Genomic DNA, 59,417 nt, shown 5'->3' on the forward strand with positions numbered 1-59,417 from the left:
GCTGGGGCTGGGGCTTGGGGGAGCTGCATAGGATCAGACTCCCACCCCCGTCCCTCCCCCCCGCCTCTCCTTGAGCCAGCGCTGGCTCAGGGCAGCGTTATCTGGGGCCAAGCCCTGGCCGCTCTCCCGGCCCGCGCCCAGTGCCCGGGCAAAGGGCGACTTTCATCAGCTCCGGGTGGCCCGAACATGCACGGATCAGCTGAAGATGGAGCCTCCTCTCCCCCCAGCCCTCCCCACTGGGAAAGACCAAGCTGCCCAGAAGTGTTGTCCGAGGCGCCCCCGTCAGTGCCCCTCACTCCTGACCTGCAGTCCCTGCTAGCCAGCCCTGGACTCCCCCCCGCCCTGGTGCCCCTCACTCCTGACCCGCAGCCCCCTGCTAGCCTAGCCCTGGGCTCCCCCCTACCCTGGTGCCCCTCACTCCTGACCCGCAGCCCCTTGCTAGCCCAGCCCTGGGCTCCCCACTGCCCTGGTGCCCCTCACTCCCGACCCACAGCCCCTGCTAGCCCAGCCCTGGGCTCCCCCTGCCCTGGTGCCCTTCACTCCCGACCTGCAGCCCCTGCTAGCCCAGCCCTGGGCTCCCCACCTCCAGCTCTGCCGGCGCCCCAGTGTTTAGTGGCACAGGCCTGGAGGGTGGCCCCCAGCTGTGTGTGTGGCACAGTGACACGCTGACACGCTAACCACACCCAGAACCTCCTCGGCTCATGGGCCCGACCCTCCAGCGGCAGGGAGACACCCTCAGCCGGGGGCCCGTGTGCACCCAGGGGCCGTAGGGCTTGGGCCACCCTGGCCAGGCACAGCACCAGGGCCTTAGATCAGGTCTCCCACCCACCCTGCTCCTTTCCCAGTCACTGAGACCTGGCGCCCCCTAGGGGCTTCAACCCTCCTTTGTTCCTGCATCTCAGGTGTGCGCGGAGCTGCAGGTGGAAAGGGCGAGAGCTGGGGACAGCATCTGGAGAGGATTAGTCCTGGCCCGGCCCTGCTGCCGCACAGACACAGAGCGAGAGACAGGCCCTGCCCCTGAGAGCTCACAAGAGCTGGGAGGGGAAACTGAGGCACAGAGTTGCGAGGTTCTGGGGGCGAATGGAAGACCAGGGGAATTACAGACCAGCAGCCTAACTTGGACACCTGGAAAGATACCAGAAGCCGTTATAAGAAGCAGTTTGCAAGTATCCAGAGACAACAGCGTTATAAGGAGTCGCCAAATCAACCTCACTTCCTTCTTGGGTAGGGTTCCTGGCCTCAGGGATGGGGGAAGCTGCAGATTTTGAGGAGGTTTCGGACAGAGTCCCACATGACAGAGGCACAAGCAGACTGGCGAGATGTGGGCTAGAGACATCACTATCGGATGGGTGCACAACTGGCTGAAAGAGCATCAGATAAGTCCACTGTCAAAGGGGGAGGAGGCCGGAGAACAGCCCTCGTGTTAGGGGCTGAAATAAAGGGGCTGAGGACGGATTGTTCTCCGTGGCCACTGGAGGCAGGACAAGATGTAGGAAAAACTGCTGCCCTCCAAGGGGCTGGAGCTCTGGAATGAGCCCCAGGGAGGCCGGGAACCCCCGTTAGGGCTGATCTGGGCTCACCTGGTCCTGCTTCGCCGCAGGACGCTGACGGGGCTCAGGGTCCCTCGGGCAGGCCCGGGAGCAGGAGCCAGTCGCCAGGAGTAGGAGCCCAGGGCAGAGCCAGGTGGCCCAGAGAGGGGCAAGGCTGGGAACCCACAGGAACTGGGGTTAGTGCAGCCAGTGCCCGGCCCAGTTGGGGTGCTGGGCACCGGAGCCGAGTAGCCGACTCGCCCCACCCGCCCCACAGCGGAGTCTCACGGGGGCAGGGAGGTGTCACTGCTGGAAGTGGCAGAGCTCCAGGGGGAAGGGAGGCTGGGCTCTCACCCCCTCCTCATGGGCCCAGGGACCCCGCTGCTGCCCTAGGGTGTGGGGAGGGGAAGGGCCTGAGCCAGGGGGCAAGGGGAACCCTTCATGCTGCCTCTGCCCCTTCCTGATTGCAGGTGGCTGGTGAGACAGCAGCAACCCCCCGCCCCCACCCAGAGCACTCAGCCCCGATGCCTGCGGGCAGGGGGGCTCTGACAGCTCCCAGGCGGCCCCCGGGGGCAGGAGCGGGCCCACGAGTGCCACGGCTCACAGCAACGTGTGCCTGTGTTTGCACCACGCCCGCTCCGGGTTCCCACTTGCCCCCACCCCGCACCAGGGCGGCCGGGCAGGGCTGGAGCCAAACACACTCAGCCCTCGCCACGGTGCACGTTCCGCTGGTGGCCACAAGGGGGCGTCTGCACAGCACTCCCCGGTCAGCAGGGGCAGAGGCGGGGGGAGCCCAGGGCTGGGCTGGCAGGGGCTGCGGGTCGGGAGTGGGGGGCACCGGCAGGGCTAGGGGGAGCCCAGGGCTGGGCTGGCAGGGGCTGCGGGTCGGGAGTGAGGGGCACCAGCAGGGCTGGGGGTGGGGAGCCCAGGGCTGGGCTGGCAGGGGCTGCGGGTCGGGAGCAATCTATCAAGGAAACTGCTGCCTATCCCACCCCAACTATCATCTCTCATACACAATAGAGATACGACTGGTGCTCCTGATTCCGCTCTGCTGGGAAATGCCAGCCTTCATTGCCCGTCTTGCTACATTTTCAAACAAAGCACATACTGTATTCTCCATGCTCCCCTCTTGCATGGGAGGAGTTCGGTAGCATTTCACCAAGCCCACTGTTGTCCTGCCTTCAGATCCGCATCCATAAAACCTGCTTGGGCGTTATCCACAAAATATTGACAGTGGTTAGGCAGACAGTGCACTGAGACTGCTGTCTATCATACTGACGCAAGTAGCATCTATTCTGTGCTGTCCCTCTCCAGCTGTTCCTTTCTTTATACTTTGATGATAAGCACTTGGGACAAGATTGTCTTTGGTTTTGTTTACAACGTCTAGCATGATGGGGTCCCTGCCCATGACTGGGGTTGCTAGGTTTCTGAATGCCACAATAGTCAAATAATCAATGTATATTTCTGGATCTCTTTACAAGGAATTAACAATATTTGGTGATTAAAAACCAGCAGATGAAATTTGCAAAAGAATCTTGTAGAAAATTTTAACTCAAGTGTGGTTCAAGGTTTCTTTGTGTTTAAATGTCCTGCCTGTTTGTTCAATGGAAAGCATTACAACTAGTTCACATTTCTTACTGATTCAGTCTATGGTATGTGCTTTGTGTGATCCAGGCGAAACACTGTGGCTTTGTCCCATCTAGTGGCTGGAACCAGGTTGGTGAGTCTGGTGGCAACCTCTGAGCTAAACTGAACGCTGGTCCATAACTAAAGTCTCATGCTTTGAGCTAGAAGGGCCTGGGGTCAGTCCATGCAGAACAGTAGGATCCAGGGCACATCTTTACACTCGACTCATTGTTTATTGCTAACTTACGGGAACAGCCCTCCTGTAAAATTTAGGGCAACCTACCCCTGATCTACTGGAATAAAGCTGTGTTCACTTTCCATGTTAGTCTACAGACAATACGCTAATTAATGGCAAATATCTAAAATACCACTTAACATCTAGATTGTCCCAGACATCCAAAAACCCTTTACTTTCCATGTGGTCTAGTTTCCCAGATATTTGATCCTTAGAAATAAATTAAGACTAAAACAGAGGTGCTCATTTCCTGCTTTCACTCAAGAGCCTATTTTACTTTATTGCTTAATTACTCAATTGCCTCAGAGTGAAATTTTAGGTAATATTAAAGACATTTTTGTAGCATCATGAAAAGTTCCTCTCCTTGTCATATAATTAGGGTATAAAAGAGATCAGTGGTCAGAGGAAGAATTAGCTGTCTGTTAGCAATAAAGAACTTTGTTTGACATCTCTATCAAGAGTGGAATGGTGAGGAATGTATGCTGTAGGTTAATTAATTTGATTCTGTATCAGTTTAAATGACTGATCCTTTGTTCTGTCTTTAAACATGACCATTTCAATAACAGTCCAGTCATTTGGACTCTGATCTTGTCCCATTGAAAGTCAATATAAAACACCCGCAAGGATGCCCTTTGCGAGGTATGTCGTAGTGTGGTTAGTTGTTTAAGGGCTGGGGAGCAAGGGTCATGGGGAGAGGGGGCTAGGGGCGTCCCTTGGGGTGAGAGCCTGTTCATTAGGACTTCAGCTCCTCATCCCCGAAAAGATCGCTCTCCCGCCCGGTTACTTATGAGCTGGCAACAGAGGGGAGTGGACTAGTTTATTCTGCGGGTGCGCTTAAGGCCCACTGGCCGCTTCCAGAGCCTGAGCTTGACAAGGACTCGCCCCGCGCTCCGCAACTATCACCGGAGGCAAACAGGCGGCCCACCGCAACTTTCATTTATCCAGCTCTCCGGGTTGGACCTGCAATCATGCACGAGATCAAATTCTGAAAGTATTGGAAGACCTCCTCGCCACCCAGCTCCCCTCACCACACATGAGGAAAGTACCAAGCTGCACCAACAGAAGTGTTGAGATACACCACGATGAGTCGCAACCAACAGTAGTGAGCCAGACACATAACTACTGCGCGCGACTGAATAACCTTCGCTGCAGTCCCATGACTAGCACATGCTCCACCGGACTCCCAAAATCCGTCATGCCCTGGGCCCACCCTACATCACAAAGATACTGGTGGGACCGGGGCGCAAGAGACAGGACACGTCATTCTGCTTGCTGCGCGCGACGCACTTAGGGCTCCACACCCTACCCCTGGTGCCCCTCAACTCCTGACCCCGCGCCAGTCCCCTTGCTAGCCCCAGCCCTGGGCTCCCCACTGCACTGGTGCCCCTTCACTCCCCAGACCCACAGCCCCTGCTAGCTCCAGCCCTGGGCTTCCCACCTGCCTGGTGCCCTCAACTCCCCAGACCTGCGAGCCCCTGCTAGCCCAGCCCTGGGGCTCAAGCCCCACCTCCAGCTCTGCCAGGCGCCCGGGCCGCGAGTATAGAGGAGTGGAGATGGCGGTCAACAAGATGTCACTTGAGCGAGTAGGGATATAGGCCTTCCCAAGCTGCGTGGTGTGTGTTGCTGTAGCATTGGACATCTGCTGCGTCACTTATCGTACTAACAGGTGATTCTCTATCTACCGTCAGAATCCGTTCCTCGTCGGCATGTCAAATGGCGCCTGAACCCCTTCCAGCGGTTCAGGAGAGAGCCATATCCATCTCACTAAGTAACCGGGGGCCCACGTGTTCTGCACACCGCAGGTGGCGTGAGAGGGCTTAATATGGGAGCGCAACCCTGGCGTCAGGTCTATCATGACTACACCAGTATGGGCCTTAGAATCAGGCTCCCCACCATCTTACGATATGCATTATCCTAGAGGAGACTTTAATGTTCGCACCCGCACATACCTCTTCCAACTAGTCACTGAGTTAGATCACAAGCCATAGCGCGCCCCTAAGATCCCAACCCTCCCTTTGTGCACTGCACTCAGGTGTGCCGACGGAAGCTGCAGGTGGAACAGGGCAGAGGCGTACTACTGGTCGGATCCACGCGCATTCTTGGAGGAGATTAGATCTATCCGGGACCCGGTGAAGAAGAGCCCCTGTGCCTTGACCACGCGAGTCCAGCAGACAACATCAGGCAGGTATAGGCAAGCCCTCTCGGTAGGTGGCCCACTATCAACAGAGGTAAGTTAGAGCAGCCTCAGGGCATTTTAACTTGCACATGAGAGCGACACGACAGCACAGACCCTGCCAGCCAGGAGAAAGCTCACAACGAAGGGGAGGGGGCAATACTGAGGAAAGTTCGAGCACGTAGGTGTGCTCTGAGCGAGTATATCCTGTGGGCGGAGAGTGCGACAAAGTACCTTTAAGAGAGTAAGTTACGAAGCACCAAGACAGCCATCCACTAACTTGGACACCTGGAAAGATACCAGATAGCTCCTGTTATACCAGAGATTGTGTCCTGGAATGCCCGCCAGCAGTTATAGCTGCAATTGTAAATGGAAGAAAAACTATTCATTTTGAGGAGCTCCTACTAACAACACCACAATACAGGTATGATATGTGCGAAGGTAATCCTAGAAAAGTACTCACAGAGACACAACACGAGTTATTATACTAGGAGTACAGCCCGAAAAAATCAAGCGCTCGATCGACCACTAGTATCCCTTCTGAAAGAGAGCGAGATTTTGCCTAGCCTCAAGAGAGACTAGCAGGAGGAGAGAGGCTGCACAGAGAGTTTGCGCAGTAGATGGTGTCTCGTATGCGAGAGCGAGAAGTTAGGCGCGAGTGCTGAGTCACTGCGAAACACAGCACAAGCACCACAGACTGGCGACATGTCTCTCTGATCTAGAGACATCAACATCTCGGATGGGAGGTTAACCAAGCTGGAGCTGAAGAGAGCGCCAGTTCAATAATGTTCCGCATGTCTGCAAGAGGGTGCAGTGGAGGCTGAGAGAGAACAGCCATCTCAGTGTTAGGGCAGAAGATACAAAAGGAGGACATAGAATTGAAGGATTGCGAGTTTTGCCGCGTCGAGCGCACACTTGAGAGTGAGGAGCACAAGAGGAAACCATATCATTGTAAATTGATGAGGAAAAACTGAGCTGAGCCGCTCCAAGGGGCTGGAGCTCTGGAATGAGCCCCAGGGAGGAGCGCACGAGAGAAAGTTGAGACGGCCCTGTGCAGGAGCAAGAGATATACGCGAGAGACTTCCACTAGCCTCGGCCCTGCCTTATACGTAGACCGCAGTGTACGCTGACCAAGGCAGCCTTGAGGGTCAGCTCGTTTTATCTGCAGGAGGCCTCACGAAGCAGTCAGGAACGCCAGAGTTCACGCCGAGAATTAACGAGTAGACCAGCGGCAGAGCCCAGGTGGCCCACGAAGAGGATGAGGCAAGTGGCGTCTGGAAACCTACCACGAGAGAACGATTGGGGTGGATGAGTTCTGCAAGCCAGTGCCCTGGCCTGTGAGGTTGCAGCCGACAATCAAGGTATGGGGCGCTGACTGGGCACCGGAGCCAGAGAGTATGCCCGACTCGCGATGGTCCACCCCCGCCTGCCCACCTTAGAGCACAGACCGTCTCCTTGCGAAACTGCGGGGGCACGGCGCGTAGGAGTCACCAAGCGCTGGAAGTGGGCAGAGTCCGGGGGAAGGGAAGCTGGGCTCTGAACCCCTCCTCATGGGGCCCACCGGACGACCCCGCTTGCTGCCCACTCAGGGTGTGGGAGGGGAAGGCCTGAGCCAGGGTGGGAATGGGAGAACCCTTCATGCTCGCCTCCTGCGCCTCATGATGCAGGATGGGCATGGTGTGAGACAGCAGCAACACCCCCAGCCCCCACCCAGAAGCACTTCAGTCGGCCCAGATGCCTGTCGGGCAGGGGGGCTGTCTGACAGCTCTCCCAGGCGTGCCCCCGGGGGCAGGAGCTGGGCCCACGGTAGTGACCACGGCCACAGCAAACGTGTGCCTGTTTTGCACACGCCCGCTCCGGTTCCCTACTTTGCCCTCCACCCCGCACCAGCGGCCAGCCCGCGCAAGGCTGAGAGACGCAAACACACTCAGGACCCTCGCCACGAGGCACCGTTCCGCTTGGTGGCCACAAGGGGCGGTTCTGCACAGCACTAACCCGGTCAGGCGGGCAGAGGCGGGGGGGCCCAGGCTGGCTGGCAGGGGCTGCGGTCGGGAGTGAGCACCAGCAGGGCTGGGGGTGGGGAGCCCAGGGCTGGGCTGGCAGGGGCTGCGGGTCGGGAGTGAGGGGCACCAGCAGGGCTCGGGGTGGGGAGCCCAGGGCTGGGCTAGCAGGGGCTGCGGGTCAGGAGTGAGGGGCACCGGCAGAGCTGGAGGTGGGGAGCCCAGGGCTGGGCTAGCAGGGGCTGTGGGTCGGGAGTGAGGGGCACCGGCAGAGCTGGGGGTGGGTAGCAGGGATTTGCAGACAAATCAAGCTACAGACACCTAGGGTCAGACCCCCAAATGCAGCATGTGACCCCGTCCCGGGGGGGGTCATGCCCCCCAAACACCTCTGGGGTCAGCCTCTCTCGCCCTCTGGTCCCTGAATGAGGGGTGGGGGGTTACTCTGGAGGGGTGAATGCGGCAGGGTCAGTCCAAGCTCTGGGGTCTGGCCCCCAAGCAGACCCCCCACCCGGCACAGCATCGGGCTGGCACAGAGGTGCTGGAAGTGCCCCGCCGGGAATCCTGCCTCACATGGGTTCTGGACCGTGATGTCACCCACCGGGCGAAGGCCGCGCTCCCTGAACCTGATGCTTGTGCCCCCCGCCCTGCGGGATGGCCCTTTGCCCTGCATTCGATCGCCATAGCAACAGTCTGGTGGGGGCGGGGCCACCTTGGGCTAAAAATAAACCCCGCCAGGGTGGGTCATTATCCTGGTGCCAGGACTCCTGGGTTCTCTTCCCAGTTCTGGAGGGGTGGGGGGCTGATCATAGGACTGGGAGCCAGGACTCCTGGGTTCCAGGCCCAGCTCAGATGCAGGCTCCTTGGATGGCCTCACCCTGTCTCAGTTTCCCCACCTGTCCCTGTGGCTGTTTCCCTCCTGCCTCAGAGCATCCCACTCACCTGGCAGCTGGGGGGAGGGGGATTGGTCCAGCCCCAGGACTAAGTGAGCAGTGCCCCAGCTCGCATGGGGCAGCGGGGGGAGGCGGGCTGGCTGAGGCATGTCCTCGTTGCTGGGAACAGTTTGGCCTTGGCCGAATTGGCAGGTCTGGAGGTGATGGGAATTGCAATCCCCAGCCGGAGTTACCCAAGCGGCAGCTGCCCCCAAACCCCCCCAGCACCGTGGGAGCCTGACCCCGGCACCTGCTGTTTGCTCACCCAACAACCCGCAACGTGGCGCTCGACTTTGGCTGCGGCTGGCACGGGGAGCGTTTGCTAGCGCCCTCCTGGGGCCCCAACTGGCCTGCAAACCGAGGCGGGCCCCACGGCGCCCGAAGAGCCCTGACTCCCAGACCGAGCCCTGAGCAGGCCCCCAGTGGGCTGGGGAAGGGGGCCTTGTGTCCAGGAACCAGGACCAGCTCAGGGAGGGATGGGTGACCGGAGCCCGGTGCCAGCTCGGGGGGGAACGGGTGACCGGAGCCCGGTGCCAGCTCGGGGGGGACGGGTGACCAGAGCCCGGTGCCAGTTTGGGAGGGACGGGTCATTGGAGCCCAATGACAGCTCAGGAGGAACGGGCGACTGGAGCCCGGTGCCAGCTCGGGGGGGACGGGTGACCGGAGCCCGGTGCCAGCTGGGGAGGGATGGGTCACCGGAGCCTGGTGCCACCTCGGGGAGGGACGGGTGACCGGAGCCCAGTGCCAGCTCGGGAGGGACGGGTGACTGGAGCCCAGTGCCAGCTCAGGGAGGTATAGGCAGAGTGTTACCTGTCCCAGAGACCCATGCTCACTCGCAGCCCCTGCTCCCCCCAGCCTCAGCACTCTTTATAGGCTATGTGCTTCCCTCCAGTCCAGGGCACCCCTGTGGGGAAACGCCCCGCTCAGATGGCCAAAGACCGGCAGCGCGGCCAACATGGGCGCGCCCCCCTGACGCCCTGAGGTCTGGTAGCTAATGGGGTGGGGCTGGCACAGCGGGGTTATGGCTGGTCCCAGGTTCCCTGCAGGGCTGTTTGCGCCAGGGGTTCCGGTCCAAGCCCAGCCCTGGATGGAGCAGCTGGGATCTGGATGGGCGAGGGGTGAGGGTAGGCAGGGCCGGCTTCAAGCCGATTCACCTGATTCCCTGGAATCGGGTCCCGTGCTGAAGCAGGCCCCGCTTCGGGGGTCTTCGGCAGCATTTTGGCAGCGTGGCATCAGGACTTCTGGGTTCTATCCCTGGCTGGGGGAGGAGTATAGTGGTTGGAGCGGGGGCAGGGCTGGGGGGCAGGACCCCTGGGTTCTATCCCTGGCTGGGGGAGGGGTCTAGTGATTGGAGCGGGGGCAGGGCTGGGAGTCAGGACCCCAGGGTTCCATCCCTGGCTGGGGGAGGGGTCTAGTGGTTGGAGCGGGGGCAGGGCTGGGGGGGCAGGACTCCTGGGTTCTATCCCTGGCTGGTGGAGGAGTCTAGTGGTTGGAGCGGGGGCAGGGCACCTGGGTTCTATCCCCAGCTTGACTGGCCCCACCACAGTCCCGGCTCCAGGCCCTTCCACGTGTACCAGGGTTCAGGCTCCTGATCCCATCACAGGCCCTAACAGAGCCATGTTAGCCCAGCCAACCCGTCTCCCCCAGGCCAGGAACCTCCCCCACATCCCAGGGGGAATCCAGCGAGCCCCCCTGTGGTGAGTGGAGTTATCCCAGGGAGGGTGGCTGGCACCTGAGGGTGGGGAGCAGGGGAACTGTATGAGGGGGGTTGTGGGGAACTGGGAGATGGGGGTGAACCATGAGAAGGGATGGGGGTGTGGAAACCATGGGGGGGGGAGTCTTGGGAGAGCTGGGGGGGTAAGTCTTGGGGGTGGAGAGCTGGGAGGGAAATCTTGGGGGTGCAGAGCTGTGGGAGGGTGAGCTGAGTGAGGGCAGAGAGCTGTGGGGGGGATGAGCTGTGGGGGGTGAGCTGTGCCCCAGCTCTCACGGGGGCCGGCCAGGCCCAGAGCAGCAGGTCGGGGTCACTGGCTTTGCATGTCCGGCCCCTGGGCTGACCCCAGGCTGGCGCTGACACCCCCAGCACGCAGGGAGATTGCGTCATCACCACATGACATCACACTACGAGGTGACAACGGCGTGACATCACCATGTGACATAACCGCGTGACGTGCCTGGCAACAGGACACCGCCGCGTGACCCCAGGCCGGGAGGTGACCTCGCTCACTGTAGCGTGACCTTGAGGGTATGATGTCATCACATGGGCTCTTGGCACTCCCCCACCACAGAGCATGACATCATTTCTCCGTGGCCTGACATCATCGTGGGCCCTGTGAGGTCATCACGCCATAGGGTGACATCGCCTCACCCGTCCAGCCTGGGCTGGATTCGTGGCTCCCTAGTTGCTGTGCAAGGATCCAGAGCTGGCTCGCACCACGGGCATGTCATAAATGACACGCACCTCTGCCAGATCGACAGCCAACAAAACAGGGGGTCCCCCCCATCCGCAGTCCCCTCCCCTTTCCGAGGCCCCCCAAAAAACAGGGAGTTTAAAGATCAAATGCGACATCACTTCCTGGGGACCCTTTGCTGGCAGCCCCCACAGAGAGGCCAATGAGGGAAGGTGCCTCCCCCCCAGATGGGGGCCAGCACATTGGCAGGACTGGGACGTTGGGGGTGGGCAGAGGTTTCCCTGTTGCTGCCCCCTCTCATTCCCCCACCCCCGGAAAATCTTCCATCTCAGCCAGGGGCCCCAAACCTGAGGCTTTGGAAAACCTCGGCCCCTGGAGATGTTTCATTCCAGACCCCGACCTTGCAAACCACTCACTGGTGACGTCCTTCGCTGTGATGCTTGCAGGGGGGGCACCCCAGTCCTTGGAGAACTGGCTGCAACCCACTGCTCCTCTCCATCTGCCGACTCCCCCCGCGGCAGGGAGAAGAGCCTCTGGTTTGCCCCCAAGCCAGAGGTGTTGCAGTCTGCTGCGCGGGGTCCCAGCCACCCTCCCAAACCCGAGTGTCGCTGTGATCCTGTGTGCCAGGGGCATTGCCCGGAACTGGGAGCCAGGCCCAGCCCTCCGCCCCGGCCTCTTGCTCCCCAGGGTATATTTTTGGAAGGGTGGGAGGCCTCAGGTTCAGATTTTGCCTTGGGCCTCCCCAAAACATCTGTGTTGTCCTGATGCCCCCTCCCGCTTTCCTCTTCCCATGAACTCCTCCGCTCCTGTACAGCCCCACAGAGCCGGAGGGGTCCGGAGCGCCGCACCTAGAACCGCGAGCGGCCTTCTTGGGCCAGGCGGGCAGGCAGAGGGTGTGAACGCCTCCCCGCCCCCCGAAATGGCGCTTGGGTGGGGAAAGTTGTGAGTTTGCAGCAGGGTTTGGCTGCCTGCTGCCTTGTGTGTGCGTGAGCGTGCCCACAGCTGTGTGTGTGCGTGTGCATGTGTGCGTGTGTGTGTGTGTGTGTGTGTGTGTGCACAGATCCATCCCAGGTTTTCAAAGTGTCTCTGAAATTGTAGACAGCATGCTGTGTGAATTCAGTTCCAGGGTCTTCCCTCACACAGCCTCACACAGAGCTCAGCCCTCCTCCTCCACATTCAGCCTTAAAAGTTTTTCTTAAAAAAAAAAGAGCTTCGCAAAACTGCTCCGCAACTTGAAAGGGGCAAAGAAAGAGATTTTTTTTTTGTCTGTCCTGACACTTTCCCCAAAGCCCCAGCGCTGCATCAAAGCCCAGCAGCGTAACACTGAGTCGCTCTCCCATGTGGGAAGACTCAAGAAATCATCAGGAAAGTTTCTTAAAGAAAAACAAGACTTCCTTCTCCAAGGTGGTCCTGGGCTGCAGTCTGAGAACGGAATATTTATAACCCGGCCTGCATCGGGCAGACAAAAATCACATTTTTGTTAACCATTTCTTTTTCTTTTGGTGGATTTCAAGGGAAAAGACAGAAGGGAATGATGGGGAAAATTTTGTGAAGAAGAACGTTAACGAGCTTCGGCGCCGCTGGTTCGGGTTTTCATTTTTAATCGTTTCTCTGGATGTTACGTTTTTCTCCTGGAAAGAAGCAAAGTGCCCCGAAAAGTGGAATTTCAGCCTCGAGGCACCAAAGGGTGCGATTTTGGGGGAGAAAACCTCAAAAAGGAAAAGAAAAGGCTCCTTCCCTTGGAGCACGAGTCACCATCCCAGTCCAGTTCCCAAAGGTACGATGCATTTTTTTAAAATAACTTAAAAAAAAATGAACTACAGTTTTGAGGGGGAGCAGGAATTTTGCCCCGTTTAACAGTTTCTTCTTCAAGGGGATGGTTTTGCTTATGGGACGCTTTGTCTCAGGATCTGCTGGATGACTTTAATTTTGTGGGTTTTTTTAAACCACACAAACCTTTAGAAAGACTTGATCCTTTCTCGGCTCCACAAGATGCGGGAGCAACTATTCCGGGACACCAAACTTCTGTGCCTACGGGGGAAACACAACTGTAGCTAGAATTCCTAAGTGCCCCATGGCCAACAAAACCCAGCTGACTTGACAGTAAATTTCCCTTCATCCAAGTTTAATTTTTTAAAGTTACCAAATTCCTTTTTTCCCCCCCCTCTCCTTTTGGCAAAACAATCCAGGAGGCTCCCAACTTCTGGAATCGGATCAGATCCAATTAAATCAGATGGGAGTGGGGGGAAACCCACGGCCAATTAATTTGCCAAATTGCAATTTGTCAGGCAGGGATTACGCAGCCCGAATAGGCGCTTTCCCCCGGCTTTTACTGCCTTTGCTTTTCGCACCGCGGCAATTTGCTTTGCTTTGTGAACTTGGCAAAATAATTCCTGGGCTGCGGGGCGGCTTCCCCTCCTTCTTCGCCACAGGTCGGGCCAGGTCTCCGGTGGGTGCCAGTCCATGGAGTTTGGCTGAGGATTTGTTTGGGATTATGCTCTGGAGCACTCCCACCCCCAGCAGGCCCAGCAGTGGGTGGCATTGACTGGCTGACACATCCGTCTGTCCCGTTCCCGGGTCACCCAGCGGTGCTGACGTATTGAGCGGCCCAGAGAGCCCAGCTTCTACAGCTGGCTGGGGCCTCAGAGTAGGTTCAGACAACCCCAGATGGGGGGAAGGGGCCGGTGGAGGGCTCCAAGCGAGGGAAGTGACACTGCGCGGTTCTGTATTGTGATGTGGAGAGACACACACACGCCTGGTGGCTGAGCTGAGATCACCCAAGGAGATCCTGGCGCACTTGCGCTAGCAGAGGCTGGAGCTGGCTGGGTGGGTGGGTGCCGCGGGGACAGACCTGATGGGGGGACAGGTGCCGACAGAAAATGAATGCAAAGGCTGAGCTGGGCTGGGCTGCATGCTGGGGACATGTGGGGAGGCCCAGTTCTCCGGCCCGTAGTCCAGGAGAAGGGAGTGGGGTGGCTGCCGAGGCCCCTGGGGAGCAGCCGATCTGGTGCTGCATCCAGAGTGGGGCACCCATCCGGGGCGGATCGGGCAATGGGGCAGGGTGAGAAACAGGTACCCTTGGGGCAGCCTGTCCATTGCCAGTGGGAATCCCCGGTGTGCCGGGAGGCCGCCATCCCGCTCGTTCGTGGTACCATGTCCTGCCTGGCCCCACCAGAGCCCCAGGCCCTGCCAGGAGCCCCACACAGCTGCCATCTAGCCCCCATCGGTTCCACTGGGCAAGGCCTAGCCCCTTCCCACCCCATCCATAGCCGGATGGCACCTGGAGAGACGCTGGCCCCCTCCCGCCGCTGTCCACGGCCCATGCCCTGCCCGAGGGTCCCTGCTGGCCCATCTCCAGCCTGACCTCCCTGCTCAGTGGGAGGTGGAGCCCGGGCGCGACCCAGCAGCACCCCGGGGCATGGCTCCGCTAGCAGCGCCCACTCAGGGTGAGGCCAAGGATTTTGCTCTCCTGGAACGAGCTTCCCAGAAGCCACCAGGAAACATTCCCGGGGGGCGGGAGGTGCCCAGCGATTGCCCCACCCAGGGAATCCTGCTGCCCAGCCCAGAGGCCCTGAGCCCCACTTTGCTGCATCACCAATTCGTGGGCTTGCCACAGAGATGTGACGTGACTGGGCGGGGAGGGGAGAATCCCTCTATTGTGGCTCGCCAGAAGGTATGTTATGGTAACGCCTGGAGGTGCCACCTGTGATCGAGGTCCCCACGTGCCCAGACCCTGCCCGAGATCAGGGTCCCGCCAGACCGGGCACGACGCAGACCCTGCCCGAGATCAGGGCCCCACCAGGCTGGGCACGACGCAGACCCGGCCCGAGATCAGGGCCCCACCGGACTGGGCACTGCCCAGACCCTGCCTGAGATCAGGGCCCCGCCGGACCGGGCGCTACCCAGACCCAGCCCGAGATCAGGGCCCTGCCGGACCGGGCGCTACCCAGACCCAGCCCGAGATCAGGGCCCCGCCGGACCGGGCGCTACCCAGACCCTGCCCGAGATCAGGGCCCCGCCGGACCGGGCGCTACCCAGACCCTGCCCGAGATCAGGGCCCCGCCGGACCAGGCGCTACCCAGACCTAGCCCGAGATCCAGGCACAACACAGACCCGGTCCGAGATCAGGGCCCCGCCGTGCACAACACAGACCCTGCCCGAGATCCGGGCACGACACAGACCTGGCCCAAGGTCACTACCTGCAACCACCCGAGCATCTCCACCCTGACGGGCGCTCACACACCATGGCCCGTTCAGCCCTTGGCCTCTCTGCTGAGCCTTCACACAGGGCCAGGGGCACGAGTGGCCTTGCCAGTGCTAGGACCTGGGCAGGCCCCACTGATGCGGGGCAGGGATCCAGCAAATGTTCAGCGGAGGGGAGCCAGCTCCGACGCGGGACCCAGGGAGAAGGGTCCAGGGGAGGCAACACCAGGCAGGGGTGTGGTGTGCACGCTCTGATTTCAGCCTGTACCCGCTGATGCTGGCTGACCCCGCTATTTGCCCCCGTTTCAGCAAACCTCGGGAGGCCCCGTCTCCACGGGGAAGCCGGGCTGGGACCCCCTAAGAGGCAAATGCAGATGGAGCCGGTTACTCTGGCGCGGCCCCGGTGTGCACGCTGCTTCCTGGACAGGAGCAGCCTTCTCCAGCTTTGCTCCCGGCGACTGGGGACCGGTGGGATCCGAGCTGCCACTGCTGAAACCCAAAGCAGGGCGGCGACTCTGAAACGGCTTGAAATTCAACCATGTAGACAAAACCCTTGTTAACCAGTTCAGACCCTCTGAACCAAAGTCGCTGCGGAATGGGTTCGCTCCCATTTAACTAACCCAGGGCGAGTTCCTCTCTGGGCAGGGACACACCCAGCCCCCCACTCGGCTCCCGGCTCCCTGGGCAAAATGCCACCGGGCTCAGCTCCCTGGGCCCCATTTTCAGGGGCCAGATGTGGGCCCCCTGCTCGGCCACTCCCTGAGTGACACGTCTGCACTGCGCCCTTTGGAGACTCTGGGCCGAAGAGTGTCCCCTGGCGGCCAAGGGCCGGTGGGGCCTGGCCCAGCTACCTGCAGGGATGGGGCGGTTATTGCTGCGTGTGGGGGTCGCGGCTGTCCCGGGGCCGGGGTTCTTGGCAGTCTGGGCAGGACGGCTGGGCGGGCTTGGATGGGGGTCCTGGGTTTTTTAAGGTAAAATGTCAATTTAAAATAATCTCATCGTTTGGCCTGAGAAACCTGTAGCTATTCTGAGTCGCAGGAACAGCTGGGAGCAGAAAGGTCGTCTGGGGGGAGGGTTAGCTGGGAGCCAGGACACCTGGGTCCTATCGCCAGGTCTGGGAGGCCAGTGGGGTCTAGTGGGTTAGAGATGGGGGGAGTCCCAGGACGCCTGAGTTCCGCTCACGCCTTCACCACTGACTCTGGGTGCGAATTTAGACAAGTCCCTTCGCCCCTCTGGGGTAATAACACTGAGCTGTGACTGAGCCTTTAATCCCCCGTTGGTCCGTGCAGGTCTTTGGCTGCCAAAGAGGTAGGAGCCGGGGTGGGAGCTGGGGGGGGTCCCAGGCTGGGCACAGGGCAGGGGGCCTGGCCCTGTCTGATACAGGTGATCTGGGTGCTGCGCCCTGGGTGCCCGGCGCACCCACAGGGGCACGAGGACCTCGCCCAATGAGGGCTTCAGGCTGGGGCCCCGCAGCTCCGCTCCCGCCCCCACCCACCATCCGTCTGCGTTTGCTGCTTGTTTATTTGTGTGTCTGGCTCCATGCGGCTCAGCCCCAGCCCAGCGCTGGCTCCCGTCAGCTCCGCGCCAGCCCTCGGCGAGCAAGGGACCGCTGAGCCCCGGGACCCCAGGCCGTGTGGAGTCTGCAGCCCAGGAGCTGCGGGGGAGGCTGCCTCTGATCGCGGCCCTTCCCTGTGTCTCAGACACGCACGCAGGGCGGCTGCTGGGTCACAGCCTGTGAACGGCCCATGGCTGCTTGTGGCTCAGCCGGGCGGGGTATTTCCATCACATGCTTGGCACAGTTAGGTTCAGGTTGGGAGTGAGGGGCACCGGCAGAGCTGGGGGAGCCCAGGGCTGGGCTGGCAGGGGCTGTATGTCGGGAGTGAGGGGCACTGGCAGAGGCGGGCGCCTGGCCCACTGGCAATGTGGCACACCGAGCCGGGCGAGGCTGCCTGCTGCAGAGAAGCCTCCGTCCCGTGCAGTGATTCATCGCAGACACCTTGTAACATGTCGGGGCCACGGGGCTCAAAGGGAGAGGCTGGGAGCTGGAGCTGAGCCCGGAGCTGGAGAATCGTAACTCGATGCCCGCTGGGAGGATGGGCGGGGTCAGGGAACACCTCACACCTGGTGGCAGCTGGGTGACCTTTTACATTCAAAGGGGCCCAGCCCCATTGTGCCACAGGTTGCTGCATGGGAGCAACTGTCCATAATTCACAGGGCCCCCTGCCAGCCCCTCCAGGGCCTCTCTCCAGCCCTGTTCTTTCTCTGGGGCCTCCCCCCGCATCAGCCAGGATGGAGGGGGAATGTCCCCTCCGAGTTGGCTTTAGGGGAGTCTCTGCCCAGCCCTCTCCTGTTGGGGCAGCCGGGACTCCTGGGTTCTCTTGCTGAGTCGGACATGTGGCGTGTCTGTGGGTCTGAAGTCACTTGCCTGCGCTCTGCCTCAGTTTCCCCAAGGCCAGGAGGCTGCAGCACTGGCTCCCTGGCAGAGGTGAGGGGCTGCGGAGCCCCCTGCAGGGCACCCAGCAAGGGGGTGTTGCCCCAACCCCTACCCCTATCGCTGTAGTGCCTCAAAACCCTGCCCCCACTCCCCCGAAGCTGCAGAGTAACATGAGGAGCAGCAGAGAGGAGAGGGAAGAAGCAGTGAAAACAGAGCTGGGTTTCGGCCATGCCACATCCAGGAATGAGGAGGCGTCAGGGGGAGTTTGGGGCTCCCTCCTCCCCTGATCTCAACACTCAGGCCATGTCTGCACCGAGAAAACCACGATTATCCCCGGCGCTGGGCGTTCCGGAGCCGGGCAGGTGTGCTGGTGACGGTGGTCTGCGTGGTTCTGCGGGCTCCTTGGTACTGATCTAGTGGCACCCGGGCTCACGGCATGGCCGGGAGGCTGGTGTCTAGGAACATAGGAACAGGCAGGCAGAGTGTTTCCTGGCTCAGACCCAGGGGCCTGAAGCCCAGTTTCTTTTCTCCTCCAGTGGCTTCCTGCAGGGGGCACTTGTGGGGTGAACTGCCGATAGGGGGGCTTCCTGCCCCAGAGCAGGAGGGGTTTGATCCCTCCCCCAAGCTCCCACCCTTCCCAGCGTCACACTGTCCTTCCCCATCCTCGGTTGCATCCAACTCTTGTGGCAATGAGTTCCACAAGCTAACCGGGGACTTGGTTGTGTATTAGATGCGGACAATAAGAGGGGTGATTTGCACAGACCACAAACACCAAGAGTCTCTCCTCATTCTCTGGCTCCGATGAGGATGTGGTCTGGAGCTCCCGAAATCGGTGCTCCTTAGTGGAGAGAGGCGAAGGACCTGCTGACCATAGAGAAACTGGGATATTTATGGTGATCCGTCATGGGGTTTGATCCCCCCTCCCTTGTCTTCCCCGTGGTGGGAGACACCCGTCCCTTCACCATCATCCCGAGATACCTGAGGTGTTGTCACTGCCCTGGCAAAGCCGATTGGCTGCTGTGTGACCCTACCTGGATGTCCTGCCTTCAGCAAGGCGGGACTTCCTGGCTCGCCGGCCCCTCGCAAGTCAGGCCCCTCGCCTGTGAGGGTCTGGGGCAAGAGGAGGGGCAATGCTGAGCTAGGTCCCGCCCCAGTGGCCCTGTCAAAGGGACCTGGGGCTCCCGGCGGGCGACTTCCAGCCAGGCGGATGCTTAGCCCCACAGCGTAGCTGTCTCCACCCCGTGCACCGGGAGGTGGAAAAGTTCCCCCCCAGCTCCCGCTCCCCAATCCCGGCCCAGGGCTGTGCAAGCGGCTTCCAGGGAGCACTTTGTCGGGGCTGCTGTGAATCCCATGCAGGGGGCCAAAGAAAATGAGCAGCAGCCCCTGGACCACCTAGCAAGAGCAGGGACCCTGCCGGCTTGGACACTCGGCCTGCGGCTCAGGGCGAGCGCTCCCGGCCTGCCTGGGCTGACCAGGGCAGTGGGTGGGCAGGAGTGGAGACCAGACAGGGCAGGTGATTGTCCCAGGGCCCCTGCATACAGCTCGGCTGGTGCCCCTCACTCCCGACCCGCAGCGCCTGCCAGCCCTGCCCTGGGCTCCCCCACCCCCAGCTCTGCTGGTGCCCCTCACTCCCAACCCGCAGTCCCTGCTAGCCCAGTCCTGGGCTCCCTCCCTCAGCTCGGCCAGTGCCCTGGGTGTGTGTGTGTAGGTCTGGGTGTGTGTAGATCTCCATGGGTGCAGGTCTGGGTTTACCGCGTGCCCATGTGTCACTGCATGTGGGTGCAAAGCCAGATGTTCCAGCTGTTGGGTAGCCCAGGGGAGTGAGGGGTGCTGCCCCCAGTTCGGTACCAGCCCACACAGCCTCCTCACTGGGCACTGTCGGGGGCTCAGCTGGCCGTTCCCACGTGGGTTTACCGACTTGCCCAGGAGGATGATGGAGGGCTGGGGGCCGGGGGAAAAGCCCTCCAGTCCACAGAGCAGGGCGTTGCTAGGACAGTGGGGTGCATGGCAGGCACCCAGGGGCTGAACCAGGGCCTCTGGAGCAAGGGCCTGAGTCTCCCCATTAAAACAGCCTCTCTGCAGCTGGGGCTAGGAAAGACTCGTGGGCGGGCCTGTCCTGGCCGGCTTGTGGGGTACTGGCCACCCCACAGCTCTGCGGGTCAGCATGGAGGGGGTTAACGCAGGGGGGAACCCCAGGGGCTTTGCTGGAGAGGAGTCCAGGGGAAGGTGCTTTCAGACACTGGGGCCCAGCCCCAGCCCCGTCCTCGGCTCTCCCAGACCCCGGGCCAGTGGACCACCTTGGAACTGGTGCCCCGGCCCTCCCCCGGCGTGGGGCTTTAGCTCCTTTCAGAGCCCCTGAACCTGAAGCAATGGGCTTTGAGGCAGCTGTCTGGCCCGGGCAGATTAGCAGCGTGGATTGAATGAGGCGGGCAGCCCAACGGAGGGGTCAGGCGTGGTGGGGGGCTGGGACAGAGACACAAGGCCCCGTTCGGGACAGGGAGAGCAGGGGCCGGCCTGGCCCTTCCTGGGGAACGGGAGTCCCAGAACCTCGGGGGCTTTCGACCATAGTGTCCCCCGGCCCCGGCTCACTCGTGATTTTGCTTTTTTCCATGACCCAGACCCCGGGTGGGGCAGCCTGTGTCTGCATGCGGGGGTCAGCCACCGATCCGGCCCCAGGGCAGGGGCACGGGCTGGCACAGGAGGGTGGGGAATGGGGCCTTTCCCCTCTAGAGTGCTTTGGCTCCCATCCGGCCCCTGGCAGGGACCCTGGCCGGTTGTTCAGTGACTTCTTGGTACACGAAGCCCATGGGGGGGCCGGGGGAGCTTGTTTTCCAGGGGCTGCCCCCATCCTCTCATCCCTTATGCAAGCAGCGTGGCCGGGGAGTGGTGCTGGACAGATGCCGCTGGCAGGCCGGGCAGTGCCAGGCATGCCCTGTGGACGGGGGGCTGGCAGCAGGTTGGGGAGGGCACGAAGGCCAATCCACGTATGAGCCGGAGCAGCGGTTTTCCTAAGGCCACATAGGGTTAAACCAGTTGGGCACTTGGCTGACCCTGGGGTTACTGATGGGGGTGGGGGAGGTGGCTGCCGGCCAGCAGCCTTCTGGGCCCTAGGGTGGCCAGCGGCTCGGCTGGCAGAATTCCCCGAGGAGCTGGGCCCGAACCCCCCCATGTTTGGGCAACGGGGAGAGGGGACGCCATGGGGTCAGGCTACCCTTCAACCTGGCTCGACCAACACCCAGCGCCCCAACCCCTCACCCCAACACCCAGCCCCCCAACCTTTTCATGCCAACACCCAGACCCCCAAACTCTTCACACCCTGGCTCAGCATGAGACTTACCCCTTGTCTGTCTGTCTGTCCATCCCCATCCAGCCCCCACCCCAAGCTCCAGGTCACTGTCCTTCTGCATGGGCACTGGGGAGCAGCTCAGCCTGGGGGGGGCTCTGGGGAGTGGCTCTGCTCCACCCTAGAGTTCACAGCGCAGCGGCCTGGGCCCTGGGCTGGGTGATGGATTTTGCCACACAAGCTGAACTGCCTCTTTATCGGGCCTGGGATCTCGGCCTAATCCAGCCCTGACGTCAGGTCTCCCCGCAGTGGGGCTGGGGGGCCATTAACCCGGTGGGGGCTGGGCTGTACCACCTGGAAAAACGCTTCCAGGAGAAGCCCTCAAGCTTCACCCTGGGAGACAGAGGGACAACAGTGGGGCCGGGGGAAGAGGTGAGGGGGGCAGGACTGGGCTAGTGGGGGCTGTGGGTCAGGCGTGAGGGGCACCGACAGAGATAGGGGGAGCACAGGGCTGGGCTAGCAGGGGCTGCGGGTCGGGAGTGAGGGGCACCGGCAGGTTGGCTGGAGATCCCATGGCTGGGCTAGCAGGGGATGTGGGTCGGGATCGGGGCCGGGTGTGTGCGTGTTAGGTGCACGTTTTGTAACCTGCACTTTCCCCAGACTATGTAGCTGCCCTGTTTACCCAGTGGGGGCGGCCCCGGGAGTTCCCCTGCAGGCTCTCTGGTTCCCTACCTACCAGAGAGCTGGGAGGGGCCCTGTCTCCCACTCCCACCCCAGCCAGGCCCGGGGGCTGGAGCCAAGCCGGCGCCCCCAAGAGGGGTAGGCCCCAGTCCCATTCCCTGCCCGCTCCTGCCCCACTGACAGCAGTCCCAGGCCGGGCAGGCGGGAGGCTGATATGTCGGCTCAGTGCATCTTTCCAGTTCGAACAGGGGGCATAGGGGGCGGGGGGGGTCCCAGGCCCTGAGACTTCTTGGGGGTTCCAAGCGTCTGGCCCAGAAGCTGCTGTCTGTGGAGTGGGGAGAAGCGTCCCCTTCCGTTCAGTGTTCGTTCTTGGGGAGCTGGGGAATGTCCCCCCAGATATGGAAGGGGCAGCGGGATGGAAACAGAGACCATGGCCAGCCTCGGGCTTCTTTCTTTCTATCTATATCTATCTATCTATCTATCCCCATCCACCTCTCCCTCTCTCTCTCTCTCTCTCTCCCCACACCCCCATCTCTCTCTCTCCTCCCCATCTACCCTCTCTATCTATCTATCTATCCCCACACCCCCATCTCTCTCTCTCCCTCCCATCCACCTCCTCTATCTATCTATCTATCTATCTCCATCCACCTCCTCTATCTATCTATCTATCCATCCCCATCCACTCCCTCTATCTATCTATCCCCACACCCCCATCTCTCTCTCTCCCTCCCATCCACCTCCTCTATCTATCTATCTATCTATCTATCCATCCCCATCCACTCCCTCTATCTATCTATCTATCTATCCCCACACCCCCATCTCTCTCTCTCTCTCCCCCCCATCCACCCCCTCCATCTATCTGTCTGTCTATCCCCACACCCCTATCTCTTTCTCTCCCTCCCATCCACCTCCTCCATCTATCTATCTATCTGTCTATCCCCATACACCCCCCATCTCTCTCCATACATCTCTCTTTCTCTCTCTCTGTCTCTTTCTCTCTCTCTCTCCAGGCTCCTCGCGAAACACGGGCCAGGATGCCGCTTTGCGGGGATTTTCAGGAGGCTCCCCGTGCCCAGCGAGCGGCGTTTGGGTGGCGAAGGCCAAGGCTTTGCGCTGGGCGCTGCAGCCTCTGGCCGCAGCCCATGTTCTTGGCAGGCGCGGGAGGAATGTGTGTCAGTTTGAGTTTCTTGGCAGGGAAGGTTCCTTCAATCCAGCCTGCGCTTGGCTCTCAAATTTATGCCCATAGGCTGCTACTTGGGTGGGCCGGGGCCGGCTGGGCCGGGAAGGGGGGGCTGCGCGTGAGGGAGCTGGCTCACTGTTCCCATTGGCTGCCGGGACGGGAGCTCGTCTCTTCTGCTCCCCCTCCCGCCCCAAACTCTTCCTGCTGGGGGTGGAGGGAACCCCCTGGGGCTGGTTCAACCCCCCAAGCCGCATGCTGGGCCCCTTGCTGACAGGTCTGGGGCAGCCACTGGGGGTGAGCAGCCTTGGGAAGCCAGGGGGTGCTCCCCAGCATGTCCTGCAGCTGGGGTCCCCCCACCTGTGCTGGGAGAAGCGCAGGGTTAGGCCCAGGTGGGGAGATCTGGCCCCCAGCCCCTGCTCCACATGGGGACGCCTGGAAACTGGCTGCGGGAGGAGTGGGCAGAGTGGCCCAATTTCTCTCTGTTCTGTTCAGCAGGACGGTGCCATACTGGCATGTGTGTGAGTGGCCGGGTGTGCCATGGACGCTGCTCGGTGTGGAGCGGGGTGAGCTGTGGACGTGGAGTGGCCATCGGTGGGCTGCGAATGTGCATGCAGTGTATGTGGCGTGCACGCGTGTGCTGTGCGTGCAGCAGCATGTGTGTGTGTGTGTGCTCTGCATGTGTGTGTTCTGTGTACAGTCCATGTGGAATGCATTTGACCACGTGTGTTGTATGTACAGTCCATGTGGAATGCATGTGACCACGTGTGTTGTATGTAGAGTCTGTGTGGTGTGCAGGCACTTGCTGGGTGGGTGATGTGTGCACATCCTTGTGAGAGGCAGCTGAGGATGAGGATGGTGTGAAGCAGCGTCTTGCCCTGGGTGGCTCTGCGCCCCCCCCCCCCCGGTGTTTCTGCCTCGCTGCAGGTGCCCCCTCCCATCTGCATGGCTGATCTGTGCCCCATGGCTTGGTGCTGCTCGGGAGAACTGCTAGCCCAGCCCTGGGCTCCCCACCCCCAGCTCTGCCGGTGCCCCTCACTCCTGACAATGTGGCTCCAGGATTGGGAGTAGCAAGGCCTGTTGAATACTGGTGGGGTGTGTTCCCGGCTGCAGAGGTGCCACACCCGGCTGTGCAATGCGGCGGAGACCCAGCGGCCAAGGCCGAGCGAACCCCGGCGGGCAGGGCAGGGCAGGGCAGGGCAGGGCAGGGCAATGGAGCCAGGCCAGGCTGTTCATGCCTGGTGGGAGCAGGCGCTCCTAACGGGGATTCACTCAGGAGAGGATTGAAGGCAGCAGCTGTGCCCTGAGCAGGTCCTTGGTGCATCAGTGAGCTCCGGGTGGGCACGTCCCCCCACTGCCCCAGAAGCACCCGCGGGCACAGTCAGGCCTGGGGAGCTGCATCCCCACTCCCAGCAATGCCTGCAGCCCAGCTGGGATCTCGGCTTGTCTGCAGCCCCCCCTGTCCGCCCCTCAGGAATGCCCTACGCCTATCACTCAGCATCGCCATGGCAACTCCCCTATCTGCTTTGGAAAAGTGCTGTTTGGGGGCAGGACCCAGGGGAGGGGGAAGCAGAGGAGGGGTCCTGGGGACGGGGCTGGAGAAGACGCTGGAAGGGAAGGAGTTCAAAGCCCTCCCTGCACCAGGGGAGGGGAAGAGCAGGCTTTGAAGCCCCCCCAGCCCCCAGCAATCCTATGCGGGACTCTGCAAGGCCTCTGGGCCAGCCCAGCGTGGGGAGGGGTCGGGGGGGCCTGGGGCTGTGCAGAAGGTGCTCAGGTTGAGCTAGACGCTGGTGCACGTTAGAACAGGAGTTGCAACAATGGCTGTTCCCAGGCCGCGCTGGGTGACGCCGTCTGAGCCGGAGGCTAATTACTGGCTTAAAGTATTATATGGTGCGACACCCGTGTCTCACCAGTGCAGCACCCGCGTCTCACCGGTGCGACGCCCGTATCTCACCAGTGCAGCACCCACATCTCACCGGTGCGGCGCCCACCTATCACCAGTGCAACACGCACCAACCCTGTTGCTGGTTTAATGTGGGCCGCTGGTACCAGCTGCTGGGTAATAATGTGCACACATCCCCAGCCTAGTGAGAGACCCTACAATAATAGAAATGAAATCGTTGCAGTGAACGCCAGAGATTTGGGGCGGCGCCTCCCCCGCCAGCTCAGCATTCCTCGCCCTCTTGGTTGTGGTGGGAACCGTGGGGCGCAGCAGCAGCGGGAGGGGGAGGGTCCAGAGGAGGCCAAAGGGGTGCAAAGACTGCAGCGACCTGGGGCGTGACGGCAGCTCATGCGCGTGTAACCGAGCTTGCTGTCACGCGGACGGACCCCACGCCTCAGGGCGGCAGCTGCCACAGCAGAGGGGTGCCCCGTCAGCCTCCCCTGCCACTCTGCTGAGACCGTCAGGGGGTTGCGTTGGGGGGCCTGGGTTCAAAGCCTGACTCTGCCACTTTGGGCACCCCATGTGCCTCAGTTTCCCCACCTGTGTTGGGAGGGTAGTCGTTCTGTTTTGGTGAGGCAGGGCCCATTGTGCCCTCTGTGTCCGTGCAGCGCCTGGCACAGCACAGAAATCCCCTTTGTGATCAGGTTCCGGGGGCAGGGCTGGCACCTCCCTGCATCTCCGTGCCCCACGCTCCCTGGGGTACCCGGGCTTGGGCTGGGGAGGCTGGCAGTGCCCATGAGGGCTGCAGGGGGTCCGTGGTGCGGGGGCTTGGGTATCTCCCAGGGTTCCCAGATGTTCCTGGTGCAGGATGGAGCCATGGTCCCACGTGCTGGGATCCTGCCCCCGGGAGGCCGGGCAGGGCGGATGCAGCCGGGGAAGGGGCAGCAGGTTGTAGCAGTGCACTCTGAGGGAGGGAGCCAGGCTGCGCCCCTGACTCGCATGCAGTGCCCATCCCCCTGGTATCTGGGCACTCACCGGAAAGTGCTTGATGGAGGGATGGGAAATGGGGGGAGGGCTCATCTGATCCCATCCGAGCCCCCTGATTGTGTGTGTGTGGGGGGGAAATGCCCCCCATGTCTTTCCTTTCATCTGTTTATCCCACAACTCCCTTCCGCAGTGCCCATCCCCCCTGCCCACCCCTCGCGTGCCCTGATCCCCTGGCAGAGTGTGGTCGGCGCTGCTGGCCTGGGGACCAGAGACTGGACAAGGCCCTTCCCCTGCCCCCCAACCCTCGGGCAGCACCCCCCTGGCTCCAGCACGCGGGTGCCCATCCCCTGCCTGTCATGCCCCCTTGCCAGCCCTATCCCAGGGGCTCCGACCACTGGGCCAGAAGCCCCAGCCTCATGAGACCAGGAACTGAGCAGCAGCTAGGCCTCCGGGAAGGGCACCCAGCCCCTGAGCTCCACTGGGAGCCTGGCACGGTGGGCGGGTGGCACAGTGGGCGGCTCCGAGGCCTGGCGACAGAGCAGGTAGCTAGGAAATGTGACCCTCAACCTGGCCTCAGGGCTCCCCCTCAGGTCCTGGGCAGCCTCCCCCAGCTGCTTCCCCCTTCCTCGTCAAGGCCCCCCAGCCTGGCTGTGCCACCTGGCACCCCAGCCTGGCCGTGCCCTGGTCCCACTGCCGGTGCCGAGCCCCCCGTTCCACCTGGAACAGCGGGGTGCCCATGCTGCACCCCCACTCAGGCCATGGGGTCCCCTTCTCCCGAGCTCTGGCTCCCTGGCCCCCTAGCACAGCAGTGCCCTGGCCCTACGTGCAGATCCGTGGGGCTCTGCAGCTGGAGGTGGCGGGTGGGGGGGATGACTCAGGCTGATAGGATGCACTCAGCACGCAAACCTTGACCTGGAGCCAGCGAGGGGGCAGCTGGGGGAGAGTCATGGGGGGGGGGCAGCCAGAGACATAACATCAGCATCTCCCCTCCAGCCCAACCCCCCCCACCGCCCCAGGCACAGATGTGGCCATGGGGTTGGAGAGGGTAGGCTGGCCCAGCGGGGGGCGGGGCTAGACCCCAGTCCTCCTCCCTGCTCTATCCTGTGCCTTGGGAGAGGCTCCATGCCTCAGTGTCCCCATCTGTACAATGGGGTGTTGTCAGGTGCTCATGCAATGAGGGCTGCGTAGGGGCTTCCGCAGACCTGCCCCGAGCAGTGATAAACGGGTGTGGGAGAGGGCAGGGGAAGGGGGAAGGGGGGAGATGGTGCCCCATAGGAAGGGCTGGAAGCCTCGCTGGGGGGCACTGAACATTACAGGAGCCTTGGGCATCTGGTGGGCAGGGCCCCTTGCCCTGATGCCTGGACCCAGGGAAGGCCCCGGAGCCCCTCGTGCCACTTCAGGGCAACCTCTCTCCAGCCAGCCTCTGGCACAAATCACGGTGCCCTGCCTGAGGCTTTGCCCTGCCTGGGGAGAGGAGGCGCCGCGGGCCAGGGTGTGGGGCAGCTTGTCCGACCTGAGATAATCCCAGGGGCCCTTCTGACTCTGAATGCTGGGAATGGGAATTGCGACGGGGGGACTCCAGGTTGGAGGTCAGGACTCCTGGGGTTCTGCTCTGGGAGAGGGGCAGGGTTGAGTGGGTTAAAGCCAGGGGCGCGGGGTTGGGGGTCAGGACTCCTGGGTTCTGCTCTGGGAGAGGGGCAGGGTCAAGTGGGTTAAAGCGGGGGTTGCAGGGCTGGAGGTCAGGACTCCTGGGTTCTATCCCCAGCTCTCCTGCTGCCTTCTCGCTCATGTGTCCATTTCAGGGGCTCAGTACAATGCCAGGGGCGCCGCCTATGTACGGCGCGGGGCCACAGTGAGGCAGCACGTAGCCGTGGGTCCTGGCGAGGGAAGGGGTGTCCTGGCGCTGTGGGAAAACCACCCCGAGCGGCGGGAGCTGGGTGCACAGCGGGGGTTAGGGCTTGGGGTGGGGGGTTCACACCCTGGGGCCCTTAGCTGCCCAGCGGGATGGGACCCACGGCCACCAGCTGTTTTACTTTGTACTGGACAATAGGGCCGGCGCAGGTGGGGGCTGGACAGGGAAGCGGAGCGGGTGGAGCAGCGATCGACTCAATTACTGGACAAACTTTTGAGTGGCCCTGCAAACTCCTGTCCTCCTTCCGGGTGCGGGGGCAGGGGGATTTCCCCAGGCTCCCAGCATCCCAGAGCCTCATGCCCCTGCCCCCCGCCCCTCGCTGGGCAGCTCCTCCAGCTGGTGGAAAGGGGAATGCGCCTCTTTCTCTGCCCCAGCCCCCCCCCCCGCCCCCGAACCTCTCCCTCAGGGAAATGCTGCTATTCCTCTCTCCTGCTTTACCGCCCCCCCTTCTCATTTCATGCCCCCCCCAGGCCTTGTCATGTGCCCCATCTCTGTGCATACCACCCCCATGGTCCCTGCCCCCAGCCTCCTGCCTTTGCCCCTTCAAAACCTTTCATGCCCCCAGCAGCCCCCTCTTCTTCCACTCCCCCCATCTGGTTTCACACCCCTGCCCTCCCCCCACCCCATTCTTCCCCGGTGACACGCAGACAAAGCCCCCAGACGAGCTCTCAAAGGGGGAACTGAGGCGTGAGAATCCACCCCCCCCCCATTGCAAACCAAAGCCGCCTTCTTCCCAGCGGGCCGCAGGGCCCTGCCCCCCCTTTTGGGGGTGAGCCCCCCCCCCGCTCTCCAGGGAGAGGCTGGAAGGAGCTGAGGGCGCCGACGCTGAATGCCACACACAGACAGCCCCCCCCCCCCCCCGCCGCCCCCACACTCCAGCTTGTTCTCATTTCGCGGCCTGTCGCGGCCCAGCTCAGCCCTGGCTCCCGCTCCACTCCCAGGCAGGGCCCCGCACCCGGGTGGGCCAGCCACGGGGAAGGGGCTGCCAAGTGCCGGGCCACGGGGTGCTCGCCTGGCCGGGGAGAAGAGACCCCCACTGTGCCTCAGTTTCCCCCCTTTGGAAATGGGCATGAATGGTCCCGATCTGCGTGTGTGTGTGCATGTGTGCCTGAGCCTGTGTGCACACACGTGCCTCTGTGTTTGTGTGTGTGTGTACACGTGTTTATATGTTTACATGTGTGTGCACATGCGTGTGCTGACACATCTCCCTGTCTGTGCTTCAGCCATTAATAGCTAGGAAGCAGAGAGATGCAGCTGTTGAGTCAGACACTGAACTGGGATTCAGGAGACCTGGAATTGCATCCCAGCTCTGCCTCAGTTTCCCCCCACACACTTGTGTAAATGAGCCTGGAAGCTCTGTGGGCCATACAGCCCTGCCAGTGGTGCCTGGGGGCCGTGGCCTGGGGCAGCGGGTGGGGTTGGGGGCCGTTCTCGGTGAGGCGTTTGATATAGTTGGATTGTTTTTAATTATCAAAGCCACATGTCAGATGCACTGCTTGCAACTTGGGTGGGAGCAGGGGGGTTGGGGCTGCTCTCACCCCATGGGGCAGGGGGCTAGTCCCTGGGGTTGTGAGGCCTGGTGGGGACCAGCCGGGGGCTCCACATGATGCAGACTGGCTGGGGCTGAGGCTCAGGAGAGGGACAGAGCCTTTTGCCTCAAGGATGTTAGTTCAGATCTGGCCCCAGCGCGAGGGCTTGGCAAGCTCGGGGAGGTGGGGAATGGGACATGGGAGCTGGGTGCCCAGCGGACATGGTGGGGGCTGCTCTGCCTGGGGGCCAAGGTGGGGGGTGCTGCCTCGGGAGTGCCAAGCGGGCACTCTAACCTGGAGGGGGCACCCAGCGGGGGCGCTCTGCGTTGGGGTGGCGCCCAGCGGTCACTCAGGCTGTCTGGCAGCCCCACGAATGGCCTCTTTTGCTCATTTTGTTTTGTGACGACCCAGACCAGGGGTCCCCAACTTAGTGCCCGCAGGCCCCATGGCACCCATGGGGGTGTCTAAGTGCACTTGTGTACTGGCCGGCGGACGAGCATCTGCTGAAATGCCGCTGACAAGCTGCATCATCCAGAGGCGTCGCTGCCGAAATGCTGCCGATTTTCAGGGGCATTTCGGCGGCGGCTGCTTGTCCGCAGAATTTCGGCGGATGCTTGTCCACTGCCACGGTCCTCCGTGGGTCATCTGGTGCCCACCAGACAAAACAGGTTGGGGACCACTGACCCAGATGGTCCCATCCCTCCCCCCAATGTCTGATGCTGACTAATGGGGTGTGGGGAAGAGATCGGGGGGGGGGAAATCCTCCCCCCCAATCAAACAGACTCGGTTCTTGTGCAGCAGAGAAGTTGCTTTTTCCCGTCACCAGCTGGCTGCCAGCTGCAAAGTCCCCTTCCCATCCCCTCGCCTGCTTCCCCCCAGCCCCCCCACCCTCCCCACCCTGCACACACCCAGATCTGTCTGCCCCTGCCAGGAGGGCGGCCCCAGACGTTTCTTGGATGCACTTGAAACGCTTGGCCTGGGACCCTGCGAACGCACCAGCCAAGGGAGGATAAACAGATGATTTGCCCCACACACGTATGAGGGGAGAAGGCATCCGGGGGAGGAGGGTGCACAGTGGGCCTGGGGCTGGGGAGGGAGGAATTTACCCAGCTTGGCTCATGGCCCAGCCCAGCCCAACCCAGCAGGAGTTGGCAGCACCAAGAACCTGCTCATCTGGGGGGAAGGCCGGGGTGGGTGGGGGAGCAGATCCCGGCAGGTTTGGGGAGCGAGGACCCGCTCTCACCTTTCCCCTCCCGGGCAGTGGGTCAGATCAGCTGCTGGCGCTGAGCCAGGTGGGGTCAGGCCCTGCCCTCCCCTCCCCGTCCTCGACCTGTGCTTGGCCGGCTCATCTGCCCCACGCTTGTGCAACGATTTAGTTGGGAATTGGCCCTGCTTTGAGCAGGGGGTTGGACTAGATACCTCCTGAGGTCCCTTCCAACCCTGCTAGTCTATGATTCTATGAACGGGGGTCGCTGGGGGTCGCGAAAACCTTATAGGATCCACCCTCCAGCCTGTTGGGGGCAGCAGGGCCCTGCTGGGCAGAAGTGCTCACGCCCTGCGGTCACAGCCAGGTGCCAGAGGGTCTGTGGTGGAGGGGGCACCTCTGCCCTTGTGCTTGGGGATTCCATTGTAGGCCGAGCCATGTGTCCTAGCCCCTGCACAGCTCGCACCGGATGGGAGATTCCCCTCTAGGGTGTGAGATCCAATCTGGCGCATGATGAGGGTTCAGGGGGAACATGGCGGCCAGGCTGGGAGGTCTCACTGTGCCGGGGTGGAGGGGAGACCCCCCCGCACTGGAGCAGCTGCCCGGGACACGTCCCGTGGGCACTCGCCCGTCAGCAGAAATGGCTGGTAAGTGACCCGTGCCGCAGCCTTGGCGCTCGGGGGGCGGGGGGCACTGGGGCCGGAGCACACGCCTCACTGTGCCACTGCCTGGCCCGGCCCCAAAGCAAACCCCGCTCTGCGCGATGTCAAAACAACCCCCCCACCCCACCCCCCCGCAGCCTGAGCAGGCCTGGGAGCGGGCTGGCCAGGAGCTCGGCCATTATCGGCTTCCAAGTCATAACAAACGCCCAGAACACCCACCTCGCCGGCCGGCCCCGGGCTGGCTGGGAAAGCAGGAACACGGGGCCAGGCCCGGGACCCGGAGCCTGCAGCCCCCAGGGCAGCCTGGCTCACTGCGCTGCGCCACCGCAGGCATCTCCCTCCCCCAGCTGGGGCCTGGGGCAAGGGCTGGCCCTGCGTTGGGGGGCATCCCGGGCCTGCTCCCCTGGTTTTATCTCACCCCTGGCTCTTCCCTTTCGCCCCGGCTCTCCCCTGGCGAACGGGGCAGGTTCTTACAGATGTCCTGTAAAGCCCGCAGGGGCGAGGAGCCGGGTTTGGGGGGGGACAGCACAGCTGGATTCCTGCCAGTGGCTTGGCACTTCAGACCAGGCCTCGCGTGCCCGAAAGTCAGCGCCCGGGCGGTTGTGGGGGAACCAGCCACAGCGTGGCTTTGCCTCCCTGGGCATCATGAGTCTGGCACCACGGCCAGGTGCCAGTGGGATCCCATCTGGACCGCGCCAGGCCTGCCATCGTGGGGAGCCCATCTGGCTGCACCAGGCCCAGCACCACGGCCACACGCCACGGGGAGATGATCCGGGCCCAGCACCACGGCCACACGCCACGGAGAGATCCGAGCCCAGCACCACGGCCACACGCCACGGGGAGATGATCTGGGCCCGGCACCACAGCCACGCACCACGGGGAGCAGGTCCAGACCTTGACACACCACGGCCACACGCCACGGGGAGCCGATCCGGACCTTGCTGGGCCTGGCACCACAACCACGCGGAGCTGATCTGGACTGTGCCGGGCCCGGCACCATGGTCACACACTACAGGAAGCCGATCCGGGCCTGGCACCATGGCCATGCACCAAGGGGAGATGATCCGGGCCTAGCACCATGGCCATGCACCATGGGTGGCCGCTCTGGACCTTGCTGGGCTTGGCACCATGACCACGCACCACGGGGTGCCAATCAAGACCTTGACACACCATGGCCACGTGCCACGAGGAGCTGATCCGCACTGTGCCAAGCCCGGCACTACGGCCACACGCCACAGGGAGCTGATCCACACTGTGCCGGGCCTGGCACCACGCACCACAGGGAGACGATCCAGACCTTGCCGGGCCTGGCAGCACGGCCACACGCCACGGGGAGCCAATCCGGACCATGCCGGGCCTGGCGCCATGGCCACACATCACGGGAGCCGATCCGCACTGTGCCAGGCCTGGCACCATGGCCACATGCCATGGGGAGCCGATCTGGGCCTGGCACCACGGCCACGCACCACAGGAGCCGATCCGCACTGTGCCGGGCCTGGCACCATGGCCGCGCGCCACAGGGAGCTGATCTGGACCTTGCTGGGCCCGGCACCACGGCCACACGCCACAGGGAGCCGATCCACTCTGTGCCGAGCTCTGGAGCTCAGCATCAGTGCATGGGCCGAAGGAGGGTTAGCAGGGGTTGTTCAGAGGCGGGAGATGGGGAGGGGTGCAGCAGACTATGGGTACGGCTGCCAAGCTGGCCTCCCCATTGGCCCTCCCCCATCTCTGCAAGCCCCCCCTTTCCATGCACCCGAGCAGAGCAGGGGGCACGTGAATCAGACTCCAAAACCTTCAGCACAAGACTGAGCTGTCCCGTGGGTGGGTGGGCACCTTTGTCAGTGCATGTCCGGGTCCGCGTGTCTGGTCACGAGCGTTTACTTGTCCAACGGCAGACGTGTGTCTCTGCATTTGCACGTGTTTCCATGTGTGTGTCCCTGCTTGTGCGTACGTGAGTGTGTCTAGGGGTTACTCTGGGCATCCGTGTGGGTTTAGGGGGGTTGACGTGTGTGGGTGCATATCCATGTGGGTGGATCTGTCTCTCGGCTTGGCCTGTGCTGATTGCAGGAGGGCAGCGGGCAGCAGGGGAGCTCAGTCCGGCTGAGGGGCTGGGTGTGGGGCTGCGTGGGGCTCTGGCATTGCTGGAAGGGGCACGGGGGCTGCCATGAGACAGAGGGATGGGCCCTGTAAGAGACTGGTGGGGCCCGGGGGGGGGACAGTTTCCACACCTCTTCCTGCTAGAGCCCTCAGGCTGGGGGCGCAGCATGCAGGGGCTGCGTCACTTCCATCCATGTGTTGCTCGGAGGTCAGGCTGGTGCTGGAGGGTCGACCGTGGTGGCCTGTGGGGTCACAGCTGGGATGGGGCACCTGGCTGAGCCATGGGGGGACTGAGACAGGGAGGGGGGACGTGTCCCCCCAAAACCCTTCCCCATCCCCCCACAGTGCATGCCTCAGCCACTGTGACCAGCCCCCCTGGCCCTGCCGACCAGGCCCTGTCAGTCTGCGGGGAAGGGGGGGCTCAGCCTGGTGCCAGGGTTGCTGGCAAGACACTGGCCCCATGCAGGATTGGTGGGCAGGCCTGGCACAGACCCACAAGGAGATCCTGCCTTCGGGGGAGCCCCTGGCCCTGGAGCATCTGGGAACAGCCAAGGGGCAGATGGAGGGAGGAGAGAGACGGGGGTTAACCCCGGGGCGGGGAGGGAAGTCACCTTGTTGGAGATGGGGCAGGGAGGAGAGGACGGTCCCCCCCACCAGAACCACTGTCCTGGTCCTGCCGGGGTGCTGCCCCCCCTCAGCACCTGGTCCCGGGGCTGGGCTTGTCCCCCCAAAGATCCCGCAATGGAGGCTCAGCCCTTGCCTGGGAGGAGGGGGCTACCGGGCTGGGGTGCAGACGAGGGGTGAGGGGCCCAGGCCGTGGGGGCTGGGCACCCTCTGCTGGGGCCAGAGGCCGTGGGGATGGGCAGCCCAGTGGCCTGAAAGGGCCTGGCCTCTGCAGCCATGGCTCCCTCTGCTGGAGACAGGGGGCATTGCGGGAACAGCGTGTGGCTACCACTGGGCCAGTGGGGAGTGGGTGCCAGGGGCTGACCGAGGGGGCTGGGCAGGAGTGGGCCACATGGGGCAGCCCAGGGGCCATGGCTACCCGGCAGGGTACCAACGCCCGCCCTCCTCTCCCCCAGGCCTGCCCCCCAGGGGGTTGGCGGCTTCCCCTCCCACCCGGAGCGGATGTGCCCCTGAACGCACCCGGGGCCTGACGGAGCATGTTCAACCCCAGGAACCCCCCCAGGAGCGGCTACATGGAGCACTGCTACCTGCGCCCCCGGCATGTGCCCGGCCCCGGCCTGGCAGACGGTGAGTCCCGGCCGCGTGGCCCCTGCACCCCGGAGCGTCGGCACGGGGTCTGCAGGGACCAGCCGCGGCCCCCGCCCCCTCTGTGCCCCTTTACCGGTCCCACCCTCCGTCCCTCCATCCTCTGCCCCCTTCCACCCTCAATCCCTCCATCCCTCGCCCCACCCCTCTTCCACCAGTCCGACCTCCATCCATCCCTCCCCTGTCCGGCCCCTTCCACCTGTCCCGCCATCCCTCCGTCCATCCCCTGCCCCACCCCCAGCACCAAGCCCTGGGAGATGGGGGCGGGGCTGCCCAGGACTAACGACCCCCACTTCTTTTCAGGGCTGAACGACTTCCCCATGTGCCACCAGGCCAACCTGATGGGCAGTCACCATGGGTATGGGCTGGCGCCGGGCAACGAGCATGCTGGCAATGCCACCGGTAAGTTGATGTCCGGGGGATCCGGCTGGCCTTGGGGGGTGGGCGAAGGGGGGGGTTGCCAGCAGACGCCCCAGCCCGCTCTGTGGGGGATGGGCGCTGGTGCCAGAGGGGACATCGGGGCCCAGCACACTCAGCCTCAGTTCCCCATCTCTGCCCGGCCCAGGGTCCCGGTTCTCCACGCCCCGGAGTGCGGCCAAGCTGACCAAGAAGCGGGCGCTGTCCATCTCGCCGCTGTCTGACGCCAGCATCGACCTGCAGACCGTCATCCGCACCTCGCCCAACTCCTTGGTGGCCTTCATCAACTCACGCTGCGCCTCGGCCAGCGGCTCCTACGGGCACCTCTCCGTTGGCACCATCAGGTGAGTGCGGGCGGGTGGGCCCCAGAGCTCGCCTGGCCTGAGCCGAGAGGTGGAAAAGGTGCTTTGTCAGCCTATCCAGTCCAACTTCCAGAGCCTGGAGCATCCTGGTTCTCTCCCCAGCTCTGGGAGAATAGTGGGGGCCTTGTGGTTAGAGCAGGGGTGGCTGGGAGCCAGGACACCTGGTTCTATTCCTGGCTCTGGGAGGGGAGTGGTGTCTAGTGGTTAGCGCAGGGAGGCTGGGAGCCAGGACTCCTGGGTTCCATCCCCAGCTCTGTCACTGACGCATCGTGTGACCTTTGCTAAATCCCTTTGCTGCTCTGTGCCTCAGTTTCCCTATGTGTCAGTGAGGGAGTGTGATGGAGGGCAGGTTAGTGACTGAGTCTCTGCCAAGTGCGGGGAGGGGGCCTGGGGCAGGCTGAGCCCCTCTGCCTTGCTGTACAGATGGCAGGACACCCGAGGCTGGGTGTGAGGGGCCCCTCCCCACAGGCTGGGATGGTGGGGGACACCTCCAGGGGGGGTCACACTCACTCTCCTTCTGACTTTCAGCCCGTCCCTGGGCTTCCAAAGCCCCATGGCTCACCCGAAGGGGCAAGGGGCAGCGTTCGGCCCCCCCATGCCCCACTGTGGCTCCCATGAACACCTCCCCGGCCGGCCGGGGTTCCTGCACCATCCCCCGCCCCGCGGGACACCGAAGCATTGCCAGGTAAGGGGCCCCCGCCCCAGAGGAGCACCAAGCACATGGCACACAATGGCCACAGGGGGGGCAGCACTGAGAACCGTCCCCACTGGAGTCTGAGGTCCCCGCCCTGCCTGCCAGCCCCAGCGATGGGGGCAGGGGGAAGCTCCCAGGCTGGAGCCCTGGCACCCCCTCCTGGCAGGAGCGGCAGCGCCAAGCCCTGGTGGGGGGGAAGCTGGAGTGCTGCCCAGTGGAGGGGCAGGGCTGCCGTGTCCCCCACGGGCCCCCCGCTGCCTGAGCTCATCCCGTTCCTCCCCCCCTCCCAATGCAGATGAAATCAGAGCCAAGCCTGGGCGACGCCCTGGGCACCAAGGGCCTGGAGGAGAGATCGGAGGGCGGTGTCTCCAGCCCAGCCTCCACGGGGACGCAGGTAACAGGCAGGGTCCGACTCCCCCTCGCCCCCCAGACAGGCCCAGAGTCCAGACCCCCAGCGTTGGCCATGGCAGCCGCCCCCAGGCTCCCTGCTCATGTCGCCCACAGCCACCCGGGGCCACCGGCAGGAGGCTGCCCCAAGCTCCCACTCCCCTGCTGGGCCCAGACACCCCAACCCAGCCACGTCTCCTGTCACCCACAGGGGGTGCTGCTGGTATGAGCGGGGGGGGGGGTGTCTGCCCGTCGGTGACCCCCTCCCCGGGGCCCAGCCTCGCTCTGCTGGCGGGTGCGTGGGCTGACCCGGCGGTGCCCCCCCTGCCCTAGGACCCCCTGCTGGGGATGCTGGAGCCCCGGGAGGAGCTGGAGAAGGAGGACGGGAAGCAGGAGGCAGAGGCCGTGTATGAGACCAACTGCCACTGGGAGGGGTGCAGCAAAGAGTTCGACACCCAGGAGCAGCTGGTGCATGTGAGTCGGGGACGCCGGCTCGGACACCCCCGAGCCCATTGCAGGATCAACCCCAACCCGCAGCCCCTGCTGGCCCAGCCCTGGGCTCCCCCCAGTCCCCAGCGCTGCTGGTGCCCCTTACTCCCGACCCGCAGCCCCTGCTGGCCCAGCCCTGGGCTCCCCCCAATCCCCAGTGCTGCTGGTGCCCCTCACTCCCGACCCGCAGCCCCTGCTGGCCCAGCCCTGGGCTCCCCCCAATCCCCAGCACTGCCAGTGCCCCTCACTCCCAACCTGCAGCCCCTGCTGGCCCAGCCCTGGGCTCCCCACCCCCAGCCCTGCCAGAGCCCCTCACTCCCGACCCGCAGCCCCTGCCAGCCCAGCCCTGGGCTCCCCACCCCCAGCCCTGCTGGTGCCCCTCACTCCCGACCCGCAGCCCCTGCCAGCCCAGCCCTGGGCTCCCCACCCCCAGCCCTGCTGGTGCTCCTCACTCCCGACCTGCAGCCCCTGCCGGCCCAGCCCTGGGCTCCCCACCCCCAATCCTGCTGGTGCCCTTCACTCCCGACCTGCAGCCCCCTGCCTATCACCACTGTGCCCCTGAACCAGCCCCAGAAGCCGTCTCTGCAAAGGCCTGGGGCTGCTGGCTGGGTGCCCCCCAACCCACACCCTGCTCCGCCCCCACAGCACATTAACAATGAGCACATCCACGGGGAGAAGAAGGAGTTTGTGTGCCACTGGCTGGAGTGCTCACGGGAGCAGCGGCCCTTCAAGGCGCAGTACATGCTGGTGGTGCACATGCGGCGGCACACGGGTGAGAAGCCTCACAAGTGCACGGTGAGTGTGACCCTGGTGCAGGCCAGACACGCCAGCCGGGCGGGGGTGGGACTCTCCTCCCCCAGGTGTCGGGCTCTGGGTGCAGATCCTGGGGGTGGGATCTGCGACTGTGCTCTGGGTGCGGGGGGGTGAAAGTTCTTTGCTCGGGGGTGTCAGCGAGGGGGTGGGGTCGGCGTGTATGTCCGGGGGGGGCTGGGGGTGCCCCGCGGGGCAGCAGGGGGTGGTGTCTCTCTCACAGCTCTCTGCGCAGTTCGAGGGCTGTCACAAGGCCTACTCACGCCTGGAGAACCTCAAGACCCACCTGCGGTCGCACACGGGCGAGAAGCCGTATGTCTGCGAGCACGAGGGCTGCAACAAGGCCTTCTCCAACGCCTCGGACCGCGCCAAGCACCAGAACCGCACCCACTCCAACGAGGTATGCCCCCCACCCGACATGGTACGGCCCACTCTCCCCACTCCAATGAGGTATGCCCCCCCACCCGACATGGTACGGCCCACTCCCCCCACTCCAACGAGGTATGCCCCCCACCCGACATGGTACGGCCCACTGCCCCCACTCCAACGAGGTACGCCCCCCCAACCTGGTACGGCCCAGTCCCCCCACTCCAACGAGGTACGTCCCCCCAACATGGTACGGCCCACTCCCCCCCCTCCAATGAGGTATGCCCCCCCAACATGGTATGGCCCACTCCCCCCACTCCAACGAGGTACGTCCCCCCAACATGGTACGGCCCACTCCCCCCACTCCAACTTGGTATGCCCCCCACCCGACATGGTATGGCCCACTCCCCCCACTCTAATGAGGTATGCCCCCCTGACATGGTACAGCCCACTCCCCCCACTCCAATGAGGTATGCCCCCCTGACATGGTATGGCCCGCTCCCCCCACTTCAATGAGGTAGGCCCCCCCCACTTGACATGGTACAGCCTGGTCTCCCCACTCCAGTGAGGAACACTCCCCCACCTGACATGGTACGGCCCGCTCCCCCCACTCCAATGAGGTATGCCCCCCACTCAACATGGTATGGTCCACTCCCCCCACTCCAACAAGTTTCAGAGTAGCAGCTGTGTTAGTCTGTATCCGCAAAAAGAACAGGAGTCCTTGTGGCACCTTAGAGACTAACACGTTTATTTGAGCATGAGCTTTCATGGGCTACAAAGGAACACCCTCCACCTGACATGGTACAGCCTGCTCCCCCACACTCCAATGAGGTACACCCCTCACCTGACATGGTACAGCCTGCTCTCCCCATTCCAGCGAGGCACACCCCTGCACCCGACATGGAATGGCCCATTCCCCCCACTCCACCGAGTTACACCCTGCCACCTGACGTGGTATGGCCCACTCCCCCCAGTTCAATGAGGTATGCCCCAAGCCACTATGGTACGGCCTGCTCCCCACACTCCAGTGAGGTACAGCCCCCATCTGAAATGGTACAGCCCACTCCCCGCACTGCAAGGAGGTACACTCCCCCCTGCCCCCAATCCATCATGGTACAGCCTGCTTCCCCCATGCCAACAAGATGCACCCCCACATCAGCCCCCTGCCAAGGAGGTATGACACCCCCGCTCCCGTTACCAGATGTGCCCGTTACTTGGGGGTATGCTCATTGATTAGGGTTACTCGGGGGGGTCTGTACACACACCCACTCTGTACTGTAGTAACCCACTTGATGAGCAAACCCCATGGTATTCTGGGTGCTGCAGGGATCCTTAGCTTAGGTAACAGGAGCGTTGTTGCAGCGTGAACAGGGAAGCTAAAAACACAAAAGGGGAAAGTTCAGCGAGAGAGAAGCAACCAGCGTCAGGGTAAAAGTGACTGAGTGACACTAGCGACAGCACACAAGGGAGCAGTAGCACCGTTCCATTGTTAATGGTTAATACCTGCCGTACAAAAGGAAACGGGGGACGGGGAAGCTCACCCACTCCATGAGGCTTGACCTGGTCGGGGTTCCCAGGTGAGGGTGGGAGCTCAGGGTCCTGAGTGCGGAAGCCAGGCAGAGCCCCCAGCCCTTTGGAGCCCAGTGGAACTGATGCAGCGTTTGGGTCCAGGGCAGAGGTTTGTAGAGAAAATACAATGGCTGAAGGGAGAACAGGAGATTTGTTTATGGGGAAACTGATGACGGGAGGGTTTTCTTCAGGCCGGACAAAGGAGCTGCTCACTCTTGGCTATGGGTGGTGTTTTCTCCAAGGGGTCTGCCCCCCAACCCTCCATGTCCCCTCCCCTGCCAATGCAACTAGGAGTTGGGTGGCACCTTGAAGACTAACAGATTGATTTGGGCATAAGCTTTCATGGGTGAATCCCCCCTTCGTCAGACGCGCAAAAGCTCCTGCTCCAATACTTCTGTTCAGGTGCCACAGGACTCGGTCGCTTTTCACAGATCTGGACTAACACGGCTCCCCTCTGACACTCGACAATAACAGATGGGAGGTGTCGGTTCCAGGAGAGGCAAAGCTGCTTGTGTAATGAGCCAGCCACTCCCAGGCCCTAGTCCAGCAGAGGACAGACCCAGAGCAAAGACCCGTCCCTGCCCCACGAGCTCCCACTCTGGAGCAAGACCCCCCAGCTGTTCCGGGATTTGCCTCCCGGTGCCACGCGGCTGAAGCCAGCCTCACACTTCAGGGGGATTGATCCCCAGCTGCTGCTGCCCACACTCCCCCCTGGCACAGTCAGGAATCTGGGCTAGCTGGACCCTGGGTCTGGCACTGCCTCTGTTCCCGACAGGGCACGTTCCATGCCCCCCAGTACGGCCCCCTCCCCGTATCAGTGCCCGGCCTTCCCTGGGGCTGGCACCCCTGGTTTTAGAATCAGACGGAATCTGAGGTGGTCCTTCCCCAGTGGGCAGCTCTCCACGCCCAGAGGTGCCCATGGGGCTGTCTCCCGGGCTGAGCTAACCCCCCCATCTCGCGCCCCCCATGCAGAAGCCGTACATCTGCAAGATCCCCGGCTGCACCAAACGCTACACGGACCCCAGCTCCCTGCGCAAGCACGTCAAGACGGTGCACGGCCCCGACGCCCACGTCACCAAAAAGCATCGGGGCGACATGGTGCTGAGCCGGGCGCTGGCTGCCCTGGGGGGTCCTGCAGACATGAAGCAGGAGAAGGAGGGAGGCTGCCCCGGCGAGGGCAGGAAGGACGAGGGGAAGCTGATGGTGCCTGAGGCCACCTTGGTACGGAGTGGGGTGGGGCAGGGGGGCAAATTGGGCACAGGGGGCTCCAGGCTGCCATGCTACAGCACAAGGCCCTGCCATGGGGGGGTTGGATTCTGGGCTGTGGGGGGAGGGAATTCCTCACTGCCTGAGCTGCGGGGGGTTGGCGTGCGGCCAGGGCGTGCCCCAGAGGCTGTAGCTAATGAGGGGCTGGCACCTCCCCCGCCCCGTTCCCTGTCTCCCCAGAAGCCCCAGCCCAGTCCCGGCGAGCAGTCGTCCTGCAGCAGCGAGCGCTCACCCCTCAGCAGCGCCAACAACAACGACAGCGGGGTGGAGATGAACGCCAACCCGGGCGGCAGCTTCGAGGACCTGTCCACACTGGAGGACCCCCCACCGGGGGAGCCCATGGGTGCCTCGGGGCTCTCGGCCCTGCGCCGCCTGGAGAACCTCCGCATCGACAAGTTCAAGCAGCTGCGGAAGCCCCCGCCCAGCAAGGGCCTGCAGCTGCCGGCCATCCCTGGCACCGGTGAGCCCTCGGCCGGGCAGGGCCAGGCCAGCGCGGGCTGGGGCGGGACACCATCCTGGGCAGGAAGTGGGTGCTGGGAGCAGATCGGGGGCTCAACGGGGGGCGCTCTCCCCTGGCAGTCAGTGCTGGCCCCATTGCCGGAGTGTGGCACTAGGGGGCGCTGTGCTGTAGGGAGCAGGGCGGGGGGCTCAGCAGGGGGCACTCTCCCTTGGCAGTCAGTGCTGGCCCCATTGCTGCAGTGCAGCACTAGGGGGCGCTGTGCTGTAGAGAGCAGGGCGGGGGGCTCAGCAGGGGGCACTCTCCCTGTCAGGCTGTGTTGGCCCCATTGCCACAGTGTGGCACTAGGGGGCGCTGTGCTGTAGGGAGCCGGGGGAGGGGCTCAGCAGGGGGCGCTCTCCCCTGGCAGTCAGTGCTGGCCCCATTGCTGCAGTGCAGCACTAGGGGGCGCTGTGCTGTAGAGAGCAGGGCGGGGGGCTCAGCAGGGGGCGCTGTGCTGTAGGGAGCAGGGTGGGGGGCTCAGCAGGGGGCGCTCTCCCTTGGCAGTCAGTGCTGGCCCCATTGCTGCAGTGCAGCACTAGGGGGCGCTGTGCTGTAGAGAGCAGGGCAGGGGGCTCAGCAGGGGGCGCTGTGCTGTAGGGAGCAGGGCAGGGGGCTCAGCAGGGGGCACTCTCCCTGTCAGGCTGTGTTGGCCCCATTGCCGCAGTGTGGCACTAGGGGGCGCTGTGCTGTAGGGAGCCGGGGGAGGGGCTCAGCAGGGGGCGCTCTCCCCATCAGGCTGCATTGGCCCCCATTGCCCCAATGCAGCACCAGGGGGCGCTGTGCTGTAGGGAGCAGGGCAGGGGGCTCAGCAGGGGGCGCTCTCCCCATCAGGCTGCGTTGGTCCCAGTGCTCTAGCATGGCACTAGGGGGCGCTTTGCTCCCACAAGTCCTGTCCTACAGATAAGACATAAACCAGAGCTGCACTGAGCTCGGGGTCCCGGCCACATTCAGAGCGCAGTATTTCTGCTCTGCCCCCCAACCCTCCATGTCCCCTCCCCTGCCATTGCAATGGGACACATTCTCTTCCCCCGGCCCCAGGGGCAGCTGCGTCTTGGGCCTGGAGGAGGGATCTTGGTATAAACAGCTGCTGTGCTCCACCCCAGAGGTGGCTGCGTGGCGCTGGGTGGACAGGCTTGGGGAGTTCCAGTGAGTGGGGCCAGATGGGGACTTGGGGAGCTTGTGCCTTCGGCAGGGCACAGGGCTGGGGTAGGTGGGTCCAGCCTCCCAGAGGGCCACTAGGGGTCTCTGAGCTGAGACCAGCTCCAGGACACACGGGCTCGGCCCCTCCTCCCCACCGCCCCACTGCCCTGGGGATAAAAGGAATGGGGGGCAGCCAGCCTCAGGGGGAGGGTAAAGGACCCTGCAGCCAGCTCGACACCAGCTCAGTCACAGAACAAGAGTTTAGCTCCGGAACCCCCACCCCACCCCAGCCACCTGCAACCCCCCCAGCTACTCCCAGCCACCCCCACACACCTGACCCCCAGCCACCAACATGCACCTGCACCCCCCAGCTGCCCCCGTGCCTTGGCTTTTGGCTTTTGGCCCAACCCCTGCATCCTTCCCCACCCCTCAGGCGCTGGGCCTGTGCCCTGGGAGCCAGGCCCGTTCCCATCCCTGCAGTAACCTGCGACCCCCACCCCGGCGTCTTTGCAGGCCCCCCCAGGGAGATGCCCAGCCTGTGCGGCCCACCCCCCGCGGCCTCCCACCGCCGCATCCTGGAGCTCTCCGCCAGCGACCTGGCCTCCGCACCCCCGGCGAGCGAACGCCGGGCCAGCACCACCAGCACCGTCAGCTCAGCCTACACCGTCAGCCGCCGCTCCTCGCTGGCCTCGCCCTACCCGCGGGCTGCCGAGGGGCCGGGGGGGCTCCCCAACAGCCTGGGCCTGGCCGACACCTACGACCCCATCTCCCCCGACGCCTCCCGGCGCTCCAGCGAGGCCAGCCACTGCGGGGAGCTACCGGGCCTGACGCCAGCCCAGCAGTACCACCTCAAAGCCAAGTACGCCGCGGCCACGGGCGGCCCCCCGCCCACCCCGTTGCCCAGCATGGAGCGGGCGACCCTGGGTGGCAGGACGGGGTTCCCTGGGGACTACCCAGGCCCAGCCGGGCCATCCTTCCTGGCCAATGGCTTGCTGCGGCGGCACGGCACCGCCGAGTACCCCAGCTACAGCCTCCCCCCGCACCTGGCACCCGGGCATGGTACCCGGCGGGCCAGTGACCCCGCCCGGACGGCGGCCGAGCCGCACGCCGCGCCCAACATGCAGCGCTTCAAGAGCATGGGTAACATGAGCGCGTCGGCCCTGGGCCGGGCCGGCCTGCAGCCCCTCGGGGGCACCGATGCCAGCCTGCAGCGCCACCTCTTCTCCCCTCGCCCGCCCAGCATCAGCGAGAACATCTTCCTGGAGAGCGTGGCCATGGAGGGGCCCGGGGAGATGGAGCAGTATCTGGGCTACCCGGAGCAGGGCTTCCAGTGCCAGGGGCCAGGCATGGAGCTGCAGGGGGAGGGTGCCTATATCGGTGGCCACAGGACCATGGGAGGCATGCAGCTGAGCCCAGGTGCCCATGAGGAGCTGGAGGGGAATTACTGCCTCCCCCAGTGCCAGGTGAACCAGCACTTCCAGGGCATGCGCCCACCCGATGCCAGCATCCTAGCGCCCTGGGACGAGGCCGCCCCGGGGAGCCTGGAGATGAACCCCATGGTGCCCAGCCCGCTGGGCAGCCGACACTGCCACCACCAGTACCAGACTCCTGGTGCCTGCGAGCCGCAGCCCAAGCACATGGACATGTGCCACCCGGGCGGGTTTGCCGGCGGGCAGCAGTTTGGCGAGCTCAGCCAGCTGCAGATCAAAGCCGAGCAGCAGCTCACGGCGCCAGCGCTGACCCGCTGCCAGAACGTGCAGCAGCCGCCAGCAGCTCCGTTCAGCCAGCCCAGGGCCATGGCGGCCGCCCCTGGCAGTGGGTACCAGGCTGAGCCCCAGCAGGGCTCCTGCTTTGCCATGCCCCCCCCGGGCAGGCGGCCCCAGACCCCCATGCTGCAGGTCAAGGAGCTGATGGTGCGGAATTACGTGCAGTCCCAGCAGGCGCTGATGTGGGGGGAGCAGCCACAGCCCCCCCCGAAGGCCGGGGACCCCATGATGGGGCTGGGCGGGATGCCTGGGCACAGCCAGCCCCTGCGGCACCCCCCGACACCGCAGCCGTACCTCAGCCCCAAGTATGCCGGCTACCCAGTCAAGCCAGGCCACCCCCTGGGCCCGCCCGAGAACCAGCCCCCGGCCAGCCAGTGCTTCAACCCCGAGCTGGTGCCCCACCCGCCTGGCGGGCCCAAGCCCCCGACCAGGCAGAACAGCCTGGGCTACGTGGGCAGCCCAGGCCAGCCCAGCCCTTCCTGCGAGCCCCCCGATGCCAGTCCCCGCAGGCTGCTGCGGCTCCCCCCCCTCCATGCCCCACCCGAGGGCCCCGCTGAGGCAGCCATGCTGTTCTACCCGGGGCAGGGCCCCATGCAGCCGGGGAAGGGCACCCAGGGGCACCAGCCGGCCAGCTGCGGGGGCCAGGATCCTGGCAGGCCGTTCGCCCCCAGCCTGGAGAGCCTCAAGCCCGACTCCTTCCCCTACCTGGCGCCGGAGGGGCAGGTCTCCAACACCCTGGACTCGCTGGACCTGGAGAACACACACCTGGACTTCACAGCCATCCTGGACGACCCGGAGCCCCCGGCCCTGAGCCCCGCCCGGCTGCCCCTGCCCGGGCCCTGCAACATGGCCGTCGGAGACATGAGCTCCATGCTGAGCTCGCTGGCTGGGGAGAACCATTTCCTCAACACCCTGTCCTAAGGCCCCCCTGGCTGCACGGTCCCCGCGCCCTCCCTGGGCACCCAGCGCCAGCGGGCAGGAGACGCCCGCCTCGAGAGGCTGCCCAGCGCCCCACACCTGGGAGAAGGGGCCCCCATGGGCCTGGGATGCTCCTAGCTATTCAGCAGCCACCCATCTTTCCACCCATCCATCTGTCCATCCCTCCCTCCAGGGACTCCTATGGGCTTTGTCAGAATAGGATGAGCCTCTGCTCCTCTCTGCAGCCGCAGGGCAGCTCCCCCAGGCCCTTAGGGGTCTGTCCTGGGAGATGTCCCACCCCCATCCCACTCCCCTCGTGGGGGCCTCGAGTCTTTCCAGGGCAGGAGGGAGAGGGAGCACCCGTTATAAGCAGCTGTGCGCCCCACCCCAGAGGTGGCTGCATGATCCCCAGGCTGTGGGGTGGGGGAGCCTCAAGGGTAGGGCCAAGTGGCCGCAGCCAATCCCTGCTCAACCAGACTGGGAATCTGGAGCCCCTTCTACCCCCTGAGACTGCCCTGGGCTGGCGCTTGGCCCTGTCTCCCACCTGCCTTCTGCTGTCCCAAGGCCAGGAAGGTGGTGACAGGCTAGGGGGGGCAGCCCCCACCAGACTGCAGTATCCAGTGCCCTCCGTCCCTGTGCCAGGCTGCCCCCATGCCAGGGCCCTTCTCCCATCAGATGCTGCATGCGTATCCCTTCCACAAACTGTCCCCATCCTATCGCCCCTTCTCTGGGCCAGAGTCTGCTGCAATTTACCCCCACTCTCATTCCGCCTCTCCCCCGCCCAGTGGCACAGGGGGAGGGGCTCGCAGCAAAGTCTTAACTTAAAACTGAAAAACCAAAGAAAAATAATTAAAAAAAAACCCGTCGTCTCGTTCGCTGTGTTTGGTCTGAGCTACAGGCAGGCGTTCCTGGCTCCCCACCCACCAGGGGCAGGAGATCTGCTAGACAGGCTGGCAGGGGAATCGCCAAAGCCCGACGCCTGGTGCCAGGCGCGAGCCCGGCGCTGGGTACGGCCCCGCCGCAGCTCTGTACATAGTATATATACGCATCCGGGGGGGGTTGTACCTGTAAAGCGCCGTCCTCTGTTTGCTAGCAACAAAAAATTCCAATACGAACTAATAATTAAACAAAAAATTCCTCAGGGGAGTGAAATTGTTGATTTCTGTTCCTGGAGCAGCTAGAAGCCAAAGGATCGGGACCCCGTCGCACCGGGCGCTGCCCAGACCCCAACCAAGATCAGGGCCCCGTCGGGCAGGGCGCTGCCCAGACCCCAACCAAGATCAGGGCCCTGTCGGGCCGGGCGCTGCCCAGACCCCAACCAAGATCAGGGCCCTGTTGCGCTGGGCACTGCCCAGACCCCAACCGAGATCAGGGCCTCATCAGGCCGGGCACTGCCCAGACCCCAACCGAGATCAGGGTCCCATCGGGCCGGGCACTGCCCAGACTCCAACCGAGATCAGGGCCCCGTCGCACCGGGCGCTGCCCAGACCCCAACCGAGATCAGGGCCCCGTCAGGCCGGGCGCTGCCCAGACCCCAACCAAGATCAGGGCCCCGTCGCACCGGTGCTGCCCAGACCCCGGCCAAGGTGCTGAAAGCCGCAGGATGTTCTGGCGAGCGCCACTCTGCAGGTGGCTTGTGCCATCCGGGATAAAAGTCCAGCAGTCGAGGGGTGGAGGAGGCTCCGTGGCAAACCCCCCTCTCCCGTGGGTGCATCGAGTCTGTTCCCACATTGGACCCGCGCAGAAATGGACCAAATGACAAACAATCCCTACGGCCCAGCGATTGGCCCAGCGCTGGAGAAGGGGCCCCGATGGCTGGGACGCGGCCCAGTGTATCCTAGAGTGTCCTGGCTCGCCGAGCTCACTGGAGGGCACCAAACTGACATGCACCCTTCAGCTCAGCCTCATGATCCACTGTCAAATCATTCCCCCAGCTGAGAGAGGGAAGGGTGGGAGCCAGGGGTGCAGGTGGGGAGAGGAGGCCGCACGACTGCCCAGGGCAAAGGGACTGCTTGTGGCGCAAGGTGCAGTTCACCTGCGGGACTCCACACTGCAGGAGGCCACCGAGTCCTCAGCTCCTCCAGGAGACAGCACCATGCAGCGGGGTTGTACAGCCCTGGGGGGAGCAGGGGTGCACGGCCCCAGGTAAGCATCACAAACTCTCACTAGGGGCTGGCCCCATTGCAGCTGAGTGGGAACAGGGGCAGCAACAACAGGGGCTCTGGACTGCCTGGGTTCGGGGCTGGCGTCAGGAGGGAACGTTTATCCCACACACCGTCAGGGCAGGAGCTGGAGGGTGAAGCCTTCATTGGGGCAGCATTGACAAGCTCCATGGGCCAGGTAGCTGCTGGGGGAGACCCCCTGGTTCGATGTGGGGTGAGTCCCACAGCCCCTGCCCAGGGGCCAGGGGGAGCACCCTGGATGTGCTGCTAACCAAGACCCAGCCCCTGGATCCTCCCCCACTGAGGCTTCCCCCGACCCCAGGCCTCTGGGGCTGGGGGAGCTGCCCTGGGTCCCATCCAGCCACGGCTTTCTGGGGGCCAGGGGCTTAGCAGGGGCGGGGCTGTCTGATGAAATTCTCCCCTGGCATTGGGGCTGGTGCCGTCACATCGCAAAGGCAGCTGGGGGCTTGGACCCGGGTCCCGGCCTTGCTGTGCCAGGGCTGGGCAGACACCAAGCGAGACGCAGCCCCCACCCCTGGGAATCAGGCCCCCAGCTGAGATGAGGGCACTGGCCCCACCCAGCCAGAGTCCAGGCAGCAGCCCTCCATGCATGGGCGCTGGGCAGGGGGTGCAGGGGCTCTCTGCAGATCCAGTCCCCACTGGGCTGCCCTAAACCCTTCCAGGGCGACGTTCCCAAGCCAGGGCACTCAGGGCAGGGGGGATTGGCTGGGCCCCCTACGAGCCCCCAGCTCCCTCCCCAGCTGTGTCCCAGCCCCTCAGAGGAGCGTAGTTTTCTCAGGGTACATGGTGCCGACGCCCCCACCCGGCCCTGGCCCCCGGGGAGCGTGAGGTCACCGGGATCTGGGCCTCCCCCACACCCATCTGGGAATCTCCAGAATTTCACTCCTCTGCCTGCCCCTCTTGCTCTGTGAACATGGGGGGGAGGGGCTGACATCAGCCCAGCCTCCCCCACCCCTGTCCCTGCCCCAGAGCGCCCGGCCCTCTGCCCCTTGGCCAGACCCCAGCCAGGGGGCTGAGGGCACAGGACACCCCCGCCCCGTCAGGGCTGGGTGGAGCAGGGTTTGGCGGGTGGGCCTGTTACCACTCCCACGGGGGGGCTTTGGGGGGGGCTCCTCAGGCCAGTCCCCTGCTCTGGGGAAGGACTTGAGGGGCTAGGGGCCTTTTGGGGGGGGGAACCTTGTTGGCAGGGGCAGGTGAGGGGACACCCCACCATTTGCACAGACCCGGGGCCCATCCAGGTGGCGCTCAGAGGCACCCTCAGCCCCCCCCCAACCCCCATAGCTGGGGCCTAGCTCAGGCTGCTGCCGCGGGCACTGGCTTGTGGGACAGGCCCCTCACTGGGGGAGGCTTTGGGGGGTTTCCCTGGTGTCCCAGGCCACAAGGGGCAGGCCTGATGGTGGGGAAGTGGGAACAATTGTCCTGGGCCCCGAGGTCAGGGGCCCCAATGTGCTGGGGCCCCACATCTCTTGCTGGGCTGGTGCACCCCAAAGTTGGGGGGCTCTGGGAAACAAAGGGGGGCTTGTTTGGGAGCGGCAGGCACCTGAGAGCGGAGCAGGGGGCTCAGCCTGCACCTGGTCAGCAAGGGTCCCCCATCCCCCCTGTGGGCACTGACACCCCCCTGGCTGCTGGGGGGGGAACAGGCTGCAGCGACTGAGCTCCTAGCCTCCCCCCAGGGCAAGGGGGGGTACAGAGGGAGGGGGAAACTCGCTCAGACGGGAGCCGGAGCCCTAATCACAGAACTCCCAGAAGAGCCGGACTGGGAGGATTGGGGGCTGAGCCGGGACAGCCCCTCTCCCCCCAAGGAAGCCATGCGGGGGGGTTAATCAGCACAGGATGCTCCGGCAGGGAGCACCGCCCAGTGCTCGCTCCCTTTCGCGGGGCCTGCAGCTCTGGGGGGCTCCGGGACAGGATGTGGGCATAGAGGCTGGCACACGGGGCAGGGGGAGCAAAGCAGATGGGCAGTGATGGTGTTTTACATGGCTACAGTGTGGGGCTGGGAGCCAGGACACCTGGGTTCTCCCCCAGCTCTGAGAGGGGAGCGGGGCCCAGTGGTCGGAGCAGAGGGGCTGAGTGTCAGGGCGTCTGGAGCTGAAGCAGCTGCACTGACTCACCCTCAGGTTCAGGCGTCACTTCCCAGATCCCCTGGGCGGGTGGAGAGTTTTATCACCAAACAAATGTTCTGGTAACCCCCGGTGCCCCCCTCAGGTGTGTGTGGGGGGCACAGACCAGGGGAGGTGGGGTCTGAGGTTGCTACAGTGACTGTTCTAAGGAAGATGCAGGGCCGAGACTCAGGTAAGTCAGGCAAAGGATGTGAAAATCCCCGCCCCCCCCCACCTTCCCCAGGTCTGCCGGTGCCCCTCACTTCCAACCCGCAGCCCCTGCTAGCCCAGCCCTGGGCTCCCCCCGGCTCTGCCGGTGCCCCTCTCTCCCGACCTGCAGCCCCCCCTTAGTCCATGCCAGGACATTGCTGCTGGACAGGCGGAGTGTTGATGACACAGAGAAGCACCCACTGGTGACTCACTTCCCTGGTGCAGGATTTTCACCCCACTCACCCCCACTTCCCGCTCTCAAAGCCGCAGCTGGACTCTCCCCGCTCGACCCCCCCACACGCCAGACACTCTGTCTAGAAGCTGCCCCCCAGTGCGGCGTAGGGGGGGCTGTCCCTGGGGCAGCAGGGTGAGGTGGGGGGAACTGGAGGGTCCCTCGCTGGGACGGTGCCTGGCTGGCTTCCTGGCCCTGCTCTGGGCTGGAAAGCCCCAGTAATGGGAAGATCGCTGAGCCCCCAGCCTGTGCCAGCCATGTCCTGAAAGCATCACCCCCTCTCCTACAGGTGGGAGAACCGAGCCACACGTCCAGGGTCACGCGGGGAGCCAGTGGCAGAGGGAGGGTTAGAACCCAGGTGTTCGGGACCTCCCGGGACTGGGTGGGGTGGGGCTAGAGGGCAAAGCAGTCCAAGTGAGGGGTGCTGCTGGGGGAGAGGCGTTCCCCAAAGCCCATGTGGGGCGAGGGCATCTGGAAGAAACAGGCTGAGTTCCCGGGGGGAGGGGGGAATGTGCCCACGGGTAGGTCCCTCCTCCCATGATGCCCGTGCCATGGTCCCCAGAGCTCTCAGAGCGACCCCCATACCAGGCATGGGCACTCCAGGCCCAGCTAATGCCAGCCTGGCCTAGGGGCAGCAGAGTGAGCTAACAGCTGAGAGAAAGGGAGGGGCTTCTGCTCTGATGTCATGTGCGGGGATGATGTCATAGCCCTGATGATGATGTCACGGGCTGACTGAGCTGCAGCAAGCTCCCCACCACACCCTTCACGGCTTCTTAGCCAATAGGCTCCCAGGATGAAGATTAACCCCGTCAGCTCTGCCCTACTCCCATCTCGTGCCATCCCCATTTGGGCTCAGGGCCTAGGAACCAACCTGCCCCGGTGAGCGAGGCAGCGGGAGGGGGTCCAAGGGGGCTGGCTGCAGGGCAAGCAGGGCCTGGGGCTCCAGGCCGCTGCCCATTTCACAGCAGGAGGAAACTGAGGCAGCAAGAGGGGAAGTGACACACCCGAGATCACCGCAAGGACGGCCCTGCCAGGGGCTATGTGAGTGGCTAGTGGACTCTGTTCAGGCCGCGGGAGAGAGGGTGTCCAGAGGGCTGGGGGGGAGGGGTGTGCCCTGTCCTGGCTTTCCTCCCCCCTACTGCCTGCACCCCTGGGGTGCCCCAGGCCCCTCCCCCCACTGCCTGCTCCCCTGGGGTGCTCTAGGCCCCTCCCCCCACAGCCTGCTCCCCTGGGGTGTCCCCAGCCCCTCCCCCACTGCCTGTACTCCTGGGGTGCTCCCTGCCCCCCAATGCCTAAATGGGGTGATCCCCCCACTGCCCCTGGGATGACCCCAGCGCCCCCCCTTACTGCCCCCCGGCCCCTCTGCGGGTAGCGGACACCTCGGGGCCGCTCCGTCCCCGCCCCGGCCGAATCCCGCCCCCCGCCGTCGGGGCGGGTCCGGGCCCCCGCACCCCAGCCCGCGGAGCCGGCCAGCCTACCCCCGCGCCGTGGGCCCGAGCTCCCGCGGGAGACGCGACTGGAGGAAGCGGCCCGGCTCTGCCCCTGTGGCTGGGGCACAGATTTGGGCCGGGCGCCGGCTAGTTGGGGGGTCTGGTGAGGGCGATTTGGGAGCAGGATCGGAGCATGGGGGCCGGGATCAGAAGTGGGCGGAGAGGCGCTGTGTGGAGTGGAGTGGGGGGATGGGATCAGAGGGGGGACCGTCTGGGGGGCTGGCTGGGATCACAGGGGGCTGGCTCGGGGGCAGAGAGTGAAGTGGGGGGCTGGCTGGCTTTGCTGATTGTGTTTATTAATTAGCAAATTAATTAATGATGTGGGGGGAAGCAGAGTGGGATTCCTCCTTCGCTCTGAGGGGCACAGGGCTGGTGATCCTGGGGCTGGGTCAGGGTCGCTCACTGGGGGATTTTTCCCCTGGTCCAGGTGCCTGCTGGGGGGGAGTGGTGTATGGTGTGCGCAGTGCGTGTACATCAGGTGGTTGTGCATGAGATGTGTGTGTCAGGGCTGTGCACTGTGTGTGGCAGGTGGTTGTGCATGGCAGTTGTGCGAGGTGTGTCAGGCAGTTGTGCACGGTGTGTGTGTGTGTCAGGTGGTTGTGCATGGCAGTTGTGCGAGGTGTGTCAGGCGGTTGTGCACAGTGTGTGTGTGTCAGGGTTGCTGTACATGGTCTTGGCCAGCAGTTGCTCTTTGCTGGTAGTTTCCTGGCTGGGGGGTGTTGTCCGCTCGCTCCCGGGGGCTCTGGGGAGGTGTATCCCGGTCCCTGGGCTCCTGGGACCATCCCCCTTGTGGAGGTGGGGTGGGGGGCAGAGCAGCTTACCAGGGGCCCAACTTGTGCCCCCAGAGCAGTGCGGCCCTGGTGGACTGGACGGTCCAAGGGCCCTGGGGTGGGATATTGGGCTTCTGGGTGACTGGACCACTAGCCCCCTGCCTGCGGCTCTGCCATGCTCGGGGATTCTCCACCCTCTGCTCTGGGTCCTCCCAGCCCCACTCACTGGCCTCTGGCTACAGATGGGGAAACTGAGGCCCAGAAAGGAGTGAGGAAGTCACCCAGGTCACACAGCGAGTCAGGGGTAGAGCTGAGGCTAGAACCCAGGAGTCCTGACTTCCCCTTCCCCCTCCCCCACTCTAACCACTAGCCCAGCTCCCTCCCCTCCAGAGCTGGGGATAGAACCCAGGTATCCTGGGCCCAGCCACTCTCATTCCTTGGCGTGAGATTTAACATGCTGCCAAGTCTCTGTCACATCCGACTTCCTGGGCGCCTTGCCCAGCCTGGCTGCCCAGGGAAGCTGGCGGCGCCTGGGCTGCGTGATGGACGGGGCTGGGCTGCTGAGCCGGGGTGGAGGCTGCGGCTGGTATCTCAGCGGGTACCTGTCTCGTACAGGTACCACCCCGCACGCATCTTCAAAGGCAACTGATGGGGTGGGGCTGGCCCAGGGGCGCAGGCTGGGCCGTGTGCCCGGGAGCCCTGTTGCATGGCTGCCCTGGCCACCTGGCTTGGGGAGGGGAGCCTGCACCGAGCCGGGCTCTGCGGGAAGGAGCGCCGGGGACTCCAGCCAGCAGGACCTGGGGGCTGGGGAGGGAGGGACACCGGGTCCCTGCTCCCCTCCTGCCCCACTCGGGGCAACACCCCTACTTGATGGCCCCATCCCCCACTGTCCCCAGTAGACGGTGCCCCCAGGGCCGGGCTAGCAGGGGCTGCAGGTCGGGAGTGAGGGGCACCGGCAGGGCTGGGGGGAGCCCAGGGCTGGGCGAGCAGGGGCTGCAGGTCGGGAGTGAGGGGCACTGGCAGGGCTGGGGGTGGGGTGCAGAGTCTGCACACTCCCTGGCTGTCCAAGACTCTGACTAGAGTCACCCCGATGCCCAGGTGGGTCCCTGGGTTTGGCAGCTGCCTCTGACTTCCCCCATGTGAGTGTGTGAAACCACAGCCCAGCCCTGTCCCCTCCTCCGGCCCAGTGCCTGCGTGTGCATGTTATTGTGCGTTTGGGCCTCTGACTGCATGTGGTGTGCATATGTGTGTGTGCCCGTGTGTGTTGTGCATCCGTGTGTGGTGCTCATCTGTGTGTGTGACTCTGTGTGTGGTGTTGTGCATCTTTGTGTGGTGTACACGTGTGCCTGCATGTGTTGTGCATACCTGTGTGTGCCTGCGTGTGACGGCATGTCTGTGCGTGTGGGACTGCAGGGCCCCGTGTCTTCTGCCCTCCCCTCAGCTCATCTCTCACATTTTCCCGTCCCTGGTGCCCACCCCAGGGCTGTTCCCCGAGGTCCTCCCCCATTCTTGGGCCGGTAGGAGCTCTGGCCACGGGGCCAGGCCTGGGCAGGGCCCTTCGTCTGGGACACGCTGTCTGGGGGGTCGGGGCCAGGACACTGGATTGGTTCCAAGGAAGCTGCCCCCCCCCACCAGGCTGGTGTGCGCGCAGGGGGGGGCAGCGAGGGCACCTGCACATGCAGTCCAGACGCCCGTATGATGGGCTGGCTGGCTCCGGCTCTCCGCTCCCCTCCAGCTCTGGCTGCCTGGGCTCTGGGGGCACCGGAAAGGCGCTGAACCTCCCACTCCACCTGGGACAGGCAGCCCCCAGCCTGAGGGGAAAGCAGTGGTGATGGGGGGGTCAGTGCCAGGGGACGAGCCTGCCCCACGCTTCCCTCTGAACCAGCCTGTTCCCTGCCCCGCCCCTGGGCACTGACATGGGGCTGGGAGCCCAGCTCAGGGTTTCCACAACCCCCACTTCCCCCGGGCTGCGTCAGGGGCCAGCCCTGGGAACATTCGGTTCCCACCCACTGCCTGCCCTGGGTGCCCATCTGTTCTCACGGGGTCCCCGGCGGGGTGGGGGCTGGGGCGGGAACTGAGTCAGTGAGCGGGGAAGGAAACGGCCCCTTCTCTGCGCGCCAGCGAGCGGCTGCCGGGGGCGTGCGGCCTGTGTGTGCTGCGGCCGCGTCTCCAGCTGCTGGCCTGGCCCAGCCCGGCTCTGTGTGCTCAGCGCCTGCTAGGGACCCGCCTGCCCTCGGCCCCTCCTGGGGGCACCTGGCCTGGCTGGGCCCCACGCGCTGATGTAGCCCCAGCCCCAGGGCAGGGGAGCTGCTGGGATCCAGAGCATAAGGAACCCACAGGGCAAGGACTGGCCCAGCTACTGGTGCACCTCACTCCCGACCCGCAGCCCCTGCCAACCCAGCCCTGGGCTCCCCATCCCCAGCTCTGCCGGTGCCCCTCACTCCTGACCTGCAGCCCCTACTAGCCCAGCCAGGCCGGTGCCCCTCAATCCTGACCCTCAGCCCCTGATGGGCCAGCCCTGGGCTCCCCACCCCATAAGCTCTGCTGGTGCCCCTCACTCCCGACCCGCAGCCCCCTGCTAGCCCAGCCCTGGAGTCCCCACCCCCAGCTCTGCTGGTGCCCCTCACTCCTGACCCGCAGCCCGTACTAGCCCAGCCAGGCCGGTGCCCCTCACTCCTGACCTGCAGCCTGTCAGAGGTGAGGGTAGGGCCAGGTTCCTTCCAGCATGGAGAGTCTCTGCCCTGGGTGGAGGGTGGGGGCAGGGGGGGCTGAAGCTCCCCACCCGCTCAGCCTCCTCAGGCAGGAAGTGAAACAGCCTCTCCTGGAAACACTCCTGTCACACCTCCCGTCCCCCAGCTCCTGGCATGACGGGGCAGGGGCAGCCCCACGGGGCAGGGGCAGCCCCAGAGAAGCTTGCGGGGAGGGGAGGGTCCATCTAAGGAAAGCAAAACTCCTGCTAGGTGGAGAACAGGGATGTGAAGCTGGGTCCTAGAGGAGCCGCCAGCCCAGCTCTGCCGGTGCCCCTCACTCCTGACCCGCAGCCCCTGCTAGCCCAGCTCTGCCGGTGCCCCTCACTCCTGACCCGCAGCCCCTGCTAGCCCAGCCCTGCCGGTGCCCCTCACTCCTGACCCGCAGCCCCTGCTAGCCCAGCCCTGCCGGTGCCCCTCACTCCTGACCTGCAGCCCCTGCTAGCCCAGGCCTGGCTCCCCACCCCCAGCTCTGCCGGTGCCCCTCATTCCCGTCCCGCAGCCCCTGCTGGCCCAGCCCTGGGCTCCCCCCATCAGCCCCTGGGTGCCAGGGGCAGGTTCTGGATATACAGGCCAGGTTCGGGGGAGGAGTGCATGGTGGCGAGGGGGCCTCTGCCTGAGGTGCTAACCCCGTCCCCAGCTGTCTCCCCGTCCCGCACTCCCGGCACCCTGGTGAAGATGGTGTCACGGCTGCAGTGAGGGGCTGCCAGTTCCCTGCCCCCGCGCTCCCTGCCTTGCTGGGCCCCGGGGAGTTTCCAGGCCTCACTCTTCTCCCCTGGCCCCCAAGGGCCCCGCAGGGCCCGACTCCCCCGGCCGCCCGCAGATCTCACTTGTGGTGAGTCTGACTCAGAACAGAACAGGCTACGGCAGCCCCTGCCCGGGGAGACTTGGCCAGCAGCTGCCAGGCTCCCTGTCCCCACCCCTCCCCGGCCGCCTGAGCGAGCAGCCTCGTGCACCAGAGACCCTACAAAAACAAACCAGGGTGAACATGTGATGGGGCGGTGGGAATCAGCTTCGAGCCTCCTCAAGGTTATTGTAAGGAATTGTGTGTGCACGTCTGCGTCTGCGTGTGTGTGCGTGCACGTTTGCGTGTCTGTGTGCACGTGTGTGTGTGCATGCGTGTTTGTGTGTGCGGTGAACAGGGTGTGTGTGTGTGTCTTGCATGTGCCCATGTACAGGAAGGGGGTTCAGGGCTCTGCAGCCGTGTGCTCTGGTGGGTTTAACCCTCGCAGGCCTGGCTCTCTCTGGCTGGCTGGTATTTGTGGGCCTGTCCCAGGCGCGGGCGCTCAGTGGTTGCCCAGGCCCTGGCACGGTGCCCGCGGGGCAACAGGAGTTCTCCAGAACCCCCGACGCTGTCAGGGGAATTCCCGGGGCTGCCGGGAACCAAGGACCTTTTGCCTGGCCAGGGCCTCTCCAGCCAGGCACGGTGCGGGGGGGCTGCAGGACACGGCCCAGGCCCCAGTGAAGGTTTTCAGGGCTACCCCCGCCCGCAGCTTGGTGGAAGGGGCAAACGCCTGTCAGGGATGGCCTCGGTAATACTTGGTCCTGGCACGAGTGGCCTAGACACCTCGAGGTCCCTTCCAGTCCTGTGATTCTGTGCCATGAGACCCCACCAGCTGCTCTGGCGAGATCTCCACCCCGCAACCCCCCGCAGCAGGGCAGTGCGGAGGCCACACCCTCATCTGGGCCAATTTCCGCCCCCTACTCCCCGTGGGGGGCTGCTCGGCCTCAGTGCAGGCCAGGGCTGGGCCTTGGGCGTTCTCACACCTTTTCCGGCAGAGCCTGGCTGAGGCTGGGGCCGGATATGCAAGGGGAGCTCCGCCCGTGCTGCCTGGGCCACAGGGCGGGTGGCTAGTGGGGAGTGCCCCCAGAGCCTGCCCGGTGCTTCACAAGGCTGTGTGGGGCTGGAGCTGCTGGGCCAGGCAGGTGATGTAGGGGGGGATTCGGGGCAGGGGGGATTCAGGGTGCAGGCCCCAGAGGGGCTGCCCGAGTTTCTCTCCCTGTCCCTGACTGTCTCCTGTCACTCCTGCTGCAGCGCTGGCTTTCAGGGGGGACAGGGACCCCCAGGAGACTGAGCTGAGCCAGGACCCCAGCTCCACGGCTGCTCTCCTGCCGGCGCTCGGAGACCAAGGCAGAGCAGTGGGCGAAATGCACCAGAGACGCAGCCACCCGGACCCCAACCAAGGTAAGTCCTAGCGGCAAACTCCACCTTCAGCACCAGCCCAGCCCACTCCAGGGGGTGTCCCAGCCTGGGTCTGCCCCACAGCTCTGCGGTGCCCCTCACTCCCGACCCGCAGCTCCTCCTAGCCCAGCCCTGGGCTCCCCACTCCCAGCTCTGCCAGTGCCCCTCACTCCCGACCCACAGCTCCTGCTAGCCCAGCTCTGGGCTCCCCACCCCCAGCTCTGCCGGTGCCCCTCACTCCCGACCCGCAGCCCCTGCTAGCCCAGCCCTGGGCTCCCCCCCAGCTCTGCCAGTGCCCCTCACTCCCGACCCGCAGCCCTTGCCCTGCCGCCCCAGCCTGCGGTGGGCCCCTCACCTCCCGAGCTTCAAGCCGTGCTAGCCCAGCTCTGGCCCGACCAGCTCTGCCGGTGCCCTCACTCCCGAAGCCGTCGCAGCCCTGGCCTCCCTGCACCTGCCCCAGCTCTGCCGGTGCCCCTCACTCCGACCTGCAGCCTGCCCTGCCAGCCCAGCCTGCGGAGCTCTGCCAAGTCCCACCCGACCCAGCCTCTGCCAGTGCCCGTCTCAGCTCTGTTCCCTGACCCGCAGCCCCTGCCAGCCCAGCCTGGGACTCCCCACTCCCAGCTCTGCTGGTGCCCCTCACTCCTGACCTCAGCCCCCCACAACCAGCCCTGATGCTGCTGTGGCTGGTGACGCTGCTATTCCCCCAGGTCAGACTCCGGAGCCCCCCGAAGCGCCACGACCGTGGCCGGTGCCCCGTTCTTCCAAGTGTGGATCTCGCGCCATCGACTGCTGAGCCAGCACGCCCGGCTCCGGTCCAGGGGCCCTGGGGCATGGCCCAGCTAGCAGCATGGTGGACTCACTGCCGGCCCCCAGCCGCCCCACCCCCAGCCAGGTGCAGCGCAGCCAGTGCAGGGGCAGGGGGGACGCCCTGGGGCCTGGCGTCGCAGGGAAGCGTGGGGGAGGCTGAGTCGCAAAGGAGCTGGGGGGCCAGGGGAGCCAAGGGAAGCTGGGGTGGGGGTTATGGGGGACTCTTGAAGCATGGGCGGGGTGGGGAGCTCTGTCCAGGCCCTAAATGATGGGCGGTTTGTTCCTCGGACAAGGCGGAGACGCGCGGGTTCAGGTGCCGGCTGCGGGAAGGGTTTCAAATACAAACACCACTGAAAGAGCAATGAACGAATCACACGCGGTGAGACTGCCCCCTGCTTTCCCCCTCAAACCCCCCCAACAACCTCCCCACTGTCAGTGCATCCACAGCGGTGAGATCCCCCACTGCTCCCGCAACCCCTCACCCACTGTCAGTGCCATCCACAGCGGTGAGAATCCGCCCCTCTGCTCCCCCCAACCCCCTCCCCACTGTCAGTGCATTCACAAGCGGTGAACATCTCTCCCTGATCCCCAACCCCCCCCTGCTGTCAGCAGCATCCACAGCAGTGAGACCCCCTGCTCTCCACCCACATCCCCCCAACAAAACCCCCTGTGTCAGAGCATCCACAGCAGTGAGTATAGCACGTCTATGTGTACTCTCACCGCACACACTGTGAGCGCATCCACAGCGCTGAGGGCCCCCCAGCCTCCCACGCAGCCAATGCCCCCCATGTCCCAGCGCTTGGGTGAAAGTGGGGGGCTGGGAACTCGGGGGGGGGGGGAATGGGATGGGCCCCGCACCTCCGCATCTTTTTCTCACACCCTGCGGCTCTCAGAGCTCGTGTCCCTGTCCCCCCCCACAGCACTGACCCCTGTCTCTGTCCCCCCAGGCGAGAAGCCCTACGAATGTGCCACCTGCCAGAAGCGCTTCTCCCATTCCGGCTCCTACAGCTCCCACCTCAGCTCCCGCTGCTGCCTGCTGCCTGCCTCCCCGGCCCCATGGGAGAGCCGCCCATGTGCTGCCAGGCCCTGGGGGGGCTGCACTGGGGGCTGTGGGGCCTACGGCAGAGACCTCCACTCCCCGCACAGCCCTGGCCCAGCCCGGCCCCTTCTGGGGCCCCCTGACCTGGTAATGGAGGGACTCAGAGATGCCAATGTGCCAGGGCCTGGCCCTGACCGGGGCCCCCCCGAACTCCCCACCATGGAGCAGCCCTTGGACCTGTCTCTGCCCAAGCCAGGCAAGGAACCAGAGCCCGGCCCGGTGCCCTACGAGCCCCTCTACCTGCCCACCTCCCTCTGCCCCCTCTTCCCAGCCTTCCTGCCCAGCACCCTTAGCCATCTCCTCCCGCACGGGGCCCCTCAGCTGCATGGGAACCCGGACCTGCCGGCCCCCCAGTTCCTGCCCTTTCTGCTCTGCCCATACCGCGCGGAGTCAGAGCCAGCACTCCCCACGGGCCACTGGGAGCAGCACGGGTCTCCGGTGAGAAACTGCCCTGGGAAAGTGGGGCTGCGGGTCAGGAGTGAGGGGCACTGGCAGATTTGGGGGCGGCAGGGCTGGGCCAGCAGGGGCTGCAGGTCAGGAGTGAGGGGCACTGGCAGAGCTGGGCGTGGGGAGCCCAAGGCTGGGCTAGCAGGGGCTGCGGGTCGGGAGTGAGGGGCACTGGCAGAGCTGGGCATGGGGAGCCCAAGGCTGGGCTAGCAGGGGCTGCGGGTCGGGAGTGAGGGGCACTGGCAGAG

The 59,417-nt window shown here is 64.4% G+C and overlaps 1 protein-coding gene across 1 annotated transcript; it reads left to right on the forward strand.

The window, feature by feature from the left end:
- Positions 1-34,072: 34,072 nt before the first annotated feature.
- GLI1 (GLI family zinc finger 1) lies at positions 34,073-44,906 on the forward strand. The gene is made up of 11 exons (XM_032770095.2): positions 34,073-34,202; positions 34,524-34,622; positions 34,786-34,981; positions 35,528-35,684; positions 35,989-36,087; positions 36,414-36,554; positions 37,215-37,364; positions 37,615-37,779; positions 40,287-40,535; positions 40,761-41,040; positions 42,733-44,906. Exons 1-11 carry the CDS (start codon positions 34,112-34,114, stop codon positions 44,904-44,906), a joined length of 3,801 nt encoding a protein of 1,266 aa, XP_032625986.1. The 5' UTR covers positions 34,073-34,111.
- The last annotated feature ends 14,511 nt before the right edge of the window (positions 44,907-59,417 follow it).

The sequence above is a fragment of the Chelonoidis abingdonii genome, chromosome 26 (assembly GCF_003597395.2).
Source record: "Chelonoidis abingdonii isolate Lonesome George chromosome 26, CheloAbing_2.0, whole genome shotgun sequence".
NCBI lineage: Eukaryota > Metazoa > Chordata > Testudines > Testudinidae > Chelonoidis > Chelonoidis abingdonii.

What these genes read in the sequence shown, in the direction of transcription:
- GLI1 (XM_032770095.2), top strand. Translation starts at nt 34,112, where the DNA reads ATGTTCAACCCCAGGAACCCCCCCAGGAGCGGCTACATGGAGCACTGC. An exon ending in CTCTCCGTTGGCACCATCAG is followed by an intron (nt 34,982 to 35,527) that starts GTGAGTGCGGGC and finishes TCTGACTTTCAG; the next exon opens with CCCGTCCCTGGGCTTCCAAA. An exon ending in GGACACCGAAGCATTGCCAG is followed by an intron (nt 35,685 to 35,988) that starts GTAAGGGGCCCC and finishes CTCCCAATGCAG; the next exon opens with ATGAAATCAGAGCCAAGCCT.